This window comes from Schistocerca gregaria, chromosome 2, assembly GCF_023897955.1.
Source record: "Schistocerca gregaria isolate iqSchGreg1 chromosome 2, iqSchGreg1.2, whole genome shotgun sequence".
Lineage (NCBI taxonomy): Eukaryota > Metazoa > Arthropoda > Insecta > Orthoptera > Acrididae > Schistocerca > Schistocerca gregaria.
The window spans coordinates 224280668-224352756 of NC_064921.1; the positions used below are offsets into that span (position 1 = coordinate 224280668).

Genomic DNA, 72089 nt, shown 5'->3' on the forward strand with positions numbered 1-72089 from the left:
TAGCAGTTAAGTCCCATAAGATTTCACACACATTTGAACATTTTTTTTATTAATGGCCTATGCTCTCCAGAAAGTTATTCATGGTGCAAATAGTAAAGAGCGCAACAAAATGGTGAGAAATTTATTGACAAACGAGGTCTTGAATGAAAGTTTCAGAGATTTGTCAGGTGTAAGACTACTGAAGCGCCAAGCGGCTTGCCGAAGTGGTAACACCGGTTCCCTTCAGATCACCGAAGTTAAGCGCTGTCGGGCTGGGCTAGCACTTGGATGGGTGACAATTCGGTCTGCCGAGCGTTATTGGCAGGCGTTGTGAACCCACCCTTGTGAGCCAAAGTGAGGAGCTAGTTGACTGAGAAGTAGCGACTTCGGTCTCGTAAACTGACGTACCTCAAGGAGAGCGGTATGCTGACCACACGGCCCTCCATATCCGCATCCAATGACGCCAGTACCGTTGGGCCTGAATGGCCCGTTCGAATGGAGTTTAGTTTTTAAGACCATTGAAGAAATGTCTTCTTGGCCGCTTTCAGAATCCTAACAAGTCCATCAACAACGTAATGTGGGCCAGACAGGTTTTGCGTCGATTATTACACTGCACTTTGGTGTCTTTGGTGCAGGGGCAACTTTCAATGAAGGAAATGTTGCAAGGTGTAAAGTTCTGAAAAGACTGCTACAAACTGTTGGTTGTTTCACGATGAAATATATGTTAAATTTAGATAAAAAATATTAGGGCATCAGAGAGAGCTATTAGAGACCTTGAAACAAGGGCAAGACAACGCACAGAGCAGGAAAAAGAACATTGCGAGAGGAGTTTGAAGAGGATACAGGCAACCCATCTTATGAATCTGGATGCATTGACAATTTCAATGGCTGTTAGACATAAGTTGCATTTTCTAATAATGAAGTGTACTTTTCCTCAACTTCTTCTTGTCAGAATTTGTTCTAAATTACGGGTGACTCTAACCTGAGTATTGTTCTTATTTTAACACACAGGTATTCCTATTTTGTACATTTTAAAGGAGTTAGGGCCTTACGTACATACAAAAATGTATGTACATTATCTTGAAACTAGTCAACATTTATAGATATCCTTCTGTTAAAGGGGCAAGAAATGTGCAACCTACAGGCCATATGTTTTCACAAATTTTTATTTCTAATATTTTCTAGTAAGAGGTACTTTTTTGCTTTATTTAAGATAGGGATCACCAGCCTCACCAGACGCCTTTAATGAATGGTCTTTGGGAATTAAATTTGTCATATCGAAACACATTTTTGGCTCCTATAGGGTTAGTTTCTATGACAGTGATCTGTTTGTGGAACTTAAGTATACAAGAGGATGGTACGCAGTGAAGAGTGATATTACGCGCAAAGCGAGTTGAACACCTGATCAGGGTGGCAGCACCGTCGAGTTTTCCGCTTGAGAAACAAAAAAAATGGTTCAAATGGCTCTGAGCACTATGGGACTCAACTGCTGTGGTCATCAGTCCCCTAGAACTTAGAACTACTTAAACCTAACTAACCTAAGGACATCACATACATCCATGCCCGAGGCAGGATTCGAACCTGCGACCGTAGCAGTCGCACGGTTCCGGACTGCGCGCCTAGAACCGCGAGACCACCGCGGCCGGCTTGAGAAACAAGAAGGAGCGGTGGTAACATCGTGCAACCATGCGTTCCCATCTCTTAATCTCAGAGTAACCTCTGAAACGTAAGTTCTAATTATTTGTTGGGGGCATCCTCAACAGATTTTATTTTCTACAGCTCTCTCTAGTACCAAGGAAGTTATTGCCAGATTTCTTAAAACAAATACTATCATCTTGTCCCTTCTTTTTGTCAATGTTTCCCGTAAGTTTGTTTCTTCGCCGATGCTGTGAAGCCATTTCATATCTTATAAGTCCACCTAAATTTCTACATTCCACTATAACACCACGGCCCAAACGCTTCGACTCTCTTCCTTTCAATTTTTTCCACAGTCCATGATTCACTACCATACAGTGCTATGCTTCAAGTTACATTCTCATAAATTACTCCCTCAAATTAAGGCCTACGTTTAATGTCAGTAGGCTACTCTTGGGCAGGAATGCCTTCTTTGCCTGTGTTAGTCTTCTTTTTATGCCCTCCTAGCTTCGTCCGCCACGTGTTATTTTGCTTCTAAAGCAGCAGAATTCCTTACCTTGGTCTACCTCGTGATCGCCAGTTTCTGATAGTTTGTGATACTTCTCTTTACTTTCCTCTTACTTCGGCTTACTCTTAATCCATATTCTGTGCTCATTAAGCTGTTGATTCAGTTCAACATGTCTTGTAATTCTTCTTGATTATCATTGATTTTTTGTTATAGTTATCTTTAATTTTAATCTCTCCCCTGAACCTTTCTTTTGTATTCACGTTGTCTTCTTTGATTTACCATCTTGCTTGTTCGACGTATAGACTGAAACTGCTTCTCATTCTCACCCACTTCTTAATATGAACACTTCGTTCTTGATCTTCCATTCTTATTGTTTCCGCTTGTTTTTAGTACGTATTGCATGTTACCCTATTTCATGTATGCACACCTATTTCTCTGAGAATTTCAGACATTTTAGGTTTTAGAACGCTTTTTCTATGTCGATAAATTCTGTAAAACAAGTCCTGGTTTTTCAAGTCTTATTTCCATACCAAGCACAATGCCAGAACCGTCTCTCTGGTGCCTTTATCTTTCCTAAAGCTAAACTGATCCTCGTCTTATAGATCTTCAGTCTGCTTTTCCATAGCTCCGTATTTTATTCTTGTCACAAACTTCGATGGTTGAGCTGTTAAGCCAAGACTACGATAGTTTTCCCATTTGCGATCTTCGAGAATGTTGGTATGATATTTTTTTCAAAGTTTGATGGTGTATCTCCAGTCTCATAGATTTTACAAACGACCTCCCCCCAATGCTTTTAGAAATTCCGAAGAAATGTTATCAATGCCTTCCGCCTTGTTTGATCTTGAATCTTTCTAAGTCCTTTCACATTTTGAAATGCTGGGTTCCCTGTGTCTCAATATCTACTCCCGTTTCTTCTATCACGTGACGAGACAGTTCCCCCTTCTCGTAGAAGCACTCAATGTACTCTCTCCATCTATTTGCTCTCCCCTCTGTGCTTAACAGAAGAATACTCAGTAACCCCTTTTTTAATTTCACCGGAGGTTGCTTTCACTTTCGTGCGTGCTGAATTTCTTTTTCGAATTCTTCACGTTTTTCCTGCAATCATTTCGTTTTAGATTTACTGCGCGTACTGTTTATGTCATTTCTAGGTGAATTTTTTGTTGTTCCCTTTCTTTTACTGAACATTTTTTTCTCTCCTTTTTTCGTCAGTCACAGGAAGTATTTCTTCTATTATTCAACCTTCTTTCGCAGTTACCTTCCTTGTACCTATTCATCTTCTGTCATTGCTATCATTAGAGGTATACATTTCTCTTCAGCCGAACTGCCTATTATGGTATTCATAGTATACACAGACTTAGAGAACGAGAAATGCTCCTCATCACTTCACGATAGTTCAGTTGAATAACAGCACTAAATTTTCAGTTTCCTTGTCCTCGAAAAAGATCTCTCTTCCAGTATCCATTACAAACTCTTTTTAACGTGACACACCACAATTATCCAGTGTTCTAATGTTACAGCAACAAACCGTAAGCTGTTAAACCTTTTCAGCTTTGTGAGCGAGATCCTTGGCATATCACGACTATGGGACTTAGTATTTGCCAGCTTCTACATTAGGGGAGGTTCTGGTCGCGACCGATGAAAAAGAAATTGATTTGCTCCACATAAATTGCCTCCCTTAAGTCTATAGATAATGCCTGAAAGAGGATTTTTCGATTGTGAAGGTATTTTAGAAGTGTCGAATGGAATCTTGCGACGAACGGAAAATAGGCGGTTGTAGGCGCTCGATGAATTACACTGAAGCGCCAAAGAAAATGGTATAGCCAAGCGTATTCAAACACAGACATATACACTACTGGCCATTAAAATTGCTACACCACGAAGATGACGCGCTACAGACCCGAAATTTAACCTACAGGAAGAAGATGCTGTGATATGTAAGTGATTAGCTTTTCAGAGCATTCACACAAGGTTGGCGCCGGTGGCGGCACCTACAACGTGCTGACATGAGAAAAGTTTCCAACCGATTTCTCATACACAAACAGCAGTTGACCGGCGTAGCCTGGTGAAACGTTGTTGTGATGCCTCGTGTAAGGAGGAGACTTTGATAAAAGTCGGATTGTAGCCAATCGCGATTGCGGTTTGTCGTATCGCGATATTGCTCCTCGCGTTGGTCGAGCTCCAATGACTGTTAGCAGAATATGGAACCGGTGGGTTCAGGAGGGTAATACGGAATGCCGTGCTGGATCCCACAGCCTCGTATCACTTGCAGTCGAGATGAGAGATATCTTATCCGCATGGTTGTAACGGATCGTGCAGCCACGTCTCGATCCCTGACTCAACAGATGGGGACGTTAACAAGATAACAACCATCTACACGAACAGTTCGACGACGTTTGCAGCAGCATGGTCTATCAGCTCGGAGACCATGGCTGCGGTTACCCTTGACGCTGCCAGCGCCTGCGATGGTGTACTCAGCGACGAACCTGGGTGCACGAATGGCAAAATGTCATTTTTTCGGATGAATACAAGTTCTGTTTACAACATCATGATGGTCGCATCCGTGTTTGGCGACATCGCGGTGAACGCACACTGGAAGCGTGTATTCGTCATCGCCATACTGGCGTATTACCCAGCGTGATGGTATGGGGTATCATTAGTTACACGTCTCGGTCACCTATTGTTTGCATTGACGGCAGTTTGAACAGTGGACGTTACATTTCAGTTGTGTTACGACCCTTCATTCGATCCCTGCGAAATCCTACATTTCAGCAGGATAATGCACGATCGGATGTTGCAGGTCCTGTACGGGCCTTTCTGGATACAGGAAATGTTTGACTGCTGACTTGGCCGGTACGTCCTCCATATCTCTCACCAATTGAAAACGTGTGGTCCATGGTAGCCGAGAAACTAGCTCGTCACAATATGCCAGTCACTACTCTTGATGAACTGTGGTATCGTGTTGAAGCTGCATGGGCCAGGCGTATCAAGGCCGTTATTACGGCCATATGTTGTTGATTTGAGTACTGATTTCTCAGGATCTATGCACCCAAAATGCGTGAAAATGTAATCACATGTCAGTTCTAGTATAATATATTTGTCCAATGAATACCCGTTTATCATCTGCATTTCTTCTTGGTGTAGCAATTTTAATGGCCAGTTGTGTACATAAACAGGTTGGAAACACCTATGTAAGACAACAAGCGTCTGGCGGGGTTGTTAGATCTGTTACTGCTGCTAAAATGGTAGGTTATCAATATTTAAGTGAGTTTGAATGTGGTATTATAGTCGGCGCACGAGCGATGGGACACAGCATCTCCGAGGTAGCGAGGAAGTAGGGATATTCTCGTATGACCATTTCACGATTCTACCGTGAATATAAGGAATCCAATAAAACACCAAATCTCCGACATCGTTGCGGCTGGAAAAAGATCCTGCAAGAGCGGGACCAACGACGACTGAAGAGAATCTTTCAACGTGATAGAAGTGCAGCCCTTCCGCAAATTGCTGCAGATTTCAATGATGGCCCATCAGCAAGTATCAGTATGCGAATCATTCAACGAAACATCATCGATATGGGCTTTCGGAGCCGAAGACCCACTCGTGTACCCTTGATGATTGCACGGCACAAAGCTTTACGCCTCGCCAGGGGCTGCCGACACTGACCTTCGACTGGAAACGTGTTGCCTGGTCAGAAGAGTGTACCGAATGGATGGACGTGTAGGGGTATGGAGACAGCCTCATAAATCCATGGACATGTCAGCAGGGGACTTTTTAAGCTGGTGGGGGGTCTGTAATGGTGTGGGGCGCGTGCAGTTGGAGCGACCACCTGCATCCATTCATGTCCATTGTGCATTCCGACAGACTTGGGCAATTCCAACAGGACAATGCGACACCCCAAACGACCAGAATTGCTACAGAGTGGCTCCAAGAACACTCTTCTGAGTTTAAACACTTCCGCTGGCCATTAAACTCCTCAGATATGAACACTATTGAGGATATCTGGAATGCGTTGCAATGTGCTGTTCAGGAGAGATCTCCACCATCTCGTATTCTTATGGATTTATGGACGGCGCTGCAGGATTCACGGTGTCAGTTCCCTTCAGCACTACTTCAGGCATTAGTCGAGTCCATGCCACGTCTGGTTGCGGCAGTTCTGCGTCCTACCGGGGGCTCTACACGTTATTAGGCAGGTTTATCAGTTTCTTTCAGTGTAGTTCAGGGAAAGAGTCGATCAGTATACGAATTTCTGTCCAATGAGGATTTGCATAAAAGATGCCCGGTACCAATACGCAAAATGACAATGAGAGCTTCAAGGCAGGCATTTGAAATCTGGTACCGCAACAGATTTATTGTGGAGAAAAAACTATCGAAACAGCAGCCCACATAGCTCCAGGTATCTTCAACGAAGGTTATTCATCTATTCTGAAGACCATGAACATGTTAGTAATCGTTATAGGGACGGAGTTACCTGACAGCAAACGCTTGGCCGCTGCGTAGCAAGGAATGTCTCAGTTTGTTAAAAGAGCCCGGACTGAAAAAAATGCAGGACCAAGTTCAGGTCGAGAGCATATTTAAGGAAGAACAAGGATGACATAGTTCTTTTTTTTACTCAAATTCTGAACCCGTTTTTCTCGAAACAACAGTTTTCAGCAGGTGTAGTGCTCTAGAGCCTTGACAGATTAACCGATTTATTTAATTTTTTAAAAAATGAAAGGTAATTTAAAGAAAGTATCCTTAGCGCGTTGTACAAGATCGTGGCTGTTTCTGAAACCCATAAAAATAAAAAATTCCTAAATCAGAACGAATTTGGAAGGCCCTCATGATGAGGCTTTGAAAAATATATCGAATATATGTGGCGGCTATTTGAAAAAGATGTCAGTTTCTTGGCATGTTTGTCTAAGTTCAAATGTTTCAAAAATATTTAGAAATCGGATAAAAAATCGGCACTGCGAGTAGCCTGGTTGCTGCAGCCTTGACCTGCTAGCCTCAGGATGGGTGGTCCATGGCCGCCAGAGCAGTGCTGGGGTAGCGGTGGAGGCGGTGGCGGTGGCGGCAGCTTCCTGCGCGGCGGCTAGAGGCGCCCTTGCTGGCGAAGCGCGCCACACGGGACCTTGTCCCGATGTTATAGTCTTCACTGCCCTCGGAACCCGAGCCACGGCGTTTTGTGGGAATTGTTCCCCTGACGCAGCCGGTGTTGAATAACGAACACAGTTCTGGACATTGCTTGCTGCCGCTGCAGCTGCTGCAAGGAAAGAAGAAACACCGATTGTTTGTAAGCAGAGTGAGTACGTATTACCTACTTCACTCTGGCTCCTTGACAGTTTCCTCAGTTCTTCACGACGATGAAGGTCTTCCTCCATCTTCTCCACCTACTATGGCATTTCACCCGGTACTGAATTTGGGAAGACCCATTTGTCCAACTCTCCTACATCACCTGCAGCTATAACGATCTAATAATAACAATATACACTCACTCACTCTCTCTCTCTCTCTCTCTCTCTCTCTCTCTCTCTCTCTCTCTCTCTCTCTCACACACACACACACACACACACACACACACACACACACATACACAAAAAAATCTATATTCACTTACATGAGATCCGTGATGGCTCCTGCATATCTCCAGCACATACCCCTCCCTGTCCCGCTTCTTCGTCTGCCAGGTAATCATCTATAACAGCGCGGAATATGCATCACATTACATATATGATGAAATTTAATTATGTATACACAGTACTATGGGGATGAAAAAAAATTAATAAACAATAAGAAATTCTTAGTTGTAAGTAGACTGTTTAGGTTTTCTTATTGGTAACGCCACATAGCGCTCTGTATGAAAAATCACTGGCTGTGCTGTGCGCAGTCTGTGGCTAGTTTTCATTGTTGTCTGCCATTGCAGTGTGGGGCAGCGGCAGCTGGATGCTAACAGCGCGTAGCGTTGCGCAGTTGGAGGTGAGCCGCCAGCAGTGGTGGACGTGGGGAGAGAGATGGCGGAGTTTTGAAATTTGTAAGAATTGGTGTCATGAACTGATATATATATATATATATATATATATATATATATATATATATATATATATATATATATATATAATGACTACTAAGGTAAATACATTGTTTGTTCTCTATTAAAATCTTTCATTTGCTAACTATACCTATCAGTAGTTAGTGCCTTCCGTAGTTTGAATCTTTTATCTAGCTGGCAGTAGTGGCGCACGCTGTATTGCAGTAGCTTGAGTAACGAAGATTTTTGTGAGGTAAGTGATTTGTAAAACGTATAGGTTAATGTTAGTCAGGGCCATTCTTTCGTAGGGATTTTTGGAAGTCAGATTGCGTTGCGCTAAAAATATTGTGTGTCAGTTTAAGCACAGCGTGTATAAATTTTACAAAGGGGACTTTTCATAGTGAAATGGGAAAAGATGTAACGCTTATCGATTTTTATTCTCGAAATCCTCTACATCTACAACAGTAATATATTATGTAAACGATGAATTTTTTTAGAGGGAAACTATTGAACAGGATATATACTGCAACAAAACAAAAAGTAACATTTATCTGTTTTGGTCGCTCGACTCGTTGGCCGCAATGTATAACATATTCGATGAAAGATATAGACACTGCTTACGATGATACTGCTGCCGCTGCAGTTCCTGCCACTGCTGGTGCTGGTACAGCTGCGTCCACTGTTGTTGCTGTTGCTGTTGCTGCAGCTGATGCCACTGCTGTTGCTGTTGTTGCTGGTGCAGCTATCCATGCTACTCTATCCTATGCAAGTCTCTTCATCTCCGAATGACTACTGCAACCTACATCCCTCTGAATCTGCTTACTGTATTCATATCTCGGTCTCCCTCTACGATTTTTACCCTCCACGCTTCCCTCCAATACTAAATTGGCGATCCCTTGATACCTCAGAATATGCCCTACCTACCGATTCCTTCTTCTAGTTAAGTTGTGCCACAAATTCCTTTTCTCACCCATTCTATTCAGTGCCTCCTCATTAGTTACGTGAGCTACCCATTTAGTCTTCAGCATTCTTCTGTAGCACCACATTTCGAAACCTTCTGTTCTCTTCTTGTCTAAACTATTTAATGTTAATGTTTCACTTCCATACATGGCTACACTCCATACACTTCCTGACCTTTAAATCTATACTCGATGATAACAAATTTCTCTTCTTCAGAAACACTTTCCTTGCCACTGCCAGTCTACATTCATATCCTCTCTACTTTGACCATCATCAGTTATTTTGCTCCCCAAGTAGCAAAACTCATCTACTACTGTGAGTATCTTATTTACTAACCTAATTCCATCACCATCACCTGATTTAATCCGACTTCATTCCATTATCCTAGTTTTGTTTTTGTTGATGTTAATCTTATATCCTCCTTTCAAGACACAGTCCATTCCGTTCAGCTGCTCTTCCAGGTCCTTTGCTGTCTCTGACAGAATTACAATGGCATCGGCAAACCTCAAAGTTTTTATTTCTTCTCCACGGATTTAATCCCTACTCCAATTTTTTCTTTTCTTTCCTTTACTGTTTGCTCAATATACAGATTGAATAACATCGGAGATAGGCTACAACCCTGTCTCACTCCCTTCCCAACCACTGCTTCCCTTTCGTGCACCCCCCCCCCCCCCCCCTCCCCACTCTTAAAATTGCCATCTATTTTCTGTACAAATTATAAGTAGCCTTTAGCTCCCTGTATTTGATCCCTGCCACCTTCAGAATTTGAAAGAGAGTATTCCAGCAAACATTGTCCAAAGCTTTCGCTAAGTCTACAAACGCTTAGAAACGTAATTTTGCCTTTCCTTAATCTACCTTCTAAAATAAGTCGTAGGGTCAGTATTGCCTTACGTGTTCCAACATTTCTACGAAATCCAAACTGATCTTCCCAGAGGTCGGCTTCTACCAGTTTTTCCATTCGTCTGTAAAGAATTCGCGTTAGTATTTTGCAGCCGTGACTTATTAAACTGATAGTTCGCTAATTTTCACATCTGTCAACACCTGCCTTCTTTGGAATTGGAATTATTATATTCTTCTTGAACTCTGAGGGTATTTCGCCTGTCTCATACATCTTGCTCACCAGATGGTAGACTTTTGTCGGGGTTGGTTCTCCCAAGGCCATCAGTAGTTGTGATGTAATGTTGTCTACTCCCGGGGCCTTGTTTCGAGTTAGGTCTTTCAGTGCTCTGTCAAACTCTTCACGCAGTATCATATCTCCCATTTCATATTCCATTTCCGTAACATTTCCCTCAAGTACATCGCCCTTGTATAGACGCTCTATATACTCCTTCCACCTTTCTATGTTCCCTTCTTTGCTTATAACTGGTTTTCCATCAGAGCTCTCGTTATTCATACAAGTGGTTCCCTTTTCTCCAAAGATCTTTTTTAATTTTCTTGAAGGCTGTATCTGTCTTACCCCTATTGAGATAAGCCTCTACATCCTTACATTTGTCCTCTAGCCATCCCTGCTTAGCCATTTTGCACTTCCTGTCCACCTAATTTTTGAGACGTTTGTTTTCCTTTTGCCTGCTTCAATTACTGTATTTTTATATAATCTCCTTTCATCATTTAAATTCAGCATCTCTTTTGTTACCAACAGATTTCTACTAGCCATCGTCTTTTTACCTACTTGATACTCTGCTGCCTTCACTATTTCGTTACTCAAAGGTACCCATTCTTCTTCTACTGTATTTCTTTCCTCCGTTGTTGTCAATCATTCCATAATGCTCTCTCTGCAACTCCGTGCAACCTCTGGTTCTTTCAGTTTATCCAGGTCCCATCTCTTTAAATTCCCACCTTTTTTTAGTTTCTTCGGTTTAATCTATAGATCATACCCAATAGATTGTGGGCAGAGTCAACTTCTGCCCCTGCGACCTAGTTCTTAAATCCCTGTCTTACCATTATATAATCTATTTGAAACATTCCAGTGTCTCCAGGCTTCTTCCTCATACACAGCCTTCTTTCATGATTCTTAAACCAACTGTTAGCTATGATTAAGTTATGCTGTGTACAAAATTGTACCAGGTGGTTTCCTCTTTCATTCCTTACCCCCATTCCATATTCACCTACTACTTTGCCTTCTCCTTCTGTTACTGTTATCGAATTCGAGCCCCCTATGACTTTTACATTTTCGTTTCCCTTAACTATCTGAATAATTTCTTTTATCTGATCATTCATTGCCGGCCCCGGTGCTCTCGTGGTTCTAGGCGCGCAGTCCGGAACCGTGCGACTGCTACGGTCGCTGGTTCGAATCCTGCCTCGGGCATGGATGTGTGTGATGTCCTTAGGTTAGTTAGATTTAAGTAGTTCTAAGTTCTAGGGGACTAATGACCACAGCAGTTGAGTCCCATAGTGCTCAGAGCCATTTTTTCATCATTCATTTCTTCAATCTGTTCGTCATCTGCGTAGCTATTTGGCATACAAACTTGTACTACTGTGGTAGGCATGGGCTTCGTGTATATCTTTGCTGAAATAATGCGTTCACTGTGCAGTTCGTAGTAGCTTATCCACGCTCCTATTTTTTTTACTCATTATTTAACCTGCTCCCGCATTACTTCTATTTGCTTTTGTATTTATAACCCTGTATTCCCCTGACCAGAAATCTTGTTCTTCCTGCCGCCGAACTTCAATAATTCTCACTATATCTATCTTTAACCTTTAAAAATTTTCTAACCTACCTGCCCGATTAAGGGATCTGACATTCCACGCTCCGATCCGTAGAATGCCAGTTTCCTTTCTCCTGATAACGACGTCTTCCTGTGTAGTCCCGCCTGGAGATCCCATTGGATATCTATTTTACCTCCGGAATATTTTACCCAAGAGGACGCCATTAATCATTTAACCTTACAGAAAAGCTGCATGCCCTCGGGAAAAATTACGGCTGTAGCTTCCCCTTGCTTTCAGCCTTTCACAGTAACAACACAGCAAGGCCGTTTTGGTAAATGATACAAGGCCAGATCAGTCAATCATCCAGACTGTTGCTCCTGCAATTACTGAAAAGGCTGCTGCCCCTCTTCAGGAACCACACGTTTGTCTGGCCTCTCAACATACACTCCTCCATTGTGATTGCACCTAACGTACAGCTATCTGTATCGCGAAGGGTACGCAAGTCTCTTCACCAACGGCAAGGTCCATGGTTCTACATTTATACTCCGCAAGCCACCCAACGGTGTGTGGCCACTATCATTACCTGCCTTTCCTGTTGAAGTCGCGTATGGTTCGCGGGAATAACGACTGCCGGAAAGCTTCCGTCCGCGCTCGAATCTCTCTAATTTTACATTCGTGATCTCCTCGGGAGGTATAAGTAGGGGGAAGCAATATATTCGATACCTCGTCCAGAAACGCACCCCCTCGAAACCTAGACAGCAAGCTACACCGCGGTGCAGAGCGCCTCTCTTGCAGAGTCTGCCACTTGAGTTTGCTCCGTAACGCTATCACGATTATCAAATAACCCTGTGACGAAACGCGCCGCTCTTCTTTGGATCTTCTCCATCTCCTCTGTGAACCCGACCTGGTACGGATCCCACACTGATGAGCAATACTGAAGTATATGTCGAATGAGTGTTTTGTAAGCCAGCTCCTTTGTTGATGGACTACATTTTCTAAGGGCGGAGTTACAGTTACCGATTTGAATCTGTACTTAGCAGATAATTTCCTATCCTGCACTAACGATCTCTGCCGTTGGCCACCACTGGTACTATCGATGGTATTTAATGCAACTGAATGGTTCATTTTTCACCAAAACTGGTAATATACATGCAAAAAAGGAGCAAACGAATGATTAATTCTCACGACCTAACATTACGGTGGTTGACGACAGAATGAGGGCGAATGGGGAAGGAGTGGCCTATACATACCCTCTGCTCCCTCCACCCATAACTCCCCCAGGGAGCCAATAAGAGCGCAGCGCTCTTCCCCACCAGCAGATGAATGCTAGTCTGAGCGCACTGGACAGGTCGGCGTCAAAACCGAACGTAAGATTAAACGTAGGTAATTCTCGCCCCTCATATCGCGATAACACTAAACTGAGCTTCTTATATATTTAGGGTTACCATAATTTCCTTCTAACAAACCGGAACATTTCTCTCAAATTGACCAAAACGAGACATAATTTGGGAAGGAGAAAACGGGGCAAAGCGGATTACTTCTCCGCTTATAAAGGTGAAGGATTGGAGCAATGCCGCTTTTAGTTGCGAACAGCTGCAGGTAAAAAAAAAAAAAAAAAAGACTTTGAAAGATCACTGTGTAGTTGTTTGTTGACAGTGTCGGGCGCTAACAATTACGTCTCAGTTGCTGTTGATTTTGTTATGCCCAACGTCTCACTTTTCTTTGTGGCTTCAAAAACATTAGTTTGGAGCTTAGCGTGAAAATACAGTTCACTAATTTTTAACGGTATGACAGCACATTACTAATTTCGCTGCTGTTACTAATTGCGCCTGTTTCAAAGCATTTGAAACAAAATAACTGTCCATTTCTTTGAGTGCTTCTGGAGTGCACGTTTGATTTTTGCCTTACGTCAGCTAAATAATGCTTAACATCTACTCTTCCTCCCCTCCGCAAAAAATATCATGACACAAATTATATTTACAAATTCTGCTTCATAGTTGCGCCACTCTCGTTTTATGAAGAACCATTCGTCTAGATATTTTTCTTGGAATGAACACTTCCTCTTCAGCGCTTTGGGTTCACTTGAAGCAATCAAGCACCTTATTAACAAATCAACCGAGATACGATTCGGAGAATCAGAGAATCACGTTGCTGTAAAGCTTAGACTAAAGTGAGATAAGGGACACTGATGGTGGTCCATCAATCTGGCATCGTGCATTCGAGTCACACTGATTAAAGCGACCTCATACTTTGAAACGAGTTCATCTGTTTTAAATACGTCAGGCAGCAAATAAAATATATATGACATAGTACTGGTTCAAGTTGTGTACGGGACATGTAGTAATCAAAAGCTTTCAAGTGGCGACGACTCTTAATCAGTTTCATATAAATATCCGAGAGTACACGTTTGTTGATTTCACCCGCTCAAACACGCTGTAAGCGGTAACATTCCCTTTTGCCAGCGAATACGTTGTCCACTAGGCTAATTGTCGTAACATCTTACGGAAGTAAGAGCTCTTGAATATTATTTCCTATGTATGGATACATCTCAGTTCTTCAATAAGCAGAGTTGTGCAGTCACAGTTCTTTTTTAATAGCGATAACTAAAGCATGGCCATACTTTGCCCAGTACCCTCACTGCCACTCCTCCAATTCATTATCAGAATAAAGGCATTACCTTATTAACATATATCTTTCACACACTTGAGGATGAATAGCTAAATGACGATGAATTCATAGTGATCATTCAGTTACATACAGATCGTGCGCTGAAATGGGGAAACAGAAGTCTATTGTACGCTTGCAACAAACCATCTTTTGCATTGAAGCCTACAGGAGGTTTCTACATAACATGGTATTCTTTTTTTGAAAACTGAGCTCCCGCACACACACGACATAGGATTTAAACAGGTCCGTATCATTAAGTCGCCGTTTCTCGCACATATAACAAACAAAATCTTTGTATGACGCTCTGACAGGCTCTTTTGTTTTTTCATAAAAAACTCAATTTCGCCAGCTGCAACAACAGATCCGTCTCGCTGTGATTCTCCTCCTGCTCCAAAGCGTTAAAGAGGTGCGGTGCTTAGCAACAGGAACTCAAAAATGTGCTTAGACTACAACAGTTTTGCGGTTTCTCCACCCATTCACTTGGCCCCTGAAAATTAACTCTGAGTGGACGTACCCTAGAATATACTGCACTCGCAATGATTTCTAAGTCATGGGAAATCTGTATGATCAGGGTGGTGATTGGTATATCTATGGTAGCTATGCATGGAATGCACTGACATAAATCCCGACTTGGCGCTCTGTGTATGTAAAAGACTCCACTGTGTGTTGGCTGTATTTACAGGTATCAACAGTACGTAAAGATTTCGTGGAAGTGGTGAAATTGATACACCTAACGGACTTTGGTGATTTTTTAAAAATTTTATGTACGTCCTATATTCATTGACAGATATGTGATGGCGGGAGGCTTTTTTGGAGCGCGAAAACGACACCCAGCTGGTGCAAGTGGAGATGTATCATAATTTTTTATACACCTATAAATGATAGAAATGTTATGCTGATGCTAGAGCCTAAAGGTGCTGTGGCTTATGTTCTGACATATCACCAGACGCTTGTGCGAAGTAATCAAATTACTATTCAGGTAAAAAAAAACGTATGCCTAGTCGTAAGGGAAGGATAGATTTGACGTGGTGAATAGTGATTTCAGCGCATTAAGGAGTATATCAGAACGTAAGAGGTGGTTGATTCATTTCGTGAACAGCTGCACAATATAGCAATGCAAGACTTCAACTGGATCTGGTATAGTATACAAAAAGGACGGGCAATGCAGCTATAGCGAAACGTCCTCTCAGCGGCATCCCTAAGCGTATACTCGCGTTTTCCTTGTTGCACTATCGACTCTGGCGTAGATTACAGTACACCAACCCGTATCGGTGATGTCTTTCGAACCGTGTCGTCCGCGGGTACGCTGTTGATTATCGCATAGTGCTGGACGCCTGTGCTTTTACAGCACTTATTTAAGTGAGCCTTGGCAGGATGCAACACCTTCTAGAAGCGCTGAGCCAGTGTGCGAGTGGGTATATGATAATTTTTTCGGGTGCTGTACACATATAAACGATAACTGCACGGTTGTGTGAAATGTGTATATATATGGCAGTGTAAACTTACTGTGGCTTATATTCAGGCATGTCCAGAGAAAATGACTGTGTATCCTATGGTGAGGGAGGTATAGATTCAGTGGATCGATAGTTGTAAGAGTATGAGAGAGATTTTACGTGAAACATGATGTGCGCTGTAGATATTGAAATTTTAATGTGAGATTCGTCCCAGAACCACAGCCATCAAGAGGAGACATTTTCAGTGCAGTGATCGGTGTCAGACTGCAGCAGCAATCGTAACATTTAATTGTAACCACACTGATTAAGTATGTGCCTAGTTTCCAATTTTCCCAACGAGTCTGGTGATGGCTGTAGAAAGCTTAACAGTAAGCAGGCAGGTCGGGGCCGGAAGCAGCATCTCAGCAGACACCTTTGTTCCGGACTGGGGATGGCCCATCCTTTGTGCATCAGTTCAGAAAGTCATAGACAGATTCCTGCTTACGACATTTTGGTTCGCAGCTCCCCCAGGACAGGTGAATAGTGAACTAATACTCAGTTTGCATTGAGCCGCTTTCGGGACCGCTTGTGTCGCGTGTATACTGCGTAGAAATTTGAGAAGTATCAATGCGATGAGTGTTTGCGCTAGGAGTACTGATAGCGCTCGAACTGCTACCACTCGGGTCCTTCTGGGGTGGGTCTCTCTCTGACTGACACGCGCTGCCAAGGCTACGGCCGTGGGCTGCGTTTATTGCCTATCTCTGAGCACTGGCATTGTACTGCGGACCAGTGGGTGCGGACTCTGGAAGGTGAGTACGAGGATGTGGAAGTGCTTTGAACGATCTCAGCCATCTAACCGTGAATAGATCATGTTTCTCAATTAATCGAACTGTTGTTTGTTGTTGTGGTTGTTACTATCCTATCAACCGATACACCCTTTCCTCCCTCTGTCTTTGTCATGGTGTAGCTCAAAGAACCACTCAAGTTAGGATGTCTGTAGTACTTTATAAAAGAAAATACACTTAGCAGGCCTATAGTGGTCAGGGTCTCTATAGCCGTGACGGTATAAATATTCACCGAAACTTGAAATTCCAACTATCACTTCATACACGAGTGCTTCCAATCGTGACATCGAACAGTAATAAGTCTGGATTATTTCATGAAATTTCTCATCAAAAATATAACAATATTGTTTATGCGCACAAACTATTTCTGCACGCAGACAACTGTGCAGTGTCGATCATTTTTTTAAATTTCGAGTAGTTTTAAACTGAGTAAAGCAAGTTGTTTCATTGCTATATTAACGATTTAATTAATATTTCCCATGGCACATCTTCCAAAGCACAATTTGTGACATTATCTAGATGTGATATTCCGCACCAGATTTAACAATTGCTGAAGCATTTCGTGAAATGCAAAACAAGAAAAGAGCACCACGAAGGGTGGGGCAGCTTAGAGCCCATGGCGGAATGAAATAACCTATGCTAGTTCCTATGTCATCTGCAAAGCGAACTACAGCTCTCTCTCTCTCTCTCTCTCTCTCTCTCTCTCTCTCTCTCTCTCTCTCTCTTTGCATGCAACAATATTTTTATAAAATGTATTTCGAGTCAGTCTGCTACTAGCTTTGTGGCATCGTCAATTTGTGTGTGGAAATCGCTGCTGCCTCCTTCTTATATCCCCTACATCACGATCATGTGACCAGGAATTAATTATGTATCAGCTTCTTGAGTATTTATGGATCGATTCCCAGTGAGGCATTTACCTTGGAAGAAAGGTATCCCTTGTGTGGGCCAGCATTCCGCAGGCTAAACGGTGCTTTATTTGGAGTTCGGTCCGATCACGACCGACGGCGCGTGTAGGCCCAGCAGTGGCATGTTAAGGGATGAGAGAGAGAGAGAGAGAGAGAGAGAGAGAGAGAGAGAGAGAGAGAGAGAACATATTTCGACAGGAATTTCTTGGGTGCTTTTGTTCGGGGATTAGCGTGACATCCTATCTGTCAGTCGCAGGGCCTGAGCGGACTCTTCTTGGACACTGGCGCGTGGCGCAGCCACTGCCATATGCATCGTTTGCGGTACCCCGAGCGACCTGTGAGTGTGGTGGCGCGAGCCAGCGTTCTGTTTGGGCTAGTGGATGGCTGACAGTGGATGGTGCATGCTTCGTGATTGAAAGATTTGTAACAGTGTACTTACGTGTGACATGTTTCATGGAGGTATTCTGTGTGCAATTGGAATAAAAAAAGCGATAGATCTACTGTAATTACTTCTTTTCGGTGTATTTTACAAGGCTTGTATCTTCCCAAACGACACAGAAAGATGAGTAAGAGAGCTTCATTCCCTGCAAACCACCAATTTGTAGGTAGGGGGTGGGGCTGGGAGGGCAGGGATGGTGTTTTGTCAGAGAGGGAGGGGTTAATTAATAGATAAATTTAATCAAGTAATCAATCAAATTCATAGCATCAGAAGAGGCTATTAGAATAACTCATGCCAGAAAGTGAACCTTTATCGATGAGGGGGAGGTTTCATGGGGGTTTGGGAGGAGGAGGGGGAGGGTAAGGGGAGGAACAATCAAACGAAGGATTAACCCACAGGGTCATAATTCTCTTAGCAGAACAATAGGTTAACAAGCAGTCAAGCAAAGGTGAACAGTAGGTTTACCCCTGAATGTATACTTGCCCCTGAATGTAGGCAACCCACACTAACAAATTGTGCTGATGCCCACTTTGTCCCCTACTGACACTTTACTGTGAAGGTCTGTCACTTGCACAAAGACAGATGCTATTAGCAAAAATGTATGAAGGAAACAGAAAGAAAATAAATCGGTTTTCACCTCCACAGTTAACGCTTATCGACACTGCAAAGGCAACTGCTAATTATTATGTTTATTAAATGAGTTTCGAAATCGAGTGATCAGTAACTGTGTACACCTGTGTCAGTGAAACAATTAATGGAAACTGGCATTCGTTTTACAAATAATGATCGCATTGTGCCTTGTTATCTGTTTACCAATTGAGGCTGTATGCCTGTCATGTTGCACTTATACATCTACAGGTAGGAGAGTACATTTCTCCAGCCACGTGGCAAGCTAAGAATTTGCAAATTTTCAACATTTAAAAAAATACTTACAGGGTGTCTCAGCAGTTAAAATTTTGACATTGTGTTTCTTTTGGTGTATTCGTCCTGTATAAAATAATTTCAGGGCAGGTTTCGACATGCTACATTGAACTGTATCCTTATCACTATATTAAACTGAATGATTTTATAGCAAATGAATCACATTTAGAGAAGCTGGCTATTAATCAACATAGTTATCCAGATCTTCATTATTCATGTCTCCTTTAAATGACCTAAAGATGATCATTTTGACATGACCACAAGTGAATGCCTTCCCAATTTTTACCAAATTCCATCTTGGGCTCCATCTCTAATAATCTGACCACTGACAAGAAAATTTCTTATTTCGTTTCCTTGTTCTGTACATATATACTATACATTAAAAACAAACTAAAGTACTTACAATGGGATCATTTAAATTTCATGTCTTATCAGTTTCCATTTTTTCTATAAATCTTTTTGGTAATTGGGGTAAATATTAACAATGCATTCTAAGTAAAAAGAAAATTTAGCAATACACCACTAACAGTCTTTTTAAACTTGGCTGGGAGCATTTGGGGATGGAATTAAATAGAAATATCATACACTAGCTTACAACAAAAATCGAGCATCCAGAAGATATGGTTTTATGTAAATATAGTGTCATACACATTCACGCCATTAGCAGGTGTGTAAATGATTAGAGCCGCAGTTCTCTGTGATACAACAACCACCAAAGTGCATTAATGACGCTCATTTTTATTGTTGATGCTAGGTCTGGTAAAGTTTACAAGCGGCATGTACATTGTCAGGTATTGAGCAATCATTGTGAGTGGCATGGAGATGCTGCATACTTGTGTTAAACAGCGTTACCAGCACCTGGAAGTGTCAAGGGCCTTATTGTGGGTCTCCATTTGGTCAGATAGCCGCATCATGCAATTATAGGATTTGTCAGGCATTCATCTGTGCAGAGGCCCGATGTTGACTGCATGTTAACACAAGGTCAGGTATACTCATTGTCAAGGTTCCAGTTGGCCATCACATCTACACCAGCAATCTGAGGACAATTAATGGACTCCTGCAACATTCTGTGTCATACCACACCACTGGTCGGAGAATATGAGTAACCAGGCTAGGGAACTTCCATCTGATTTGTAGGATGCCATTAGCACCACAACATAAACTGCTATGTATGGAGCTGTGCTGTGAATGGGAAGCATGAATTACTGATGAATGGCATCACATTGTGTTCAACAATGAGTCATGGTCCTACACCAACCCAGATGACCATTGTTGATGAGTATGGTGGTCTGCTAAGGGAAAGGTCCAATTCATCTAATGTTTTGGAGAGGCATAGTGGTGTTACACCTGGCGTCAGGCAATGGGGGGCCATAAGGTATTACTTGAGGTCACGAATTGTAGCGATTGAGGGCACTCTTCTTGCATAAAGTACATCATGGTCATTTTGTGTTGTAATGTGACAATATATGTTGCCATTTTTCAACAGTGCAATGCTCATTCACCCATGACATGTGTCTCTACATACTTTCTGCCGCATTTTGCCAGACTCATACGGCCATATAGATCCCCACATGTCCTCAATACGGTATGTGTGGAACCGGCTTGGACATCAACGCTGCCCCAGTTACAGTATCCAGGATATCAAGGACAAGTTATAACAGTTGTGGGTCATCTGCGCTACAGAAGAAGATACAAATCGGATTACAGCATAACTTTACTTGAGGCATTGGTAAGATACTACCAAGAACTCACAGAATTTAACATGCTATTTGTGGAAAGGGGGGGGGGGCAGGAAGACCAAGGCTTAAAAACTTTAGGCAACTGCGTGTATGAGGGTATGAGTAGCTATACAGAAGTGAAAATCGTTTCACAGATGTCACTAGCATGGAGAGCTGTACCATATTAGCATTCTCAGCATGTTTCTCAGATTTTTTTTATTACATTCTTATTCTCAGCTGAAAACCCAATAATGAACTCCCTATTCACTGATCAAAGTATTCCTTGTATGTTTCAAATTGATCAACTGAACTGGTGTGATAAAAATTTCTGTGGCCAGGCCCAAGATTATTGACTGGGTATTATGAAATAACATTTCACTGTACATCAGTTCTTAAAAAGGTTACATCAAATATATTTTAAATTATATTGTATTATCAGTATAAAGTAAATAGGAATATAGATACAATGTTTGTGTTCTCAAATCTAAATGTAATGTGATGAAATTAATGTCTCTGAGTTGACAGTCTTTCTTCTGTAGTTTCAGTCTTACTTCTTGGCAATCGCTTCATCAAGCAGTTTCTTAAATTCTAAGGCTCCTGCATGGTTAATTTCTTCATAAGATGGAATTGCTTTCTTTGCTCGCGCAAACCAGGCTGCAACTTTAGAGTATTTTTTTATATCAAAGCCAAGAATCTGGAAAAAGAAATGGTAATGCGCCTTTTAAACAGAGGAATGTTCATAAAATGAGCAGTCAGTTTAAAATGTTAATTATAAGTCAATATGAGAATACAAATAATGTCCGTTTTACCCTTAACTTATTCGCATCCTACCATAATGTCAAGAAATTGGAATTTAATGAAAATATTTATATTGGTTATTGCTTCTTTCATAATCTTACAGTTAATTAAAATTTCATTCCCTAAAGACTGCATCTATATAATTTAATGAAAATGTTTAAATTGGTTATTGCTTCTTTCGTAATCTTACAATTAATTAAAATTTCATTCCCTGAAGACTGCATCTATATAAGGGGATGTCTTCTAATTAGCAGGAAAACTTTTATTGTACCTGCAGTACAGGCAAACAATGTGGAATGATGTTTAATCATCACATCTTCCATTCATTATGTTTATGTGAACTTATCACTAGAAAGCTGTCACAACGTTTTGTTTTTCTTTCTTTCAATTATGAATGCAGTTCAAATAGCATTCATTCAAATTTTATTTCTGTCCTTTAATGTTCCACTGTAATTTGGACGTTGTATACATGTTAGTTCTCAAGAGAATGTCCCAATAAAAATCTGATACACAAAAATAAGAAAATCGATACTTATCTAGTTCAATACTACGCATATCCATAAGGCAAGGGTTCAAAGATAGCTCAAATTCACGAGTACTTCAATACCTACTCAAGTTTGAGACGTAAAAATAGCAAAACAGAAGTAATGTTTCACTACCTGCAAACAAGCTCTTACCTCTGCTGTGCTGACTGATGCCATTAGGGAGTAATCAGCAATAGTGATGGAGTTGCCAGCAGCCCAATCGTTACCTTCTAAGAATTTGTTCAGAAACTCAAATGCTTCTTCCAGTTTCTTTAAATTCTCTGAATTATAGCTCCCTCCAGCAAAAATGACAGGGTACTAGAACAATGTATAAGATTAATAGTGACAGAGATTAATTAATGACCCACCCTATAAATATCATTAACTAGGCAATTTTCACATTCAGAAAACTCAGTGTGTTTTTTGAGACTTTCAAATTAGAGTTTTTATGACTAGCTGAATGAGTGTGATAGTTCTCTGTCGAGTCCTGCTATGTAAGTAGTTGTTATAATTTACGACAGGTAGATGCTGTCTTATATACACAGAAATAGTATGATGGCACAAACGATAATACAGATGTCTAGCAGACTAAATAGAAATAAGAAATCTAGAGGGTCACATCAATTAGATGCACAAGTTCAATGTAATGAATACAGTAATTTCTTGGACCTGAAAGTATAATATGAATAAATATGAGAATTAAATAGATAGGAGTTTTATTTTAAATTTAACTTACTCTACGTGCAGAGTAAATTTTCACCCTATAGCAGAGTGTGCACTGGTATGAAACTTCGTGGCAGACGAAAGCTGCGTGCCACACCAGGACTTGAAACTGGAATCTTTTTCTTTTAGGGGGTATTCATTATGGAAACCGTCCCTCTCGCTCTGGCTAAGCCATAGTTGTGCAATATCCTTTCTACTGGTAATGCTAGTCCTTCAAAGTTTTCAGTAGAACTTCAGTGGAGTTTTGAAGGTAGGAGATGAGGTACTGGCGGAAGCAAAGCAGTGAGAAAGGGTTGTGAGTTATGCTTGGGCAGCTTAGTTCCCATGTGAGACAAAGTTCTCCGGCTTGAGTCTTCGTTTGGCACATAGCTTTAATCGTCCAGGACGTTTCATTTTGATTTACGTGGTTTTAAGGTCTGAAAACATGCAAACTCATGAACAATTACAGCCTAATTACTAAATAATAAGAATAAAGTAGAGTGTAAACTTATTAATTTTACACACTGTAACTAAAATAAAAAGTGTAATGCTGAAAATATCACAATATATATGATTAAAAATAAAAAAAAACAGAGGTAATGGAGATTGGAATCCTGCAAGGATTTTTCAAATAAAAGAATCAGTGACAAGTATAAATGAAGCTCTAATAGATACCTTGACCAGAAATTTTATTAGTACATGGAACATATATGTGGGTAATCTGTCCACAGGTACCAGGCAATTTCCAGCAACTCTAACCCAAACAAATTGTAGGATAAAAACTGGCCGTCAGGTGTCTTGAAAGCCCCATTCATGGGGAGTAAGTAAAATGTGATGATGCTAAGTAGTGTCGTATGCCTTATGTAGGTCAAAAAGACTGCAAAGAGGTGTTGGTATTTAGAGAAAGCCTACCAGACAGATGCTGGGCTTTTATTTGGTTTAAGGATCTGGATGATGATACTGTTATTGGTTAAAAACAGTCTTGGTTGCAATTTTTAGTGTTTTATTTTTCAACGACGCTTTTCACCCTACTTAGGCATCTTCAGGTTTTCTTAATTTGGTATTTCTTAGAAGAATCCTTTAGTCAGTGTAGCCCTTTGGCTACAGTGACTAAGGGATTCTTCTAGGAAATACCGTATTAAGAAAACCTGAAGATGCCCAAGTAAAGCCTTTGGCTACAATGACTAAAGGATTCATCTAAGAAATACCACATTAAGAAAACCTGAAGATGCCTAAGTAAGGCGAAAGGCGTAGTTGAAAAATAAAAAAAACTAAAAATTGCAACCAAGACTGTTTTTAACCAATACTGTTAAGCACTGGTTTGCTGTATGCCAGATATGGATTGGAGGAACTTCTGATGATACTGTCTCACCATTGCGAAGGGATAACAACTTTTAGCCAAATACAGTTGAAGATCCTGAGTAGATGGAGTCTTTCAGTAACATTCAAATGCCGGATCATCTGATTACGAATCTAATCAGGGCCCGGGGGCATTTGTGTGGTGAATCAAGAGCCTGAAGCAACTTCTATTCAGTGAAAAGTTCAGTACTTAATTTGGCACGTGAGGGGTGAAGGATAATAAGATATCTTCAGCTTGTCATTTATTCAAAGTGTAGATAGGTAACAAGACGACAAAGCGCTGTCCCACCATAGATCACAAGGAGTTCAGCATCTACTGATGCATTGGTAAAAATCTCGCCTTGAAGGAAGGGACCTGTTACAGTTTTTCATCTTTTGTGGCCAAGAAGATTACAATGCTTGGCCCACACCTGCGATAAAGAGACATATGCTTCCAATGAGGGGGTGTAGTGTTCCCAACATTACTCCTTACTATATTTAATTAAACAGTAAACCTTTTTATGAAGTTGCTTAAAAATGAGGAAGATGGTCTGTGAAAGGATGTCTCTGAGACATTGCAGGGCCTGTCAATAATTCTGAATGGCAGTGGAAGGGGGAAGAGGGATTCTGTAGAAAGGTAAACAGCAGTTTCAGTAGCATTTGAGATCGCATCACAGACGTCTCCCACAACCTTGTCGTTGCAGTGTCACAGAGAGGAGGCAAAGGCGACAGCACAAGCATACAATGCCAGTGGACCAGTTACCATGTTTGGTCCACTGAGCAGCTACAGGGAAGTAACTATCATTGGAATGTGGTCACTGTCATTAGGACTGACATGTAGAACCACTTTAGAGAAACCACGAGATTGAGATTGTAAGGTAGATAATCAAAAACGTGCTACAGGTGGCACTGAAACGGATGAGAGTATCCTTATTGAGGATATGCAGACCAAAACTGGAAAGATTCTGGTCGGCTAGAAGGCTTCTACCACATGAAGTGGTACTTCCCTACAAGGGGTGCAGCATAATGATATCCCCAAGAGCGAGAAAGGGGGAGAGTTGTTGATTTAAGATTGTCATTTCAAAGTAAGCAAAATTCCCATCTGGAGGTGAATAAATGTTACAGGCAATGTCTGTTGGAGTCTGTTGCGCTTACCCTATTATTGTTTTCAGTACAATAGAGAGATGAACCTATTCACTGATGACATCTATGAGAACCAGCGTACAGACAGCTCCAGATTTTCTCTCAGGGACATATCACAGTTCTGACAAAATGCAAGATAATCTCAAAGAGCTGCACAGTGATCATTGATTGAAGAAGAGTAAATTAGTTGTAGTTCTGGCAGATGACAGTAATATCTATTGCAGTTTCATTGGGTCAACGTTTTAGAGATGTGCTGGTTAAGTGTGAAGGGTCCAAGAGGACACGTCGTGCCCCAGAAATATTGCCTGTCATTTTTCTGGTAGAATAATATAAACGACGAGCAAGGAACGTCACTTTGGAGACTGTGTATGTGTGTGTGTGTGGGGGGGGGGAGGGGGTATGGCGGGAATTCTGTAACTCTGGGGTCATCTGAATAGGTTTCTCCCAAGATTTATTTTTCTTGTCCTCACTCATCATTTTTGGCAGTCTAAATTATTGTCAGGGGTTGTCTGCTGTGGGTGTAGGAATGGAAGAACAATGGCACTTCAGTGACCTACAGGCTGTGGTCCTAAAATTGTGGCCTGGTTTCAGGTCTCTGTAGATTTCTGGGTACATGATTCCCAAGAAGGACTCTGTTATCATTAGTCATTGGAGGAGGATTCTCGTACTCCAACCAGGTGCAGGGAGGGTTCCCAAAGACAATTCCACAGGAACCATGAAAGGGGAAGGCCTATCATACGAATGGTCAGGTTTATTTGCGTGACTACCACATGTCGACATAAGGGGAGTAAATACACCAGGCACTGCTGACAACCCGGCTACAGTGGTGGCAGAAGTTGATATCATTGAGACTAGATACAAATGTCTCTCATGTTCCCTGAGCAGATTAGCACATTTTGGGATTGGGAATGGTGGCTGTTCCTGCAGTTGGTAGTATATATCACTACGTTTTGTGTAGTGGGTGGCGACAATCTCCTCAAATTGGATCATAAATACACCGGGAAGCTGTGCGCCATAAGTGCTGGTATTTACAAAACCACATCAAGGTGGGAAATATGGCTTCAGACTGCAGCAGTAACATACGATTTTGGTCTTTTCTAAAAGAGAATCCCCCTCAAAAATGAAGATAAATACATCAGTAGTGTTGACAAACATGAAATGTGAGGTTGGTTCCTCACCTCATCAAGTGTTTGCCTAGTTCTTCATCTGTCTGCAGCTTTAGATCTCAGTGAAAAGTTAATACCTTGCTGAGGTTTTTGTTTAAAAGAGAGTAATACCCTGACCTGGTAGGATTTGCCATCTTAAGATGGAACCATTCTGTACTTTGCTAAGAGAAGAGAGTCCACCAAATACATTTACAGTGTTCTCCACAAAACAACTCTGTTCTAGTAGAGAGAGAGGATCACTATTTGTTCAGGTGCAAACCAGGAACTCAGGGGAATATTTAACAGCACGTTGTTTGGAGTTACTTGGCATGGTGGCTAGAGACCAGAGATCTGGTGCACCCAAAAGGACATTTTGGGTACAGTGCATACTTCCCCACATGGCCCTCATAATCTGTAAAAAATTTTGAAAACGTCAAATCTGTATGTGGACACTAAACATAAATTAGCTCAAATATTTAGTATAAAGTAATGGATCATAGCGGGCAAAGACAGAATCAATATCCTATAAGCAAGTTAGGTTTTTAGGACTGAATCATTTCTAGAGAATAAGATGAAGAAACAATACAACCCGAGAGTACAATTTGCAGCACACGAATGGAACAGAAGAAGTGTGCAGTGGCTTAGGAGCCAAATGCTTCTCACACAGGTATTCACAAAGAGAGCTGTAAGACCCCTGGGAGGGAGGGGGCTGGTATTTGTGGACTAGTAGGATTTTGTAAATAAAAGGTTTTGTTACTCATTAAGTTTGATACCCTGTCCTAAATGTTATATTCTACCATACGACAATTGCAGATTGTGGTATGCAGCAGAATTTGGTACTATTCACATACTAAGAATACTTTCATCATGCGTTATAAAAAGATACCTTGTTAGGTGCAAGTATCAGAGATGACTTACATAATAATCAGCGAATCTAGCGTAAAGTGTCCCAGCATCAAAGTACAGTCTTTGGTTCACTAGTCCTCTCTTCTTGGCTTCCTTAGGATAGAGTGAGTCATTTTTTGCATACTTATCCACCAGGTAACCGATTATGGCACGGCTGTTGAAAATGATAGTGTAGGAAGGGTGTAACAAAACACAAAGTTGAAACTCAATGATCTAAGTAGATTATTATTACTCTCTTACAGGTATACATTGCTCCTTAACTGTAACAAGGCAATTATTTTATAGTTAGCTTATATGTGTCTTACACTAGCATTAAGAATTTCATTCTCTGACCTATTTATATAAACTTAAAGAAAATAGAAAACTAGATAATTACCTCTCCCAAAGGTAAAAGCCATTGTCATCAATTGTAGGAACTGTGTGCATTGGGTTCATCTTCAGAAACTCTGGTCTAAGCTGTTCACTTGCCACAAGATTCACATGTTTCAAGTTCAGGTCAACACCCACAGCTCTGGCAACCATCTGGACTGCTCTGCAAGGAGCACTTCCCGGAACATAATACAAGTCCATAGATGGCATACTGGAATGGGAAATAAGGCACTATTAAAATGTTGTGTCTAATGTTTCAACCATTTTATTAACATGAAATTTTCTGCTACTAAAACTTTTGTCACCTTGTGGAAACATATCAAATGGTTATTTTAGGATCACTGTATTACTTCTTCAAATAAATTTAGCTGTGTGGAAACAAGCTGATATTGGTCACCACTGTCAGTAGTAGTCGGAGGTCTAGAAATAGTACTGATAGTCGTAGAAGTGAAATAAACTAAATAACATCCAGGGCTCTATTTAAGATGTATTGTTAAGATCAAGTACAGTAGTGCCATAAATAAGTGAAATCGTGGTAGGTAAATGTTGACTACTGAGATACAAATTGCAGATCAGCTGATAAAACAATTACCATCCGCCACCAAAGAAGTAAGCTCTTGTCACAAGCATCGCAGACTGCTGGATGGCCAAATTATTTCTTCCGTGTGTGAACATGAACTACTTAGGTAACTGCTTTATGTATCAGCCACTGTCTGCTACTATGGATAGCATACTGTCAGTTCTATAATCAACGAGCTTAGCAATTTATCCATACAAGTTAGATGGATTTCTGGTACTGTTGGTGTTGTGATGAAGAGTAATATGACTGGAAAATCTAACTACAGTAATGCACCATCTGAATAAGTAGCTACTTTATGCTATCTTGTGCAATAACTCACAGCTTTTCATAGCGAGTGAAGCCAGAATTGACGTCTTGCGACCGATCTAGGTTACCAGCAGTGTATCGGCTGTAGATAGTAAATCGTAGAAACAATACAGTCAAAAAGTAAAGTTTTAGCACAGAAAAGGATATATTACTTCTCCATGTCTAACATATATAACATTTGAAAATTTTAAATAATTTTCTTCTCAAACATTTGCACACAATAAAAACTTTTAAGTGTTATAAAGCCATATTATAGGTATATCCACTTGGCCACTTACATTGTTTCCCACTAAGCAATGTAGTATTCCACTCACCTAGCCAAACATTTAGTTCCAACTCCACACATTTTCTACCTTCTAACATTCAAAAATATTTCGCATGATATCAGGTTGCTTTCTCAAATCCTGTGAGCTCAGTCATAAGAACTAAAGCCTCAGCAGTTGGTAAATTACAAACATTTGACACACAATTTTAAGTATAATGTTCAACACTGTGCTTCGAGAGCGCTAGTCCAAGTCTTAGAGAGGATGGGAGATGGTACTGACTACATCGTTCTGAAAGAAAACAACGTGTAATCAAACGGTAAACAGTGAGGTGACAACCTGATCTAGTGCAGCAGCCCGACGTGGCATGAACCCAGCAAGTCGTTGGAAGTCCCCTGCAGAAATACTGAGCAATGATGCTTCTATAGCTGTCCATAATTGCGAAAGTGTTGCCCGTGCTGGATTTTGTGCACGAACTGACCTGTCGATTATATCCCATAAGTATTCAATGTGATTAAAGTTGGGCGATCTGGATGGCCAAATCATTCACTCGAGCTGTCCAGAATGCTCTTCAAACCAATCGCGAACTGTTGTGGTCTGGTAACACGGCGTATTGTCATACATAAAAAATCTATCGTTGAATGGCTGCAAACGGTCTGCAAGTAGCCGAACATAACAAGTTCCAGTCTATGATCGGTTCAGTTGGACCAGAGAATCCGGTCTATTCCATGTAAACACAGCCCAAGGTATTATGGACCCACCACCAGCTTGCACAGTGCCTAGGGACGATGGCTTCTTTGGGTCTACACACTACTCGAACCTTACCATCAGCTCTTACCAACCGATATCGGGACTCATATGAACAGGCCACGGTCTTCCAGTCGCCTAAGGTCCAACCGATATGATGACTAGCCAGGAGAGGCGCTGCAGGCGATGTCGTGTTGTTAGCAAAGGCAGTCGCGTCGGTGTCGTCTGCTGCCATAGTCCATTAATGCCAAATTTCACCGCACTGTCCTAACGGACATATTCGTCGTACGTCCCAAGTTAATTTCTGCGGTTACCTCAGGCAACGTTGCTTCTCTGTTTAGCACTGACAACTTTAGGCAAGCGCTGCTGCTCAGGGTCATTAAGTGAAGACCATCGGCCACTGGGTTGTCCATGGTAAGAGATAATGCCTGAAATGTAGTATTCTCGGCACAGTCTTGATGCTATGGATCTCGGAATATTTAATTCTCTAACGATTTCCGAAATGGAACGTCCCACGCGTCTAGCTCCAATTACAAGAATCATCTGAGTACAAATAACAGCTTCGTCAATGAACTGCCCTTTTATACCTTGAGATACTACAGCCATCTGTACATATGCATGTCGCTATCCCACGACTTTTCGTCACCTCAGTGTAATATATTGAACTGACATTACAAAAGTTAGGATGACCAGGAAACAATATAAAGGTGACTTGTTGCAATTATGGATCCAGATTTTTGCCAAAGAATTTAGTGATCACTTAAATTGTGCTTATTTTAGTAAGTTTAATATTAACATGTGCAAATGAACAATCTTTCCTCAGAAACAGTTAAAAATTAGTCTCAAAGTATTAGAGTGATTGTTATGTTGTTTGGGCGAAATTAGACAAAAAAATACGGTACAACTGAACGTGTTTGTATGTTCCGACTATCAACAAAATTCCGTATATTATGTCAACTACTTCTCTTAATGAAGTGAAGCTTTTCCACTGACAACTGGCCAGAAGAAAATCACCTGAAGCTTTTCCACTGACAACTGGCCAGAAGAAAATCACCTGTTCCAGTGCCATAAAGCAACTTCGTTGCGAACCATGTCCCTGCCTACACAGTTACTTTCAAAAATATAATGATCAATAGACCTGAAAGTACATACATATAATAAAGAGATTACAACAAAGTCCTCTGAAGTGCTGCCATTAATTCCAGTGCAAAGAAATGGGAGTGCGCAGTTTGGATTGCACTGATATTTAAAAAATTAATTACACCTAAAATATATATTTTGTTGGGAATTTATTGAAATTCAAGTAGCAGACCAGTAATAAACTATTATTCATGTGCAAAAAATATGTCAATGAAGCGAACATTGTGGTATCTTCTTAACAAATCCATGTTAATAAGCACAATTTCTATGAGCTTTTCTATTTACTGGACTAGCACAGCTGGAGAGCTGAGGATACTCAACAACAGCCAAAACGAATTTTGTATGAACATATCAAAACTCAAAATACGACACCAAACTTAATTTATTACCTCTGTGAGCGGTTAATATTTACTGTGTAGATAGCAAAGAAAAAAAAAAAGGATTACGACAAAGTCATTAGACACAGAGTGCTAGCTCTGACAGGGCAAGGACTGGGAAGGAAGCTTCAGTGTCTGTTTCAAAGAAACCATCCCAGCTTTCAGGTAATTATCACATCAGTTACATATTTATGGATCACGCTAAGAAGTGAGATGAAATGTGACAAACAAGTGAAATCACTAATAAGGAAGACGGATGGAAAACTTAGATTCGTTTTAAAGGTTTTGAGAAAGTGCCACGACTCTGTAACGGAAATCACAGACAACCAATTGTAGAGTGTGGATCTCATGTGAAAAGTAACTACGAAGTGGGCATGACAACAGACCCATAACAAACTAAAACAAGCCCTGTTAGACTCACAACAAGTTGTTAGATCAAGATAAAATAGAGAAAAGACAGACAGAAATTAAAGAGAGATAGAAGGAATAGATTCCTAGGGAGCTTAAATGGGAATCTGTGGGAGAATGACGAGTGTGATATTGAAAAAAAATGATACTGAATGAGACCATTTTGGCCATGGTTGCAGTGATTGTTGTTTTCCATACTGCGCAGTACCATACAGAGAAAACTTTTATACCAGCTGACTCAGGCTATTGAAGTCTATACATTTAAAGTTGGATGACATTATCAAGAGAGTCTGTTGGACATATTTAAAGAACCGGCATTGGAGGAAGACCATGTAAACCGTATAACAAACCTGCTGCAATTATCCCATAGTTCTCTTAAGGATCATGATGGTAAGACTTACTAGGGCCCACTCAGATGAGTACAAATAGTCATTTTCCCCTCGATCAATACGCGAATGGAATGGATCACAAAATCCTAATGTTGGTACGAAGTACCCCACGACATGCACTGTGTAGTGGACTTGCACAGTATATAAAGGGTGTTTCACATCTCACGTTACACACTCTAGTGGTTGTAGAGGGGACGTAGTAGATCAAGTTTTACACAGGAATCTATGCCCGGAAGTCTCATCCAACGATGTACAGAGCCAGTGAATATATGCGTATGCAGGGTGATACCGTGATGATGTACAAACTTTCTAAGATGATGGAGAAGCATAAATGTATCAATTTGAGGGAAGGGTCCTTGTACCGGCAAGAACGAGTCGAAAGTTATAAGCGAAAACCGTTCTGATACCTCTGACAATGGACTACATATACTGGTACTGTTGTTGCCAAGATTGTATGGTAGGTAATTCTCAGGGATGGTAGTATGGACCAAAGTTAGAAAAAAATGTCAAGTAAACGTAGGCTCCAAAATGCATATCTGAGGGTCTATGAGCACTTCTTCCTCCTCGCTACTGTGAAACATACACTACTGGCCATTAAAATTTCTACACCAAGAAGAAATGCAGATGATAAACGGGTATTCATTGGACAAATATATTATACTAGAACTGACATGTGATTACGTTTTCATGCAATTTGGGTGCATAGATCCTGATAAATCAGTACCCGGAACAACCACCTCTGGCCGTAATAACGGCCTTGATACGCCTGGGCATTGAGTCAAACAGAGCTTGGGTAGCGTGTGCAGGTTCAGCTGCCCATGCAACTTCAACAAGATACCACAGTTCATCAAGAGTAGTGACTCGCATATTGTGACGAGCCAGTTGCTCGGCACCATTGACCACACTTTTCAATTAGTGAGAGACCTGGGGAATGTGATGGCAAAAGCAATAGTCTAACATTTTCTGTATCCAGAAAGGCTCGTGCAGGACCTGCAACATGCGGTCGGGCATTATACTGCTGAAATGTAGGGTTTCACAGGGATCGAATGAAGGGTAGAGACGCGGGTCGTAACATATCTGAAATGTAACGTCCACTGTTCAAACTGCCGTCAATACGAACAAGAGGTGACCGAGACGTGTAACCAATGGCACCCCATACCATCACGCCGTGTGATACGCCAGTATGGAGATGGCGAATACACGCTTCGATTGTGCGTTCACCGTGATGTCGCCATACACGGATACGACAATCATGATGCTGTAAACAGAACCTGGATTCATCCGAGAAAATGACGTTTTGCCATTCGTGCAACCAGCTTCGTCGTTAAGTACACAATCGCAGGCGCTCCTGACTGTGATGCAGCGTCAAGGGTAACAGCAGCCATGGTCTTCGAGCTGATAGTCCATGCTGCTGCAAACGCCATCGAACTGTTCGTGCAGATGGTTGTTGTCTTGCAAACGTCCCCATCTGCTGACTCAGGGATCGAGACGTGGCTGCACTATCCGATACAGCCATGCGTATAAGATGCCTGTCATCTCGACTGCTAGTGATACGAGGCCGTTGGGATCCAGCACGGCGTTTCGTATTACCCTCCTGAACCCACCGATTCCATATTCTGCTAACAGTCATTGGATCTCGACCAAAGCGAGCAGCAATGTCGCGATATGATAAACCGCAATCGCGATAGGCTACAATCCGACCTTTATCAAAGTCGGAAACGTGATGGTACGCATTTCTCCTCCTTACACGAGGCATCACAACAACGTTTCACCAGGCAACGCCGGTCAACTGCTGTTTGCGTATGAGAAATCGGTTGGAAAGTTTCCTCTTGTCAGCACGTTGTATGTGTCGCCACGGGCGCAAACCTTGTGTGAATGCTTTGAAAAGCTAATCATTTGCATATCACATCATCTTCCTCCTGTCGGTTAACTTTCTTGTTTGTAGCACGTCATCTTCGTCGTGTAACAATTTTAGTGGCCAGTAGTGTATCATCTCTATTGAACAAGTGATCATAGCTTCCCAGGTATGCAATTTAGAGCCCATTTTTACGCGACAGTTTTTCTTGTTTTGGTCTGTACTACCACTTCTGAAAGTTATCTAACCTAAAATATTATCAACAACAACAATGCCAGTACATCTATTCCACTGTCAGAGGTATCAAAACGGTTTTCCCTTATAACTTAGTGTCCGGTAGAGGGACCTTACCTCAAATTGATACATTTTTCTCCATCATCTTAGAAATTTTGTAGCATCGCTACGGAATCACAAAAGTATATATACATACATTTACAGGCGCCAGCGTTTATACCTTTGACGCTCTGTAGCGTCGTTGGATGACATTTCGGACATGGGTTCCTATGTAAAGCGTGATCTATTAAGTCCTCTCTACAACCTCTAGAAGTGTGTAACATGAAACACCCTGTATAAGGTAACCGACTTCAGGGAAACTTACCTATCATGACCTGATAGGGATTTAAACCCAACTTCTACAAAATGTGAGTATGGTGTCACAAGTACTGAACCACCTGGTCCCACGTGAGATCAGCAGCACTCAGCTGTTGCACGTTCTAAATATGTTATTCGTCTTTATTCACCCCGTTTACATGCCCTAATATCTTGTCTTCTTGACGTTTTTACTTTATATAAATAGAGAAGCAGACGGGTTGCCTTCTAGTCTGTTACATGAAGCAACCCTGCATTCTTCAGCATTTTGCTAAACGATATGATTATTTGCCTTATTGTCAATATACGGCATGTAAAGTGAATACGATTTCCCTTGCACGCATATTCAACTGGTATGTTGTAACTCTAGCAGCACACGGCTGAATTCTTCATATCTATTCATTAGGTCGCACTACTGTAAGACTTCTAATCTTATTCGACGCCAATGTGCCAGCTGAGTCCCACGGGTGCTACGGGAAAACCATAGGTACACCTTTCAAAGCCGCATTTTATAGTAAAGTTCCGACCTTTACTGGGTGGTGCGAAGGATTTATCTTTTATAACTGGATCCCTGTTAAATACTATACAGAATTTGCAGCTGACCTAGTTTCCATTTAAACCATGATTTACCATTGTTCCTTCAAACAAAAAATGTGCCTAGTTGTACGAAAAGAGCACAGATCGCACCTGTCTATAAGAAAGTTGCAAAATCATACACTGCAAGCTTTTCTGGTAGGTATTTGCTTTATTGCTGATATTTGTATTATAGGCAAGAGGCCGCGGTCCAAGGCATATTATGTTTTCAGTCTAGGCGTTTTGTCTTCCAGTACTGGATACCTTCATAGAAATTACAATCGTCATCGCAAGCAGAAAAGATAAGTGATCAAAACATTGGTGTACCGGGCTAAAAGAAACTAAGAACTACAATCCTTGAAGAAGAGCTCGTTGATTTAAGAATGGCCTGCAGAAGAAACGACTACTCATACAAAGAAATAAATCCGGAACTGTATCCTAAAAGGTGTAGCAATTCCAATAAAAAAACAGTAAAAGGGAAGCTTTCCTTCCATTTGTAAGAACTGTCACAGATCGCATCAGCAAAACACTCAGAAAACTTGGTATTGATACAGTTTTTAAACCAGCAAGAAAGGTGCGCTAAATTTGAACACTGCAAAGAATCTTCGGTCGACGCTTGCCACTGCAGATGTACATAAAGCCCTTCGCACTTGCGACCAAGTATACTTTAGTACTACGAAAAGAAGCATTAACACCCGCCTTACGGAATACAGGAGCAATTGTCGTCTGAGTAAGACTGAATAATCAGTAGTAGTAGATCACGCTCTAGGACTGGGAAACCACAAAATTCGTTTCTCCGACACTATGGTTTTAGCAAGATCTAATATGTAATTACTACGTTAGGATGTACAGAGAGGCCATAGAAGTACAAAAAAAGCATAAAACAAATTTAATGGAAAAGGAGATGGATTGAAATGATATAAGTTGTGGGCATTAGAGCTAAATGAAAGAAACAGCGCCAGAGTGCCAGCTCGCCCCCTCCCCCCCCCCCCCTCCCGTCCACTCACACTCAACAATTCCCCTCAACGGACCCCATAGCACATGTCGGCGCGATGCCGCGATCTCGGCAGCAGTCTGATGACGTCACTAACCGACCGTTGCGTGGATACATACAGACAGTTCGGGTTGCTGAGCTTGCTTGAGGCTGTAACACCTATCTGAAACGTTAAAGCATCTGATGATGTCGCCAGCATGGGAAGACGAAACGCCAGACAGATAGTTATTCCTTGAACCGCTACCTAATGCCCGTAATGGAAATATCAGCAATAACACAGATACCGGCCGTGAAAACGCGCTTTCTGTGACTCTCCAGGGAGTCAAACGTGTAATTATTCCTACTGTCATCCTCTGTACTTTCAATATTCCCGTTAGTACTGTTTGAGCAATAGAGGGGATCGCACGAGTTATTGTAAGGAATTTTGTACTACTGAACGTATGTGACCATTCCATTTCATATATCTTCAAACAGTACTCCAACAGTGACTCATTGATGCTACAATCATAGGAAATGTCTTTTCAGCGCCTTGTGAAGAGCACAATTTTAAATTTCTGATAGTTTAAATTTCTGATCTGCCAATCTGTGTACAAATTAGAAATCCGATGAAGATATTTATGAATATTTATGCAGCTTTTTATCGGATAGCAGTTCAACAGCATCGTATGCAAAGACGTTTGAGTTGATGTTAATATCTTCACTTCCCGTATGTGTATCTGCGTACAGAGCCCATGTAACGCCAAAGATACACGTGCTAATGCTTTGTTTACCTTCTGTTATGTGTCATTACCGACTTCAATAACTTTCTGTATCGTCAATTACAATTAATAGAAATATTAAGCGGATAAATGTACACCGGAACAGAATACGTTTTTATTTATTTTATTTTATTTTTTTAAAACTTATTGGCTTTCGGGACGGGCCCATATAGCCATCTCAACACTAATGTCAGTTATGACTATACGAAGGTAAGAAGAATATTACACACAGAAAATTTCCGACTCCCGCCAGGCATCCCTTCATTTAGCCATCTGCCGCGCTGACCGCGCAGCTCCTGAGACGGAGTAAATGAAGAGGTTCAAATGGTTCAAATGGCTCTGAGCACTATGGGACTTAACATCTGTGGTCATCAGTCCCCTAGAACTTAGAACTACTTAAACCTAGCTAACCTAAGGAGATCACACACATCTATGCCCGAGGCAGGATTCGAACCTGCGACCGTAGCAGTCACGCGGTTCCTAACTGCGCGCCTAGAACCGCTAGACGAAATGAAGAGATTAATAATGTTTCATATGAGGTCATGCACGGCTTAGACTGGGGCATCCCTAACATATGGGCTGTATTCCGTTCTCTGCTCTTTTATGTACGACGTACACCGGGACGAACCTAAGTGTTGTGAGGACGTATGATACCAATACAGCCGGCCGGAGTGGCCCTGTGGTTCTAGGCGCTACAGTCTGGAACTGCGAGACAGCTGCGGTCACAGGTTCGAATCCTGCCTCGGGCATGGATGTGTGTGATGTCCTTAGGTTAGCTAGGTTTGAGTAGTTCTAAGTTCTAGGGGACTGATGACCTCAGAAGTTGAGTCCCGTAGTGCTCAGAGCCATTTGAACCATTTGATACCAATACACCCCGTCGTTCAGCAATGACTTGGGGCACGCTCACACTTCCTCGCAATCGTTCAGTGAGTTTTCATTCTGCGTCAGACGGTGACACAAAAAAACGCGATAGATTTCACTGACAGCAACAGAAGTGAACACTTACGTGATAAATTCTGCTATGACTCTGCACTGCGTGGGTATCACCGCCGATCCAACTGTAGAATTAGCGTGCCTGCTGCCGCTCTTAAATATAGAACAGTATCAGGAGAATTTGATGACGAGGCGAAGAACAGCAGCCGTGGACCGCGGCGGGGGAGGGGCGGCACGCTGACCAACCACGTGGCGGCATCACCCGCGGGACGTATGACTTTGCGACCCCACAGGCAGCCGAGATACGGCGGGCGCGTAGGCGATTCAGGCGACTCAGAATGAAAGGGCGTAAGTAGGGGAGGTTACGGGAAGACTGAAGCTTTGATTCCGGTTGCGAGGCGTGCTCCCATGAGTCAATCGTTGAGCCTTCATTGCCCCGAAATGTTACGTGATATTAACAAGGGCTGCCAATATTTGACCATGGTCTCATGGTAGATGACCACATCTGACCATGATTTTGAGGGAGGTTTAGTCGCAATAAATTAAACTTGCACCTCCACTTAGCATCTTCTTGAGGTGTGTGACAATGGAGGCACAGTGAAAAAAAGAACTGTCATAGTTTGCTGACATTTTGCTCTATTATGTCGTACGTTATCATGTTTTGGGGTTACTCCACAAACTGAGATAAAGTTTTTCCAGTGAAAAATCGTATAATAAAGTTTATGCTGCCAGCTGAATTCGTGTTCTGCCTCAGCTACTTTTTAATATCAGTTGTACAAAACACTGCTAAAGGTTTTGTTGTCCGTTTTGCTTCGTCAGTTCCGCAGTACCTGTTGTGTGCTGTGACAGCCATTCTGTTCAGTTGTTTCTTTTTGCAGTGTTGTAGTAAGCAGCGTGTTGCGTGATTCCTTGTCTCTGTTAAGCTGGTTCCAATTAAGGGTTGGACGAGCGTGCAATGTGGAGGAGCACGACGCCATTTCGATTCTTCACCAATTTTATTCGTGTGTTTCTTACTATCAAATAATCTCACTGTGTAACTCGTGTATGTCTTGTTAAGTATAGCACAAGCATGTGCAATTCTCTTATAATTCAATTGGATGTAACGCTATCAGAATCTTAAGTTTTATCTGGTTAATTAACAACGACTTAAATTCATATTACAGTACACACTGGAACGAAAGTAATCTTTTACAATTAAGATAAACAAGTAAACCAGTCAGTTCGTCATAAAGTGTTACTACAGTGATATGTAAACATCATGGTACACATTGAAACCAAAGTAATGTGTACCATAATATTTACATAATATCACTTTAGTATCACTTTATAACAAACGGACTGATTTATTTGTTTATCTTAATTTTAATCAATTCTCTTTTAAGACACGTAGTAAGTTATCAAACATTAGTAATTTATAAATTCCTACTGTCATATATGTATGTACCAAAACATCTGCAAGAGTGGAAGTCTTTGGCATTGTTATGGTCGCAATATTGCCATCTTTCTACACATTCTTCCATATGGTGAAATTTCTTGATATGTCAGTGCTGCTTTAGATTATGTGTACCAATATACATAAAAAAGTGCATCATGCAGTCTTTGCTGCTGCATGATCACTAGCAGTCAGCACTGGAACGTAATGACGCGGGTTTTTCAACTTAAGTAACCAAAACATCTTCACTTTAACGATTTGTTCACATCGTTTAAAATAGTTGTGAGTCATAATTACAGTCAAAAAGATATTGTCTCACATCATGTTTTGGTTACAGGGCACCACAACCTCATGGAAATATCATTATTTGGGAAAACAAAAAGTTAAAGCTCATGTAAAATGTATTTAAACGTGAACTAGCCGTCTGAAGATGAACCTGTAATGTTCGAAACCGGTAACAGCGCTGTTTAAATAAATAAACTGCACTGTAAAAAGTGGCTGGTTGCTGTTATCTTCGATGTAAGAGTCAGTTTATATTTTGTGTGCAGCCACAAGAGCGTCAGTTTTCGACAAAACAGCAAAATACAACTATCTAGTATTTACTTAGAATATCGTCAGTGTCTATATTATTAAAAGACATGGATTCCACTCCTTACCTATTGCCATGATGTATCTTGTCACCGTATTCAGCCCTCGTTGGTGATCAATCTAAATTGTGACGTCGGGGCATGGCGATCTTTTCTTCAAATTACCTGAAATGTTGTTTGCCCAAGCCCACCATCAGACAGTGCAAGGAAGAAGTGGTGAATATATTATGTGTGTGTGTGTTTGTATGTGGCCTAATGATACCAAAAAGCACTATCAACGTATGCAGGCATGAATAATAATAATATCTAGTACTGGCGTAGTAAATTCTTCATCTTCTGTCCTGGAATATATTGATCACATTTCATCATCAATTGATGCTGCCTCTTATCGCAATATCCAGCTCTGCTTGGTGGTCAATCTCGTCCATGGCAATGTTGTTATTGGGTGCATTAGAAACAAATGAGGCCTCTTAAGCTATGCATGGAAGTGTAAAATTATTGTCCTTCTAAAGCGCAGAAATGATTCTATTACTACCCACTTATCTGACCCTCAACAGTTGGTAACATAAGACATGAAATTGTACAATTGTACATTGTATTATTCTTATTGTTATTCTTATTGCAGTATAAGAAATATCAATTACTACATATGTATGTGTTTGTCAATAACAGGAGCCCACTTCTTGGAAGTCATACTTGAGAAACACATCATTGATTGGGATGGTTAAATCTCAGTATCAGTACTAACTAATTCTTCCGAAGCAGTAAGATATGGAATGGAATGAGCATGTGGGGTTAGGAGGAAAAGCGAATGATACGCTTCGGTTTATTGGAAGAATTTTGAAGAAGTGTGGGAGACCACATATAGAACGCTAATGCGACCTATTCTTGGCTGCTGATCGAATATTTGGGGTCAATGTCAGTTCAGGTTAAGTCCTGTGACTGCCACCTGCCATTATTGTGGAAGTGATGCTGTGCCTATGTGTGGCCTCGCTGGCAGAGTAGGATATTGTCTCCATGAACGAGTGCCGGTGCTCGTCACTGGGAATGGCATGTTGTAACACGCAGTAGGAAGAATTCTCTGACGACAGTTTTGCAAGATTCAACTGGCCATCACCTATGCAGCAATGAACAACCCTCCAAAAATCCCTTGTCTCCTGTTGGTCTAATACCATACAAAATGTAAATGTATCCAGTTTTTCAGCATAAATAAAACACGCTTTGCTGTCAGAAATCACCTCCTCTTAATTTCAACATTGACAGCGGTATTAGTGTTATTCTGCACCCTGAATCAGATATGAAAAAAAAGAAAACCCTATTCTTCGCACTCCATAGCGTTTCGAAAGAAAAACAGTCTTGGTTGCAGCGGAAATAATACGTTTATTGATGCATTTCATCATCTATGGTATCATCAGAAAGTCTGTAACAAAAACGAAATAGTATTCGTTAGAGTATGGTACTATTCCGCAGAGCTGTAACCAAAATTAAGAGATTTACTGGAAAACTTACTTTCAATGCAGTGCGAATTTTGCATTAGTAACATCTGTGGAGATAATTGTACGTAACTACAGGACAAAGAATGGTACGATTCAGCTATTGAGAGCTACAGTGCAGGGAAAACTAAAAATAAGTGACAGGCTTTGCAAACTTTATCTTAAACACACAGTGGTCAATCAGAAAAGCAGTGCTGTTATAGAACCACATTTACAGGCTTTAGGGGCCAGGTAGGACAACCTGTGCAGTTAGCAATAACTCGTTCCAGTCAGCGTGCTTGATCCGCTCTGCACCACACGCCCTCATGTCCTTGGCACGAGATTTTCCGTTTCACTTTTATTGCTTCCGCGAGTGACTCCCGTCCACATCTTGTTAGTCGGTGCAAAGTAATCAGTAAGCTTTAATGAGTGTACCCGCCACTCTCTTGTCTCCATAGATACGGCAGTAACTTAGTAGTAATTTCACAACGACTTCAGTATTACATTTCGTTTTTTGTGTTCTCATTACATCTCTTATTTCCGTGTAACTTTTTCTTGTGCTTTCCTTAGTTCCGGAAAGGCGTTAAGTACCAATATTCAGCAAGTATATTCCTTTCACTGCCTATCGCATTTATAGGAAACCTACCTCAGCGCAGCACAATATCTTCAGAGGGCGGTTTCATCTAGTCGATGCGTGATTTCACTAGTCCAAATCCCTTTGAAAACTATGACTGGTGATCTACACCGAGCTAGGTAGCGCAGGGTCAAGGCATTTGAGGAGATTGCTGGCTGGCCATCCTCAGTTAGATATTCCGTAGTTTCCATGAATTTTATAAAGGCCAGGAAAGGGCATTCAGTGTACGCTTGATCAGTTTGTTCCCTACCAGCACCAATAGTCGTAAGCGTTAGCAAGTCGCTTTCGGGATTCGGGAGGCGCCCGGCCCCGGCTCGAATCCGACGTTCGATTAACGTTGAGGGCTGGTGTGCCGACAAGCATGGTTGGTTGACTGGTTGATTTGGAGGTAATCGGTCCCGTAGTATTAGGGAAGGATGGGCAAGGAATTCGGCAGTGCCCTTTAATAGGAACCATCTGGGCACTTGCCTGAAGCGATATAGGGAAAGCACGAAAAACTTAAATCAAGATGGCTGGATGCCGATGTGAACCGTCGTCCTCACGAATGCAAGTCCAATGTGGCTAACCACTGCGCCACCTCGCTCAGTCCGGCAAATCTGGATATGGTTTTCGTGCGGATTTCTGCATCCAAGTATGTGAATACGGGGCTGGTACCCACGTTCCGCTTCAGTTAGATGATTCGCTAGCATTTCGGAAACATTCACACACTTTTATATAGGTTAGCACTAGACGCAGAGAGACTGAGTATACAATTTCCGTCCGTGGAAAGCGGGTGGGAAGGGGAGAGAGCTAAGAAAAAAATCTGGAAATTTGTGGTAAGGTCTTATGGGACCAAACAGCGGTGGTTATCGGTCTCTAAGCCTTCACACTACTTAATCTAACTTAAACTAACTAACGCTAAGTACAACACACACACCCATGCCCGAGGGAGGACTCGAATCTCCGACGGGGGGAGACGCGCGGACCGTGACAAGGCGCCCCAGACCTGTCGGCCACCCCGCGCGGCAGAGAGGTAAGGAATTCCGCCACCCTCCACCAACTAATATTACCAAATTCAGATTAACACTAACACTACCAAATTCTGAGTAACATACTGACACAGTGAAGAATTGGGATGAGCCCACGAAAAAGAATTGACTGATTTCCACGCCCGTCCTCATTCGTCTTGGCCTCAGCCTTGTAATCAATGTTGATGAGCGTTTACAGTTTTCCTGTAGGCCTGTGATAGTTACTTCCTTCCGTTTTTATGATACCTTATATTTTTCTTGGATCCATAGGGTTACTGTCTTCCTCTGCTTGAAAACTGGGTGGACTAACAACGCAACCTAGCTGACACTACTTAAACAGGATAGGCACGTCGTTGGCTGTCCTTCAAGCTTCGCCCTTCACCTTCGCTATTTCTGCATACCACTAGCGTGCAGTCTATGTTAGGTGCGAGCTTCATTAAAGGTGCATACCAACCAGCATGAAGGCACGTAACGTCCATGAACATAACTTAGTGGAGGAATACAGAGATGAAAATCCATTGGTATTTTTCTCTCAAATTCCGCGATTCCGTCTAAAGTAATCTGTTGCGATACGAAATATTTATGAAATTTTTTAATAAAGGATGAAAACAACCAACCGGTTGCACAGATTTTATTGCTTTGACGTGGTTTCGATACCGACTAAGGTATCATTAGAATAAGTTATAGTTAACAATAAAAATTTATTTAATTTACACATGAGAATAACAACCATTTCAGAAACCTTGAGTAATACAAGAAGTATTAAAAATAGAACAGATATTGCTTATATAGATTCACATTGCAGGGAGAGAGAGTAAAACCATATGAGCTGAAGTGCTCAAGTCAAATAAATAAAAGTTTTCTTGTAATGTCAACATTAAAAACACAAGCGTAGCTTAGCAGTGCCTGTGTTATTCTGATTACGATGCAAAGTTCTTTTGAACATGCATGCGTCCCCAAAGGAACTGTGCATCGTAATCAAAATAACACACGCACTGCAATATCGTCTTTATCTGCCGATACCGGGCAAGCGACTTTCAATTTTTTTTCCTTATTTGCTTTCGATTCCTCCTCCAGAGGGGGAGGGGGGGGGGGCTGGCATCAGCACAATACGCCGCTCTGCAGCCTACAGAAAAATTAAAAAAAACAGAATCAGGAGGTATGCGACTTTCAAGTAATAGGTCTGACTTGTACGGGAATATACGTAATGGAAGCACGAGTCCAGGTCATAGACGCATGGAAGTTTGCGGCCGGCTCTGAGTCGTGCGTGGATAGCCGCACGGTAAGGTGACAGCTCGCGATAAGCGGCAAATCCGAGTTCGGGCCCCGGTCCGGTACAAATTTTCACTGTCGTCATAGAAAGATAGGTCCCTTATCATTTAGCTACAAAATAGCAGGTCAGCAACTGGAAGCAGTTAATTCCATAAATTATCTGGGAGTACGCATTAGGAGTGATTTAAAATGGAATGATCATATAAAGTTGATCGTCGGTAAAGCAGATGCCAGACTGAGATTCATTGGAAGAATCCTAAGGGAATGCAATCCGACAAAAAAAGGAAGTAGGTTACAGTACGCTTGTTCGGCCACTGCTTGAATACTGCTCAGCAGTGTGGGATCCGCACCAGATAGGGTTGATAGAAGACATAGAGAAGATCCAACGGAGAGCAGCGCGCTTCGTTACAGGATCGTTTAGTAATCGCGAAAGCGTTACGGAGATGATAGATAAACTCCAGTGGAAGACTCTGCAGGAGAGACGCTCAGTAGCTCGGTACGGGCTTTTGTTAAAGTTTCGAGAACATACCTTCACCGAAGAGTCAAGCAGTATTTTGCTCCCTCCTACGTAAATCTCGCGAAGAGACCATGAGGATAAAATCAGAGAGATTAGAGCCCACACAGAAGCATACCGACAATCCTTCTTTCCACGTACAATACGAGACTGGAATAGAAGGGAGAACCGATAGGGGTACTCAGGGTACCCTCCGCTACACACCGTCAGGTGGCTTGCGGAGTATAGATGTAGATGTAGATGTAGATTCCATTCTACACCTGGTGGTAGTCCTTATTCGCAATTGCGAATTCATTTGATAAATCTGAAAGTGTACTCAACCAATACGCCGCTGCGTTGAAACAGCGCAATGCGTGCCATCTGTTGGAAATGCTACAAAATGAAACAGCATTTAATATGCGCCATCTGTCTAGTGCATAAAGCATTAAAGTGCTCGAAATGAACAGAATTAACGTTGTAGGAATAACAGCCATGGAATGCAAGTAGAACAATCAAAAGAGGACGTAAACGATGTTTGAGAACTGTGTATAAAGACCACCAACCAAAGAACGGCAGTGTATCAAAAAGTTGTGGAAAGCGATTTGAAGCGGTTAAAAGACAGGGAATAAACACAGCAACAGACAATTATATACAAAAATACATACCGAAACTGACAAAAAACACAGACATATACCAGAAAGCAGGTGTATATTAGCAACAGTGTAACACCTGTGAAGGCACATACAGAGGGCAAACAGGGAGAACATTTGATGTCAGATACAAAGAACACATGAGAGCCAGGAAATGTGGGACAAACCACTCCACATCTGCAGAACATCTAAGAGAAAATGACCACAAACCAACCACTAGAGAACATGACATGAAAGTAATTAGAATCAACAATAAAAAAACACCTCCTAACCATGCAAGAAAACTACCACATACAGAAAACCAAAACAGAGGGGAAAGTCCTGATGAATGACCAAGTACACGTACCAAGCAATTCATCATTTACACTAATAGATAAAATAATAGAATAACGTTCGTAAAAAGTATTAATATGATAATACTGTCCAATATAATCATAATAGAAACAAACATCTTTCTCTCACTCACCATGAAACCCTCCACAGAATATTGAAACGGAAAGTCAAATCAGCTGTCACCAAAGTTTTCAACCACTCGCTAACAGCTAGTACTGCCGCCCCCCCCCCCAAAAAAAAAAAAAAATTTAAGAAAACTCGCCGGCTCTATTCCCCTCCCCCCCCCCCCTCCTCTCTCACTCATACACACACACGGTATAAACATCATAAATAGAAGTTAGTCTCGAACATATACTTCGTTGGGTTGGCAACAAATAGGTAAACATATTAAAGAAGATGAAACACGTAATGGAATGGAGTCGCAATATTTACGTTGTGAAGAACAGTGCACGACGAAATAGTTGTATAGACTGACAAATAACAATAGTCCACCACAAAAAAGAGTGAGAAACATGGTGAACAGTGTGTGGAAGGTGAGAACACAAAGATGTGATTATATGGCAGTGATAAAAGTGGTAGTGCGACCTCCAGACCAGATGGGAGGAAACGCAGATCAGCAAGTCACAAGTAATTAATTTTTAACAAAAAAAACGCGAAGTGAACTGTTTAAAAATCTAAAACTAACAGAACTCCCACTGATGATGCCTTAGAACTGAGAAGGCGAAACGCGCATGGGATTTATAAAGTAACTAGCAGTAGGAAAAGGTAGTTTTATTTACAAAACAAGTTCAAATGGTTCAAATGGCTCTGAGCGCTATGGGACTTAACATCTGAGGTCATCAGTCCCCTAGAACTTAGAACTACTTGTACCTAACTAACCTAAAGGCATCACACACATCCAGGGCCGAGGCAGGATTCGAACCTGCGACCGTAGCAGTAGCGCGGTTCCGGGCTGAAGCGCCTAGAACCGCTCGGCCACCGCGGCCGGCACAAAACAAGTATTTTTAAAGAAATTATTTCGCAATTGCAGCTGTTCGTTAAGAATCAGAGCATCATTAACGGCCGGCCGATGTGGCCGAGCGGTTCTAGGCGCTTCATGCCGGAACCGCGCGACCGCTACGGTCGCAGGTTCGAGTCCTGCCTCGGGCATTGATGTGTGTGATGTCCTTAGGTTAGTTAGGTTTAAGTAGTTCTAAGTTCTAGGGGTCTGATGACCTCCGATGTTTAGTCCCGTAGGGCTCAGAACCATTTGAACCATCATTAACGGACATATGCTTAAAAATTTCCAATTCTTCGGTTTGTGGTCAGTTATTAACATACCATCAGTAAAGGATGAATTATGTACATTAGTACCTGTTCTTCCTAATAAGTGGTCTTAATGTCTGACACTAATGGCTTTCCTATTCTATCTTATTAAATAAACTGGACGAATGTCATAGGTAATGTTGTAGAATTATTTTAAAGCCATGAATTACCCAAAGAAGTAACCGAACATTTCAAATTGTGAATTAGATTTTTCTGCTGTTATTAATGGAAAAGGAAGTTTGCATCCGCATAGTTTTTCTGGTAGACACCAAATTTTGAAGGCAATGGTCCCTACGTACGGTACCGAGGAAAATTTTTTGCTATTGTCACTGTCATCATTAGCATGTTGCCTAAAGTAATGACTCTGATGTTAATTTTTGCTTTGAAACTATTAAAAAGTAGGTCAGATTCATAACCATAAAAACTGCTACAGTTTTTGTTAAAACCATTACATCTTTAAACTTTTCGGCAGGTGATGGAGTTGAAACAGCCTTATGAACGGCTGAATGGAAAAACGCTTTTTTATGAGATTAGAGATGTGTTGAGCTGGAGGGCAATATTTGATCTGTACTGGTGTCCTTCCGAAAAATATCGAAAGAGATCTTAATTATAAGCAATTAAGATGATGATTCTCGTTTCTTGTTCAGAGGCGAAGTTAATTTTTTCATGAAATTCATTGAAAATCTTAAATAAACGATCAGTTACGTTATTAGGTCTGCTGCAAACGATTACACTGTCGCCTATGTACGATTGAATACTAGATTAACAGCTGAATAATTTTTGAAATAAATAGTGTATCAGATTCACACTCAAATTTTTATTCCATTCGCACGATTCATTTTCTATCTAGTCGTAACTGAATTAACGACAAAATCGATGAGCAAAAGCTTATGAGCTTCACAATTCTTTATTAAAAAAGCATGTCGCTTGTAACATGGAAATACAATAACGTGACGAAGTGTTAACAGTATGTTGGCCATTTAACGAAATCATTTTGTAGCTATGTGACCAATAGCTTTGAAAAGAGCATTTTTTTTACTCACATCTTTTTTTACAAGGACCAATGAGCACATAACTTAAGCCCGAATTACTACTCGGCCAAGTGTTCTAACGCAGTTGTGATGTTAACTAAAAACTTGGAAATGGATTCTGTGCAACGCTATTTTTCTGTTACGGAAATCTGTGCTTGGCCCCATATAGCTTGAGTCAGTACAGCGCCTCCTGGAATTCCAGCCACGATAATAATTAGTCACACACATCTCTCGGCCAGATCACATTTCTGTGGCGGCGAAGATTTCGACGGTTTTAATATATTTCGTTGAGGGTTGGCTGTGTGTAGCTAGTCCTCTAAGAATGAGCCTAACATCATAAATAATGTCATCTTCGACTGGCCTTATTTCGGTCGTAGCATTAGATCACGTGCCTCGTAGAGATATGCAGCAAAAACTATGTACCAATTATTGGCAGGTACGTCGGTTTCATGTATATTAATGACATACTGGAACGAATAACGGTTCTCGTCTTGTGTTGCAGGAAGTGAAATGGCACTCATGACCGCCTGGCATTCCATTGTGTTATTGGAATTCCAAGGTTCGCGAAGAATGTGTGTGCGACTTCAGCTCAAGTCGAGGTTAAAACAATTCCCGCCCGTTTCCTTCAGTCTGCGGTACGATATCCATTAGTGATTATACTTACAAAACTAATAAGTCAAATTACTGACATTTCATAGCTGAACATCTGGTTCAGTTACGTAGCCTCGATTATTGAGAGACAGCAGTATCGCTTCTTTCCGTGCAAATACTGATTACTCGATTATCAGTCTCTCTGAATTTGGATATACAGTATACATGTGTACTTATTTTATGGAAGCGGTCAAGCTACTTCCCGCAGTCATGTACAAAGCAGCCAATTCACAGAGCAGTGGTTGAATCGGAAAGTGAGGAAGGTAGAAGAGGGAAGGAGACGGAGGAAACCGCTGTGGTCTGCTGGGTGAAGTGTCTGATCACGCAAGGAAACCGCTAGACGAAATTCGGTGGTGACTTTTTCACAACATCTGTTCCGGCATTCTTTAAAACTGATTTAGAGAAAAGACTGGAAACCTAAATCAAGAACGTTGAATAGGCATTTGAATCACACTCCTCCCCTTGAGGATCGTTTGCCTTACCACTGCGTCACAACGCTCGGTCGTAGGCAATTACGGAGCTTGACATTACTGATGGTAATCAGCTTGTCTGATGGAGTCGTTAGCCTCGGTCGTCTGTTAAGAAGTATTGAAAACAAATAACTATGCTCAAGCATTCTTTCCTTTACTGTCGTCCAAAAAGTCAGCTGTAACATTACTACTACCATTTCCTAACATTTGGATAATGCACAACTAAATTACACTGCTGGAAATGAAAGTTGCAAAACGTGTCAGCAGGAAATCATGGATACATTTGCCTACATGAAAGTACCCTTTCCTCTGGTGTCGTTTTAATAGCCATCTGCAACTGTACAGCCGGCCAGAGTGGCCGAGCGGTTCTAGGCGCTACCGTCTGGAACCACGAGACCGCTAAGGACGCAGGTTCGAATCCTGCCTCGGGCATGGATGTGTGTGACGTCCTTAGATTAGTTAGATTTAAGTAGTTATAATTTCTAGGGGATTGATGACCTTAGAAGTTAAGTCCCATAGCGCTCAGAACCATTTTTTTTTTTTTGCAACTGTACAAATGCTGCCATTTGCTACCTTTTGTTACACAAGCACATTTTTGATAACACACTAGTAAACGTTATGCAAAAAATATTTAAGGAAAATTTCCAACTATACGGCGCTCTAAGCGTCAGAACGTAAATGCGGTCGGCTATAAATGGCTCAAATGGCTCTGAGCACAATGGGTCTTAACATCTGAGGTCATCAGTCCCATAGAACTTAGAACTACTTAAACCCAACTAACCTAAGGGCATCACACACATCCATGCCCGAGGCAGGATTCGAATTGCGACAGTAGCGGTCGCGCGATTCTAGACTGAAGCGCCTAGAACAGCTCGGCTACACCGGCTAAAAATGACAGATGAATTGCAATACGATGGCTAACGTGTGAGTTGCACATTAAGCCCACCGAACTGTGCCATGTGCATGACTGCACGTGTATGGCACTCAATAGTTGTGGCACTGTTAGTTAGGTAAGCCCATCCGCCACGGAACGGACGGATATCGGATGGAAAAAATCACATTTTTAACTGTCCTAAGGCCAAGAACCGCGTAAAAAACAACAATCTAATGGGTTTTTTACTGCACGTGTATGGCACTCAATAGTTGTGGCACTGTTAGTTAGGTAAGCCCATCCGCCACGGAAAGGTCGGATATCGGATGGAAAAAAACACATTTTTAACTGTCCTAAGGCCAAAAACCGGGTAAAAAGCAACAATGTAACGGGTTTTTTACTGCACGTGTATGGCACTCAATAGTTGTGGCACTATTAGTTAGGTAAGCCCATCCTCCACGGAAAGGTCCGATATCACATGGAAAAAAATCACATTTTTAACTGTCCTAAGGCCAAAAACCGCGTGAAAAGCAACAATGTAATGGGTTTTTTAATGCGGCGAGACTGGCCCAAGACATCTTCAGTATGCTGTCGACCGTTTCCGATTAAGATCAGTTGATTTGGATGGCCAGGATGTAGGAAAAAGACGGCTGATAATTCAAGTATTTCTAAAATGCCTCTGCAGCAGCTTTGCAATGTGCGGAGGAGCACCATTTGCACAAAGATGATCCCATCTATACATCTACACTACTGAAGCGTTGGAATGACGTTGGTGGGAAAAGACTTTCGTAGAGTTTACCACTGACGATACACGTAAAAGAATTATCAGCATCAATCCCTTCGGAGAAATATGGTCCTATGTTAAACGATATTGTCAACGCACACCACACAGTTACCTTTGCAGGATGAAATGGTACCGGTTAATTCTCGAGCGCATTTTCCGTTGCCCATATTCTGGAGTTTTGTGTATTGACATACCCCTGAAGATGGAGATAGGCTTCGTCTGTCTATGACCATTCATTTTCCACTTTCATGTGGGCAAGAAATTCTAGAGCCTTACTGGCAGGTTCTCAGGTTGGACCTGAACACGGGTAATACTGTATGGATAGCATTGCAGGGTGTTTCGTAGAATTTCCTGTCCAAAGTTCGATCAATTACCAGATCACTGCATGGCTGCACACAACTCTCTCCTGCAATGCTGTTTCCACATCTTCTACAGACGTCGGATCAATTGTTTTCCACCCAATGACCCATTTCAGTCTAAAAGAACGTGTTATTTCGAATTTCGTAATCATTTTCTCCAGACCCTTGGTAGACATCGTTCCGACGGCATTTTTCATACCCTTTAGTGCTTTGGAATTCTGCAGCGTTACTGGATCACAGTCACCGTTATTGTAAAAGAGCTTTACCAGCACGGAAAGGGATCCTGCATTGAGAAAGTCATGCTGGGTGTCTCAGACTCAAACTGAGGAACAGCCCTATACTCTGTGTCTTATAGAGCCATATAGTGTTCAAAAGTGGTAAAATTTTCGTTATTTTTTTACGTTCTTTTTTTTCAGAACGTTTCTCCTACTTCGATAATATTCCGTTCAAATTTGACGTCATTCTGAGCACTGCATTTTATTTATTTGTTTATTTTTTATAGCGTTTTCAATCTGGAGCTGTAATTATAATCTCCTTTTACGTACTTGGATGTGCAAAGCACTAGCATTTCAGCTCAACTGCCCAAATAAAGTAGGTTTAATACAGTCGATATTCTGTGTATAAGAGAGTATTACACAGTGGGTTTTTAATTCGGGAACTGCATTTGAATGTTGGTGGTGAAGATTGTGTTATGCTTCGTTTAAGATTTCGACAGCGGTTGGACCGTAACCTATGAAGAATGCTGTTTACCTTTCCGCGTTGCTTCTGCTCGGATTGATAGGAGTACCAAGACGATCATACAGACATAGGGTCTATGGGTTCAGTAGGGTATCTCCCAATGCTGTGCACGATTTCAGCTGACCCAAGTGATTACCACCTACGAGGTCAGATATACTGTTTGCTCGGCCACACAGGAGTGTGCGACCAGGTTGTGTAACTTGAGTTGTGAAACTAAGTTATCTGAAGCGGGACAAGTAGCCACACGGACAGCGTGACGGCAAGAAGAGTACCACATTCAGGACGGCTAACACTGTTGCAGCTTCTTTTGCGGTTGCAGCAGAGAAAGACACCATCAAAGTGGTGCGCCCAACTTAATCACTGGACGTTGAAAAACAACAGGTTGTGCTTTCAAGGGAGTGGTATTTTCGTGAACAGCCTCACCGATGTATGTATCCATTTGTGGAGACTCCGAGGAGTAGGAACATTGCGACATTGCTTTGGTCTAGTACATACTCGTCCAGCACCTGACGTGATGAGTACATAACGCGATAAATTCTGGTTTACATAGCCGGTAATCTGGACCACGGCCGTTACCTTAAGGCCAAGGGTGGGGCGCTACCTTCGATGTCTCCGTGACGTTACCTTCCAACGAGATAACACACGACCATATGTTGTCCACGTTGTCCTGATCTACCTCTATACGAAACTTCCTGGCAGATTAAAACTGTGTGCCGGACCGAGACTCGAACTCGGGATCTTGCCTTTTGAGGGCAAGTGCTCTACCTACTGAGCTACCCAAGCACGACTCAAGCCCCGTCCTCACAGCTTTACTTCTGCCAGTACCTCGTCTCCTACTTTCCAAACTTTACACAAGCTCTCCTGCGAACCCTGCAGAACCAGCACACCTGAAAGAAAGGATTTGCGGAGACATAGCTTAGCCACAGCCTTAGGCATGTTTCCAGAATGAAATTTTCACTCTGCAGCGGGGTGTGCGCTGTCATGAAAGTAAAGCTGTGAGGACGGGGCGTGAGTCGTGCTTGGGTAGCTCACTTGGTAGAGCACTTGCCCGTGAAAGGCAAGATCCCGAGTTTGAGTCTCGGTCCGGCACACAGTTTTAATCTGCGAGGAAGTTTCATGACAGCGCACACTCCACTGCAGAGTGAAAATTTCATTGTAGATACCTCTATACGTCTCGCCAACACATCTTCGAGATGACTATCGAAAACGTCTGGTCATTGGTTGTCGAGAGACTGGTGTACCACCCCCGCCAACGACAAACACTGATACACTCTGCCACAGAGTAGAAGCACAACGGAATGACGTACCCGTACCTGTCGTCAGAACTTAGTTCTGCTCGACACCCACCCAGGCTAGTCATTGTTGCTGCCACAGGCGGCTATTCTGTGTACTGAACTGTGCGCCCTTTATACCAGCAAACCAATTACTAATAATGCGGTATTGCAGTGCCTGTATTATTCCGAATTACGATGTAAAACACTGCAGCGACTGCAGCCGTCATGAAATACATGAGATGTATTCGCTATTACGACTGTGGAGTACTATCAGTTGTGTAATAGAGTTGCGACGATGGAAATCTGTGCCGGATCGGGCCTCGCACCCTAATATCCTGCTCGTCGCGAGTGCTAGGCTTACCATTTGGCTATCTGAGCACGAATCACGGCCAGACTCAAACTTTCATATGTCGTCAACCATTAGTCTAAGTCCATATCCGCAAGTGCGACACAGAAACAGTTAAGTGGTGGCCTATATGTTTGCACTATCCTCATGTTTCATCTCAATGTTAAGGTTTGTGAAAAGTGGGCACCAAGAAGGATATGTGGAGCTGAAATGAACTTTATACTACGAATGTGCTACGTGACAATGCAAATTGAATAAGATTACAGAACTGTATATAATCTGTGATTTTGAGAATTCAGTGTAATGCGAAGCGACATATGCTGACGTCCTACCCTTTAAGCTCATAATGAATCAATATTGGTTTGGATATGTTCCCGCGGCATGTCTTTTAGTGCTGTCTATATCTGAATCCGTAAAATATCAATAGTGATTGACTGACTGTACGAACAAGCAGCCGAGTAGTCGTATCCTAGCCAGGAGAATGTGAAAGCAGTTGTATCCATCAGTGTTCGGACAATGCTTGTACGTTCTTCACCACACTATTGAGTTGTCGGAAGAGGACACCTACTTTCTTGATGTAGCAGTTGGTTTTTTGATTGCCTTCATGACATAGCAACCAAGTCCGTAGGTTTTATGCTGCTCAACGCAGCTGGCCTCCAAACTACAATCTAACACGCTCGACATTTATTTTAGGTCGGTTTGAACATTCAGTTTAGCACGTCAGCGATGGATTCAAGGGCCCACACCAGACTGAGACGTTTTGTAGGTTCTGATCAAAGCTGGCGTAATGCCTTGCGTTGAGTTAGTCCATTTCACAGCAGACATCATGGAACATGCCACGTGTGTCTCAAAGTTCCAGCCTCGAGCAATCACCGTGAACGAAGCTGAATCGTCCTTTATTGGGACTAGACGGCAAACATCACTAGGGGCAAACAGGCTGTGGTGCGTTCACTTTGAGTGCCTCAGTGCAGTATCTTCAGAGCACTGGATCTATACATGTGCATCAAATGACGTAGCAACACTACTTGTACGATGTGCAAAGCACATTTCCCATGGTCGATCATTTTGCCTCTTCACATTCTGCCGTTACAGCCTTTGACTTCGACGAGTCATTTCCAACATGTTTGACCGCTCTCTACTGAATGAAGATGTAGCACTAAAATTTATTGAGAGAGCACTGCTATATCCTCTAACATTGGTGATAGACTGTTCCCACAATTTTTTTTCTGTTTGCTGACAGTTCCACTTGCAAACCCACATCCGCATTCAGTCTCCTAAGATCAGCAGACGCCAGAGTCAGTGTTATTCCCACTCCCCGTCCTCATGACTCACCTGTTTGTTCCGTCTGAGAGAGCTGCGAGTGAACACAGGTTCCCTGCACACTTCTCTTCACGCTTTAATCACTGCCATTTTATAATCACAGCGGGGCTACACCGTCTGACCGGCAAGGGGTTTACTTTTACAAAGCTTCGTAAGGACTGGTTCTTGGAATTTCAAAGCATTTCCTTCATACGAGTCACGACACTACAATAGAGTAACTCGTTGGATGTTTGAAATCTTGTACGAGTGCTTAAATGCATTGCCAATAGCACAGATCGTCTTACATATTTTTCCTTCAGTTCTCCAGAACTGACATAGACGCCAGAAGTCATTTCACCTGGATATGTCACAAAAAACTTACCGTTTTGTAATTTTCCATCCTTCCGTGTTTCTGTTTTTAGCTACATGGTTCACTTCAATGCTCCGATTTCTATTTTTCCGAGGTAGTCAAACAGCTGCACTGAAAAGTATTTTCTGTGATTAACTACGACTGTTCTAATTTATACTCCAGCAACTCTCAACCTTTCTGGCAGGTTGCCAAGCCAATCCAAATGCTGTTGTAAGGGTTTGTGGGCTTTTCTAGTTCTTTGTGGGTTTTCCATTCCTCCAGGGAGCATCCCTCAAGACGTTATGATGCAAACAGCAGAAACAGAGGACAACACCTAGCAGATACGAGTCTCTTCTCATAGAAGAGCTAATCACATCGTAAGTGTAATGCTGACTGGCTGACAGGTTACAGTTGAAGATGTTTCAGAAGCTGCAATTGACAAGAGATATCAAAGAGCCAGGCTCAGAATTCTGGAGAGAAATAGGCTGGTTGAACCGTCGAGTGGGTTAGTTTTTCGGTTATTTCTGCTTCCTGGAATTTAGTATTGTGATATTGAGGAACAGGTACAGTCAGGACTAGAACTCTTACAGGAGGAGGAGAGGGGGGCTAATGTGAAATGGGCAGTGGCGGGCCCTGACCGCATTTTGATCGTGGTGTGTTGTGCTTTTCGATGGAAGCCGTCAATCAGATTACACAACTAACAGCTATCTGGAAAAGGTTTTGGACGAAAAACTTGAATCGGCTAGAATTTATTAAAATAATATTAAGTGGCGTTACTTTCTTGCACACTGAAAGTCTTCCCATTGCTGTGATTGTGATATTTCATCCTTTTTAATTATTATTATCAGAGATCATTTATCCATGTTGGCTGAGATGAGAAGTGAAACATAATTTCTAATTCAGTAGTTTTCCGCCTGTTATCAGAAAGTAACTGGGTTAAGATACGTAGTTCAGAAGCAGATTCCATTTAACTCTGTCTCGTGGACCAAAGCAGTGCTAGGGACCTTTGTTAAAACAGATGAACGTAGTAATTTATGAGATCGGTAGAGGTCCTCCAATATAATGATTTCTTTGCCGTACGTGGAACGATTTCATTGGGCAGCAGAATCGCGCGTGGCACAAATCGTTTCGACCACATGAATGACAGCGAATGTTCTTATTTGATCATGTAGAGAAAAGGAGCTTCTGTTCCAAACACAGTTTCATCTGAAAGGAGCACCTAGGTTGGACTGAATAATAAGTACTTGTTGTACAAAAGCAGTTCGTTAGATGCATCCTGTAGATGAGACCGCGTGGCTTCTCGACGCATAGTTGTTCAACGTTCGTGCATGTTGTAGTACCATTCTGTCCTAGTCTGTTTTCTGTGCAAGTACCAAGAAATATAATGGTAAGACAGAGATTTAGGAACCAGGTTTTAAATTGCAAGTCATTTCCAGGGGCAGATGTGGACTCTGACCACAATCTATTGGTTATGAACTGTAGATTAAAACTGAAGAAACTGCAAAAAGATGGGTATTTAAGGAGATGGGACCTGGATAAACTGAAAGAACCAGAGGTTGTACAGAGTTTCAGGGAGAGCATAAGAGAACAATTGACAGGAATGGGGAAAGAAGTAAAATAGAAGAAGAATGGGTAGCTCTGAGGGATGAGGTAGTGAAGGCAGCAGAGGATCAAGTAGGTAAAAAGACAAGGGCTAGTAGATCTCCTTGGGTAACAGAAGAAATACTGAACTTAAATGATGAAAGGAAAATATAAAAATGCACTAAATGCAGTAGGCAAAAAGGAATACAGATGTCTCAAAAATGAGATCGACAGGCAGTGCAAAATGGCTAAGCAGGGATGGCTAGAGGACAAATGTAAGGATGTAGAGGCTTATCTCACTAGGGGTAAGATAGATATGGCCTACAGGAAAATTAAAGAGACCTTTGGAGAAAAGAGAACCACTTGTATGAATATCAAGAGCTCAGATGGAAATCCAGTTCTAACCAAAGAAGGGAAAGCAGAGAGGTGGAAGGAGTATATAGAGGGTCTATACAAGGGCGATGTACTTGAGGACAATATTATGGAAATGGAAGAGGATGTAGATGGAGATGAAATGGGAGATACGATACTGCGTGAAGAGTTTGACAGAGCAATGAAAGACCGGAGTCGAAACAAGGCCCCGGGAGTAGAGAACATTCCATTAGAACTACTGATGGCCTTGGGAGAGCCAGTCCTGACAAAACTCTACCACCTGGTGAGCAAGATGTAGGAGACAGGCGAAATACCCTCAGACTTCAGGAAGAATATAATAATTCCAATCCCAAAGAAAGCAGGTGTTGACAGATGTGAAAATTACCGAACTATCAGTTTAATCAGTCACAGCTGCAAGATACTAACGCGAATTCTTTACAGACGAATGGAAAAACTGGTAGAAGCCAACCTAGGGCAAGATCAGTTTGTATTCCGTAGAAATGTTGGAACACGCGAGGCAATATGACCGTACGACTTATCTTAGAAGAAAGATTAAGGAAAGGCAAACCTACCTTTCTAGCATTTGTAGACTTAGAGAAAGCTTTTGACAATGTTGACTGGAATACTCTCTTTCAAATTCTAAAGGTGGCAGGGGTAAAATATAGGGAGTGAAAGGCTAATTACAATTTGTACAAAAACCAGATGGCAGTTGTAATAGTCGAGGGGTATGAAAGGGAAGCAGTGGTTGGGAACGGAGTGAGACAGGGTTGTAGCCTCTCCCCGATGTTATTCAATCTGCATATTGAGCAAGCAGTAAAGGAAACAAAAGAAAAATTCGGAATAGGTATTAAAATCCATGGAGAAGAAACAAAAACCTTGAAATTCGCCGATGACATTGTATTTCTGTCAGAGACAGCAAAGGACTTGGAAGAGCAGTTGAACGGAATGGACAGTGTCTTCAAAGGAGGATATAAGATGAGCATCAACGAAAGCAAAACGAGGATAATGGAATGTGGTCGAATTAAGTCGGGTGATGCTCAGGGAATTAGATTGGAAAATGAGACACTTAAAGTAGTAAAGGAGTTTTGCTATTTGGGGAGCAAAATAACTGATGATGGTCGAAGTAGAGAGGATATAAAATGTAGACTGGCAATGGCAAGGAAAGCGATTCTGAAGAAGAGAAATTTGTTAACATCGAGTATAGATTTAAGTGTCAGGAAGTCGTCCCTGAAAGTATTTGTATGGAGTGTCGCCATGTATGGAAGTGAAACATGGACGATACATAGTTTGGACAAGAAGATAATAGAAGCTTTCGAAATGTGGTGCTACAGAAGAATGCTGAAGATAAGATAGGTAGATCACATAACTAATGATGAAGTATTGAATAGAATGGGGGAGGAATTCGTGGCACAACTTAACAAAAACGAGGGACAGGTCAGTAGGATATGTTCTGAGGCATCAAGGGATCAAGAATGTAGCATTGGAGGACAGTGTGGAGGGTAAAAATCGTAGATGGAGACCAAGAGGTGAATACACTAAGCAGATTCAGAAGGATGTGGGTTGCAGTACGTACTGGGAGATGAAGAAGCTTGCACAGGATAGGGTAGCATGGACAGCTGCATCAAACCAGTCTCTGGACTGAAGACCTCAACAACAACAACAACCAAGAAATACTAGCGGCTCACAAATGCCATACCCTCTGCATCTGTCTGACGCTTTAAAAATCGAGACATAGTACAAGCACCATATTATTTTCCTAATACATCTCTAAAAGACGTGTAAAAGACCGTTTATCGACACAAGGCTTGGTACATACATAAATATGAAGTTCTTGAGAATATGCATGTCAATGCCAAATAATTCAAATCTAGTTTCCCATCTCGTTAGTAGCAAGTCTGTATACAGTATCGTAACGGTCAACTGAGCCTAATTACCAGCCAAGCCTGCTTTGCGAAGTATCCACAGGGCGGGCACAACCGAGTGAGACAGTAATCAGCAAACAGTGGTGTTCCAACTGGTAGCTGGTCGATGGTCAAGCGGGACGTCTTTGAAACACATTACTGAATGCTGGGCATAAAGCACAGGTATGGCTACAGTAGTAGCGCCTCTCTACTGGAGCGACATTGACCGTCCTCAGCTGGAAATCAACCATACGTTTATAAGTAAATTTCAGAAACCTCATAAAATTAATCACAGGTGCTTCAAAATGTTATTTCTCTACGTATTCTGCACTACATCCTATGCGCATCAAGGCGCCAACAGAGAGATTTTTAAGGTCGAACTGCAAAAACCAATTGAGACCAGAACACAAGCCAGAACATCAACTGCTCACACAGTCAAGAGATCAAACAAGAAGCGATTCGCCTAAAGACGCAAACCTGTAAGTGACCAAGTACTCACACGACAAGCTGCTAAGCTAGTGAACACACTAATGGCTTGAGTCGGTGGTCGCCTTGACGTGGAGCCTCGACAACCAGAGGCTCTCTTCAGGTCACATGGCGCTGGCACCCACTGTCGACAGCCATCGTACCCATTTTTCCGTCTGCTAACTTTGGAAATTCCGCAGCGCGGGATTAGCCGAGCGGTCTTAGGGGCTACAGTCAAGGACTTTGCGGCTGGTCCCGGCGGAGGTTCGAGTCCTCCCTCAGGCTGAAACGTCCCCTTAGAACAATTTATACATGACTGTGCTTAAACTGACACACAATATTTTCTTTAGCGCAACGCAATCTGACTTTCAGTAATCCCTACGAAAGAATGGCCCTGACTAACATTAACCTATACGTTTCACAAATCACTTACCTCAGAAAAATCTTCGTTACTCAAGCTACTGCAATACAGCGAGCGCCACTACTGCCAGCTAAATAAAAGATTCAAACTACTGAAGGCACTAACTACTGATAGGCATAGTTAGCAAATGAAAGATTTTAATAGAGAACAAACAATGTATTTACCTCACTAGTCATAATATATATAGCAGTTCATGACCCCAGTTCTTACAAATTACAAAACTCCGCCATCTCTCTCCCCACGTCCACCACTGCTGGTGGCTCACCTCCAACTGCCCAACGCTACGCGCTGTTAGCATCCAGCTGCCGCTGCCCAACACTACAATGGCAGACAACAATGCAAACTATACACAGACTGCGCACAGCACAGCCAGTGATTTTTCATACCGAGCGCTAAGCGGCCTTACCAATAAGAAAACCTAAACAGCCTACTTACATAGCCCCCATGCTCCCCACAAAAAATTTTTACAAATTGTTTTGGGCAGTGGCCAATAATGATTTGATAAAATTTTTCATAATTACAATAACAAAGAAATGAAATGCACACACTTATCGATACAATGTTGGTCAAAAGCTAAAATTTTCTCACAGTCCATAAAGACAGTCCTGATCATTCATCAAAGTAAAATTGCAGTGTTTTTCTCAAAGTCTGAGCAGTAAAAGAAAATGCACTCGGAAGTAGTGGATTTCCATGCAGTCTTGAGGAAGTGTTGTCCTTCCAACGAAAGAAAGTGCTGACTCTCGACATGCAGACAAGTAATGGGCCACAGCAGAGTCAGTCGACGTTGAAGACTATCGGTAGGTAGGTCATCACAGAGCAGACCCACTGTAGTCCTGGTAGAGATTTCTATTGGTGGGCCACTAGAGGTGCAGACCCAGTGCAGTCCTTGTAGAAATAATGGTATTGGTGGGTCATCAAAGGTGTACGCCGACTGTAATCCTTGTAGAGATGGCCAACAGCCATCTGTTTGACTGTGCAGGCGCACAATCACCATTGAAGAGTCTTGCGGATAGTATAGCAAGTCCATAACCACCACTTGTGCACTCACAAAAATTGTTTTTGAAATGTCCTTACAACCAGCAATGCTGTTATCCAGTCCCTTACTGAATTATTAACACACGTGCAAACACTATCAGTACCTACTTCTCACATATTGTCCATATACTATGACCAACAGAAACGTGTGCAGTGAAATGTAGTTAACAAGTTACTTAATTTGATGAACTGGTGTCAATTACAATTTTATAACATGAGAATACAATAACAAAGGCACAAAATATATCATTAAAGAACATAATAGTACAATAACATTTGCAGTAATACAGGCTTTACACAAGAATCGAAATAACATATACATTAGTGTTACAGGAATTGTGACAGGAGCACATACATAAAAAAATCAGAATAAATTTCGAAACATCAACTTCACACATGAGCATTAGAACAAAACAGAATAAATAATGTGTAAACATCTTTACAAAGTAAATAACATGTTATTAATGCAAATTATATTTGAAGATAACAGTATTCCTCATCATAGTGAATGTAGCTTAGTATTAGAAAAATTCTGCAACATAAGTCTTATCAGATAAACATATAAAGGCAGGAAGAACATAAATACACAAGGGTACACAAACACATAGAGGGATAACACAAGGAAAGGATAGGGTTTGTTTTACTGCAGTATTTTGCAAACAAAACTTTCTTTACTTCTTGGAGATCTCTCTTCGTTCTTCATTATTTGAAAAAGTGCTATCTATACCTGTTTTCTGTACTTTTTTCGTAAAACTTCTCAATGCATTTCTTCCAATTCAGCGCAACTCATTCTCTTATATAGTCTACCCCTCTTAAGCTAACTTAAATCTACTGAGCTCAGATGCTAAACTAAGGGACGAGGCAGTGCAGCAGTGCAAAACAATTAACACAAACAGCAATGATAAAAAATGGAAGTTGTCAAAGCAAGCAGCAATATTAAAACTAATATAAAGCAATAAAAAAAATGGAATTTGTCAAAGCAAGCAGCAATATTACAACTAATATAAGGCAATGCGCAGCAAACAAGAAAAATAAATCCGTAGTAAAACTGGCTTAACAGAGTAATAAAAAGTCAAATTCAGTAGCATTATGCCTGGCAAACAGCAGCAGCAAATGCAATAACTTTCACCTAAACATGACAAAGCTCAAGCAGAAAAGATGTTACACTAAAGACAACAATGCAGATAAGGACAATGTCTATTCACATCTTAATGTCTATGCAATTAAAGTGGTGCACCACAGAAACTAATGCTACAACAAATTATATATACAGTTACTGTTAGTAGTCGCTTCTTATTGCTCTTTCCATTCCAAGAGCTCCTTTTCGAAGAATGTGGATCATAAAATAATTATTTAATAGATCTGTTGACAGAAAGTGTTCACATTAGCAAATGCATTTAATTTTGTAAAACCAATGCTGCAACACAGCTGGAAAACAGATATCAAATGAAATAAGCAACTATGGACAAAGCATAAAAATATCAATGAATAGTCATGTGACATTTCATAAGTTAGTAAAATTCTCTCAACTCTCATAGAAAGACGTTTGTTATAATCAGGTGTCAGATGTGTCTTTCTCAGTAATGTGCGTGTCATATTTGCGGTGCTTTCTACAAAGGAATGTCAATAGCGAGGATAATGGCCTCCTTTTTTTTTTCATCTGTGCCCCTGAAAGGCACACACTAATGGCTTTCTTTTGTCAGGTGGTTGTCGCGCAGCTGGGTGCCCACGACGCATTACGTGCTGGTGGTCACTTAACTGTCTTATCGAAATATTTACGACACCAGTTTCCGCTACAGTGGCATTCTCATATAAAAATATTCCACAGGTCAAGAATTGGCATTACAATTCTGTAGAAACAAAATTCTACAAATATAACAGTGTCCAAAAAATTTTCGTCGGCATTGTAATATATTCATGCATTTTACATACATTTCATAACTCTTAAAGTACGATTCTTGGTTTCCAACAACCTTTTTCACAAACCAGAGTCCCTAACCTCTACTCATTATTTCTTACCTTATTCGTCGACACTTCTTCAATATTCCATCATAACAGATAAGTAGCATAATCAAATAACTCATATAGCATCAGCTTATTGATCATAAACATACCGCAACAGCGTAATACACATCGTCATCATAACATCATAAAACCTCAGCCAAATCTCAAAATCGTCGTAGCTTCTTCCAATAATTTCAAAACCTAAAAAAAATTCTCTGCTCATGTCAAAAGTGTCATATACCTCAACCGTACTTTAAAAATCATGATCTCATACCCAATTATATCATTCAAAGCTCTCATAGTATCACAATGGTTCCGAAAATGTATGAACAGTTCACAAAGTACAGACAAAATACAATTTCGTAAGTATGACGTTATCCAACTGTGTATTTACGTAAACATCTGTCACTGATATAGTAAAATGAATGTTTGTCTCTCCCAGTTAAATGATCAGATAGCTGTGTAATTAATGTGTTAGAGAAATACGGTACCGATGTGTAAAGTTGTATAAGCAAATACCATATTAGCTAGGGCTCCTTGTGCTTCCCAAACACATGGTACACAAAGTAAGCGTGTACCCCCCTGAGGATAAATGTAATTATATCCTCAGGTGTTACAGATTACAGCAATGGAATGAAATGTATCACGAAAACTTTCTTTGTAATTCAAATATGTTGAAAAATAAATAGTTTAATGCGTGTCCTGTAGCGCTAAATATGCGTCTTGCTGTAAGACAATCTCTGTGGATGTGTCGTAGTTATTGTCCTCCGAAAGCTAAGTTCTGCAGAAGTCAATGTACTTACCTCGTGATAAACAAAATGAAATGCTTTGCGTATAGATATCGTAGTTACTACACTTATTGCTGTTATGTAGTAAGTACTATACTGTAGCGTATTGTTGTGCTACAGAAAAGGCTGTCTCATTGTAGCTATACCACAAAGTTACTACTAAAACATGTTTTCCTTTCCAGAAGAATTCAGGAAAACTGTGCAGATATAAAACAGATACACCGCAAAAGCACAATGCAAATTGTGTCACACATTAGTAGCGTCGTGATATAATCGTGTAGCTATCAAAGAAACCAAATGCTAAGTCATCTTTAGTCTCACAGAAAGTACTTCAAATAAAGAATGTCTTTTCAACTAAACCAAAATGTTGCATTAAAACCTCATTAACAGTATTGGTAAATGTTCTAAGCATGTGAGCCTTATGGTCGTTACGTAATCGTGCAACTAACAAGCAAGAATGTACACACACAATAACACTGTGATGTCTGTTCACTATAACAATGCACTCGTAAATACTGTCTAAATATGTTCCGTAGGTTCTAGACTTCAAAACATTGTTGCATGTTAACAGTTTCTAAGTGTGACAAACCATACTAGAAATGTGAAGTGAAATGTTTTATGGCAAAGACAAAGTTAAAAAGCAGATTATCTTTCAATAAACGGTTGCACATGTGAAATGTGGTGCAAGCCTTTACTCTTCCTAGTACGCAGACTGTCAACTGAAAAGCAATTATCATGTGGTTACGTCGGTAAGGAACACTGGAATTTTGCTCAAGTTTAGCTTATGTTATTTTTCTCTGAGCCAGCCGGCGCACGCGGCTGCCTGCGGTGCGAGTCATTGTCTGTTTCTTTGTTGGCGCGCGTCGTTAATGGGATGAGGAGACCTTGTCGAGAGGGCCCTGTTCTGTTTGAATCCCGCCAGTTCTGATGCAATTCAGGTCTGTCGTTAAGATCATATGGTCTGTCGTCATGTCGGTAATTTCTGTAATTAATTTCTTGTCGGTCACGTGGTGGAGAATTTCTCCCTGAATCGTAACTGCGCGCTGGACCGTAGCGTCTGAAGTTATTCCGTCTCCCGTGATGATAATAGTTCTGGTTGCCATATTGTCTGTTTCTATGATTGTCTCTGTCATGTTCATTACTACGGAAATGCGATCTTTCCCTGTAATTATTATTACTCCGCCAGTGGTTGTCATATGGGTGGTGTCTGTTTTGGTCACGATTTGCGTTGTAAGAATAGACTTGTCGTGTCCAGTTATTGTTTCTGTCGTCACGGAATTGTGACGGATGTGAAATGTAGTGATTGTTTTCCTGTTTTCGCATCCCGCGACTGTCTGTGTCAATTTCTAATTCTTGTAAGAGTCCCTGAAAAGCTTCAATGTCGTCTTTGCAACGCCCTGCCAAAAGAATATTCCTTAAATGTTCAGGCAATTTCATTATGCAAATGCGGATGAGTTCTGTGGGGCTGTACGGGTTTGACAGGTACTGATGTCTTCAAAATATTTCACAAGACTGGAAAATTCAGATTGTTCGAAATTTTTCATCATTATGATGCCATGTTTTACTCGGTCTTGTGTGGCTTGAGACCAATATGCTGAGAGGAAGGCGTGGTAAAATTCTCCTTCACTGTGGCAATCGTGAATGACCGATCGCATTCTTACAGCTGGTTCATTCTCTAAGTAGCCACACATAAATTCTAATCTGTGCTCTAGTGACCAGTTGGGAGGAAAACAATGAGAGAATTGATGGAGCCACGCTTGTGGATGAATGTCGTTGCCAGAATTCTTAAATGTTTTGAATTTACGTGTAGTAATGAACAGCTTATAGTCAAAATCATCGTCTCGGCGGGTAGCATATCGGTCATTGTTACGTCGTGTCGGCGGTTCCATCTCAGAATTCGGTGTACCTTGCCAATTTCTTTCATAATTTCCGAAGTGCCCTGTGTTATTATTTTGTGGCTGTTCCGTATTTCTATGTCCCTCTTCCCGTATTGGAGCGCGAGTGTCCTCTGAAATACGTAATTGTTGTATTACCTGTGTCAACTGATCTTGTACTTCCCGGATTTCTCTTTGGTGTTGCGTACTAATTTGATTCAGACTTTGTTTGAATTTCCTAAATTGTTCGCACTCTTCTGTGTCATTAAAGACTACCGGTTTTGTGTCATTCAAATTATCATCTACTTTCGTAGATAAATTATTTAGCTGATCCGAAAGTTCAACTACTATCTCTGATAGTGAACTAATGTCCTCCATGTGTCTTTCTGAACCAATTTTCAGAGTATCTACTGTGTCCTTTAAGTTTTCTTGAGTTTTTGCAAGTTGCGTAACCGAATCGGTAGATGCAACTGAGTCAATTTTAGCTTGCAAGGTCTCATGATTTTCATGAACAATTGTTTGCAATTCTTTTATGGCTGCTTCGTGATTCTGTAATGCATTTTCATGCCGCGAAAAAATAGGTTGGAAATGCTCACAAATTTGTGTTTTTACGTCATTACAGACTTTTTGACATTTCGATTCGATTTTATGTAATTCAGTAGTTAAATCTTCATGTGTTTGTTCAAGCGTATGTTCCACTGAGTCTAACTTTTGAAGCTTTTGCTCCATTGCGTCTAACTTTTGCTCTGTTGGTCTCTGATTTTGTTCCATTGTGTCTAACTTTTGCTGTGTTTGTCTATGATTTTGTTCCATTGTGTCTAACTATTGAAGATTTTGTTCCATTGTGTCTAACTTTTGAAGATTTTGTCCCATTGTGTCTAACTTTTGCTCTGTTCGTCTCTGATTTTGTTCAAGCGTTGTGTCTAACTTTTGTAGCCTTTGTCCCATTTGTTGCATTAACTGTAATAACAGTGCACTGGTGTCTGAAAGATGTTCCTCAGTGCTTTTCGGCAGTGCATTTGAACCGGCAATATTCGCATTTTGAAAAGCAGAAAATGTGTCTTGATTTATTTAAGAAAACGGTGAGGACGCAAAATCTGAATCTACAGTATTTGCAAGATTGTGTCCTGTCATTTCGGAATCCTGAGGCGAGCTGTTGCCGACTGATTGATCGATAATTGTTCCCTGTTCACTACTTGTTTCACTGTCTACACCATTATTTGCCGCCCGCTCCATTTCCCTTTGCACAATTACCAAAATACTACTTCGAATGTCTGTTAATTCACTACACATTGGTGCTGATAAGCGACGCTCGTCGTCACTATTATTTCTCAGTTTACTGTGGAGCCTAGTGTTACGTTTTTCACACGCCATTATTGTCACAATATTTCACACGATAACACATAAAAGCACAATTTGAAGAGCAAAAAGTAAGAGAACACATTAACATAGCACTGAAAATAATATCTAGTTAATTGCAAGCGAAGCTGCGAAATACTTGGTACAAATCTACATGCATGCCACAACTATTTTACTGAACAACAATGAAAGACTGCAACTACAAAGGAAATTCTCTCTATGATTACGTGCTAGCAATAAACAAAAGTTACACTAATTACACAAACTACAAGGAAAAATCAGAAGATTCCAGTGAGGTATCCTCGGCTAACGGTCGACATATGAAACGTCCCCTTAAAAAAATTGTACATGATTGGTCTATGTGAAACGTCCTCTTTGAACAATTATACACGAATGTGCTTAAACTGACACACAATATTTTCTTTAGCGCAACGCAATCTGACTTTCAGTAATCCCTACGAAAGAATGGCCCTGACTAACATTAACCTATACGTTTCACAAATCACTTACCTCAGAAAAATCTTCGTTACTCAAGCTACTGCAATACAGCGAGAGCCACTACTGCCAGCTAAATAAAAGATTCAAACTACTGAAGGCACTAACTACTGATAGGCATAGTTAGCAAATGAAAGATTTTAATAGAGAACAAACAATGTATTTACCTCACTAGTCATAATATATATAGCAGTTCATGACACCAATTCTTACAAATTACAAAACTCCGCCATCTCTCTCCCCACGTCCACCACTGCTGGCGGCTCACCTCCAACTGCCCAACGCTACGCGCTATTAGCATCCAGCTGCCGCTGCCCAACACTACAATGGCAGACAACAATGCAAACTAAACACAGACTGCGCACAGCACAGCCAGTGATTTTACATACCGAGCGCTTACCAATAAGAAAACCTAAACAGCCTACTTACAAGGCATGGGTGTGTGTGTTTGTCCTTAGGTTAATTTAGGTTAAGCAGTGTGTAAGCTTAGGGACTGATGACCTTAGCAGATAAGTCCCATAAGATTTCACACACATTTGAACATTTTTCTTTAGCAATTCCGCGTCCTCCGCTGCCACGGCATTGTCGGCAGACGCGGATACCAAATCCTACTTTCTACGCAACATACAATGACTAGCCCAAACATTATGACCCCTGCGCACCGCGAGATATAATGCCACCTGGTGGCGTTGTGGGAACGTGACACAGCAATGGAAATGTGTAACCAGAATGAGGAATGAACCTAGTGACGATACAGGCCTCAGACTGGGAAATCCATTGACGTAAGCGACGATGAAAAAGGGTAGGTAGTTAAGGCCCGACGCTTGGCAATCAGCATTTCGGAAACGTCGAAACTGATCGGCTGTTCGCGTGCCTCTGTCGTGAGCATTTATGGGAAGTGGCTGAAGGACGGTGAAGCCATGTGTAGACGATCAAGTGTTGCACGTCCACGCCTCATCAGAGAACGTGGAGGTCTGAAGCCTGACCGGTCTGTATAGTAGTACAGGAGGCGATTTGTGGCAGATCTGACGACAGAGTGCAATGCTGGTGCAGGCACCAGTGTTTTAGAGCATATTGTTCAGCGTGCAGTGTTGAAACTGGGCTCTGCAGCAAACAGCTCCTACTTGTTTCCATGGTGATCCAGCGACTTCGTCAGTTACGATTGATGTGGCCACGGGATCATTGGAATTGGACTGTGAATCAGTGGAAACGAGTCGTCTGGTCGGATGAAACTTTATTCCTTTATTCCTCATTCTGGTTACACATTTCCATTGCTGTGTCACGTTCCCATAACGCCACCAGGCGGCATAATATCTCGCGGTGCGCAGGGGTCATAATGTTTGGGCTAATCATTGTATGTTCCGTAGAAAGTAGGATTTGGTATCCGCGTCTGCAGACAATGCCGTGGCAGCGGAGGACGCGGAATTGCTAAAGAAAAATGTTCAGATGTGTGTGAAATCTTATGGGACTTAACTCCTAAGGTCATCAGTCTCTAAGCTTACACACTACTTAACCTTAATTATCCTAAGGACAAACACACACACCCATGCCCGAGGGAGGACTCGAACCTCCACTGGGATCAGCCGCATAGTTCATGACTGCAGCGCTTAAGACCCCACGGCTAATCCCGCTCGGCTGAAACTTCATTGTTCTACCACGTCGATAGTCGTGTCTGCGTTTGTTGTCGTCCAGGCGAACGGCTGCTCCAAACTTTTACTATACCACGGACGCAGATCTATAGGGACAGCATCATGACACTCACCTGGACTTTCATGAGACCTGAGGAAGTAATCGAAAGGATCATGACTGTTGATCCATGGACCAAGGACCATGATGGGGCCCACCCCGAATTTCCAGCTGTGTCATAATCTTCATCTCAGAGTTGTACTTGCCCTCAATAATAATTGTTGGCTGGCCGCTGTGGCAGATCTGCTCTAGGCTCTTCAGTCCGGAAGGGCGCTGCTGCTATGGTCGCACGTTCGAATCCTGCCTCGGGCATGGATGTGTGTGATGTCCTTAGGTTAGTTAGGTTTAAGTAGTTCTAAGTCTGGGGACCTCAGATGTCAAGTCCCTTAGTGCTTAGAGCCATTTGAACCATTTGAATAATTGCTGTATGTTCTACATATTCCAGTCTCTGTCTTCCACTACAGATTTTACCCTCCAAGGCTTCTGTAGTACTACGGAAGTTATTCAGTGACTTCTTAAAGCATATCCTATCACATGTCCCTTCTTATCAGTTTTTTCCTCTCCTTGCCGGTTAATCACAGAAACTTCTTATATCTTATCAGTCGTCCCAATTTTCCACATCCTTCGACATCGCCAAGTGTCAAACGCTTCGATTCTCTTCTTTTTTGGTCATCGAAAGGTGTCTTCTTCGCTACGATATAATTCTGTGCTCCGAAATTACATTCTCAGAAATTTTTCCTCAAATTAAGGCATGTGTTTGGTACTAGTAGACTCTTTTTGAAACGAATACCTTCTTTGTCTGTGCTAGTCTGCTTTTTATGTCCTCCTACTTCCTCCGTCAACCGTTATTTTGATTCCAAGATATCAGGAGTCTGTCACTTCACCCACTGGTTCCCAGTTTAAAGTTTATTTACTGTTCCCCATTATTTTCGAATTTTTTCCGTATACCTTCAATCCATAGTGTGTTTCTTAGACCATTCTATTCAACACGCCCTGCAGCTGTTTCCCACTTTCATTAAGGATAGCAATGTTACCAGTGACTCTTATCCTAGGTATATTTTCATACTGAATTTTACTGCCACTCGTGAACCTTTCTTCTGTTTCCATCATCGGTTCTTCGGTGCACAGCTTGAACAGTAGGGATGGAAGACTGTGTCTTACACACCTTCTTCTTATTCCGCTTTGATACTAATATGTATCGTATATTCGTATACTACTCTTTAATGCTAGCATTACCAAGGCATTCTCCACAATGCTCATTAACATCGGGAGGGGTGGGGGGGGGGGCGGCGGGAGGGGGGCAGTTGTAATTTATACACACCAGAAAAAAATTAAAATTAAAAATTCGTTGTTGTTGAATTATATTAGCAACATACTTTTTAAAAAGGTAGTGACGTTTAATTAAGACACAGAACTGAACATACCTTTTAGCACACTTCTAGCAATACCAATGCACTTAAAATAACGTCTACTACCCAATTTATGACCACCATACAAAAATTAAAAAATGCAGATTTCCTTCACTGTTGCTGACTTTTACTCCCAACATACTTCTCAAAGAGTTACTGATGAGTAGGGAAGGCCCTGAGCTTTCAGTACAAATACTGAATACGAGATTAATTTGGGAAAGCGACATATGCTATTGAGACCTGAATTTTTGGGTTAAGTTTATTTGAAAAATTTCAATCAGGTATGGAATGTAGTAGAAGAATTCATTAAAAACAATAAATATTTTTCAATATTTTAAAATATAAAGGACTGATTAGATTACAGTATTTTCTAAGTGTGGGCTTAAAGTAATCCCCCATTGGTATTGCGGTGGTTAAACAGTGCTGCAGGAAGTTGGTGTTAGATTAAATACCATGTCACCACAAAAAGTAAACATTACGGTCACTAAGAGCTGTGCGTCATTTGACACACCGTAACTCCATGAATTTCATCAGTAAAGCAGTCATGCAACAGAAGGTTAGTAGAAACGACGCTGTGCCTTCGTAATGAAGACTGTGGTACGTCTACAACCGATGATGGGCTCAGTTCATAAGCCGCTTATTGTGGGACGTATAGCTTAACGTGGCGTCGTAGCAGGTGTATTTATTTTACAGATACATAAAATATTGATCGAGTATACGTAATCGTTAACTGTCAGAAGAAGTTGACCTGGTCAGGCTCGAAGTCAAAGTTATTGAATTAGTAGTCTGATATTTACTGAGTGAGGCATCGAGCCTAACGCGAATATAGCGAAGCATTTAACACTTTTGTCGAGTTTGTGCCGACTGACGTCCTTTGTCCCACCTAGCCATATATTTTTATTTTAGTTTAGTAGTATAGCTACCAACACAGGGCGTAGATTTTTAGTTCTTCTTTTTCTGATTTCCTTCTCATCCGTCTCCTCTCTCTCTCTCTCCTCTCTGCCGTTGCCTGCGATTATGTGTACTTTTGATTCGGTGTGTGTGTGAGGGGGAGAAGGAGAGCGCGAGGTAAGGAGAGAGAGAGAGAGAGAGAGAGAGAGAGAGAGAGAGAGAGGTATCAGGTGGAGGTGCTGTATGTATTTGTGAGGACGTGTGTGTCTGTATTTCTGTAACTCTCAAAAGAAGTGTGCATGAGGGCTTAATTAAATAAAATGCAAATAATTTTAATTTTAGTAGCTGTTTGTGCGGTTTCGCAGTCTCGTAACTGGTTGGCACTGAATAATATTACTGCTTACTGATTTAACAAGGTGTGTATGTGTAGACCATCTTCTAGTGTTCTAGTCTGCCATATTCATCCTCCTTGTTCCATATAAACCAACAGAAAAGATTTGCTCCTCACTTACTTTACCTCTTATCCACCAAAACTTCAATAATCATCAGCATCTCAGCATCACATACACTCAATACTTCAATAATACCTCTTCAATACGTCGATACATATAAACCTTATCACCAATATCATTTACCTTACCTCTTATCCACTAAAACTCTAAAAATCATCAACATTACACAATCTCAATACTTAAATAATACCTCTTCAATACGTCAATACATATACCAATATCATTTCACTTCCATAACAACTCTTCCTCTAGTCAGTCTCCTCGAACAAGTACAGATAAAATCCTAGTGCAAACTTCAATTTATCATCCCATACAATCCAAAGACATAATGTCCACACACAACCTCTGTGTAATCCATCTGACCCAAATCATCTACTCATTATGAATTATAAAATACATTTTGGTTACCTTGTCCATCATTAAAGAAAAGAAATGCATAC

At 41.4% G+C, this 72089-nt stretch overlaps 1 protein-coding gene across 1 annotated transcript; it reads right to left on the bottom strand.

Moving 5' to 3' along the window:
- Window positions 1-21048: 21048 nt before the first annotated feature.
- LOC126336735 (glutathione S-transferase 1-1-like) lies at window positions 21049-37663 on the bottom strand. The gene is made up of 5 exons (XM_050000731.1): window positions 37573-37663; window positions 27596-27799; window positions 27232-27373; window positions 22139-22303; window positions 21049-21357 (listed from the first exon to the last, which is right to left on the bottom strand). The coding sequence occupies exons 2-5, from the start codon at window positions 27796-27798 to the stop codon at window positions 21211-21213; spliced, it is 657 nt and encodes a 218-aa protein (XP_049856688.1). The 5' UTR covers window position 27799; window positions 37573-37663; the 3' UTR covers window positions 21049-21210.
- Between the last annotated feature and the right edge of the window lie 34426 nt (window positions 37664-72089).

Excerpts from the sequence above, each read along its gene's own strand:
- LOC126336735 (XM_050000731.1), bottom strand. The coding sequence starts at position 27,798 with ATGCCATCTATGGACTTGTATTATGTTCCGGGAAGTGCTCCTTGCAGA. Across the intron at positions 22,304-27,231 it reads CTAGATTCGCTGATTATTAT|TACCCTGTCATTTTTGCTGG; the intron begins GTAAGTCATCTC and ends ACATTGTTCTAG. Across the intron at positions 21,358-22,138 it reads CATCAGTCAGCACAGCAGAG|ATTCTTGGCTTTGATATAAA; the intron begins GTAAGAGCTTGT and ends TTCTTTTTCCAG.